This window comes from Coffea arabica, chromosome 5c (assembly GCF_036785885.1).
Source record: "Coffea arabica cultivar ET-39 chromosome 5c, Coffea Arabica ET-39 HiFi, whole genome shotgun sequence".
Taxonomy (NCBI): domain Eukaryota; kingdom Viridiplantae; phylum Streptophyta; class Magnoliopsida; order Gentianales; family Rubiaceae; genus Coffea; species Coffea arabica.
The window spans coordinates 40,039,676-40,094,690 of NC_092319.1; the positions used below are offsets into that span (position 1 = coordinate 40,039,676).

The 55,015-nt window shown below is 36.2% G+C and overlaps 3 protein-coding genes and 1 long non-coding RNA gene across 19 annotated transcripts; 2 read left to right on the plus strand and 2 right to left on the minus strand.

Annotated features, from left to right (window-relative positions):
• Positions 1-313: 313 nt before the first annotated feature.
• Positions 314-9,120, minus strand: LOC113689736 (uncharacterized). Of its 12 annotated transcripts, none has more exons than XR_011815133.1 (12): positions 8,880-9,120; positions 8,634-8,746; positions 8,487-8,550; positions 8,099-8,170; positions 7,007-7,049; positions 6,242-6,341; positions 5,847-5,921; positions 4,592-4,677; positions 3,363-3,616; positions 2,131-2,218; positions 1,482-1,546; positions 314-532 (listed from the first exon to the last, which is right to left on the minus strand). It is a non-coding gene; the product is annotated as an uncharacterized lncRNA (long non-coding RNA). The 12 variants fall into 12 exon arrangements; XR_011815132.1 differs by having other exon boundaries at positions 5,783-5,921; XR_011815134.1 differs by adding an exon at positions 3,239-3,311 and having other exon boundaries at positions 3,456-4,677; positions 5,783-5,921.
• A 13,910-nt stretch (positions 9,121-23,030) lies between these two features.
• Positions 23,031-31,015, plus strand: LOC113690275 (zinc finger CCCH domain-containing protein 13-like). Of its 2 annotated transcripts, none has more exons than XM_027208111.2 (11): positions 23,031-23,226; positions 25,577-25,687; positions 26,015-26,045; positions 26,838-26,973; positions 27,108-27,164; positions 27,790-27,887; positions 28,019-28,090; positions 28,201-28,409; positions 29,254-29,450; positions 29,640-29,849; positions 30,731-31,015. In XM_027208111.2, the coding sequence occupies exons 1-11, from the start codon at positions 23,109-23,111 to the stop codon at positions 30,800-30,802; spliced, it is 1,311 nt and encodes a 436-aa protein (XP_027063912.1). In that variant the 5' UTR covers positions 23,031-23,108; the 3' UTR covers positions 30,803-31,015. The 2 variants fall into 2 exon arrangements, with proteins under 2 accessions (XP_027063912.1, XP_071906993.1); XM_072050892.1 differs by lacking the exon at positions 23,031-23,226 and adding an exon at positions 24,968-25,471.
• A 474-nt stretch (positions 31,016-31,489) lies between these two features.
• On the minus strand, positions 31,490-38,643 carry LOC113687929 (histone-lysine N-methyltransferase ATXR2-like). 2 transcript variants are annotated; one of them, XM_027205465.2, is made up of 15 exons: positions 38,356-38,639; positions 38,169-38,244; positions 37,996-38,081; positions 37,525-37,895; positions 36,429-36,541; positions 36,306-36,337; positions 35,709-35,860; positions 34,938-35,025; positions 33,934-33,982; positions 33,783-33,837; positions 33,505-33,574; positions 33,356-33,425; positions 32,800-32,876; positions 32,204-32,260; positions 31,490-32,069 (listed from the first exon to the last, which is right to left on the minus strand). In XM_027205465.2, the coding sequence occupies exons 1-15, from the start codon at positions 38,437-38,439 to the stop codon at positions 31,953-31,955; spliced, it is 1,497 nt and encodes a 498-aa protein (XP_027061266.2). In that variant the 5' UTR covers positions 38,440-38,639; the 3' UTR covers positions 31,490-31,952. The 2 variants fall into 2 exon arrangements, with proteins under 2 accessions (XP_027061266.2, XP_071906992.1); XM_072050891.1 differs by lacking the exons at positions 31,490-32,069; positions 32,204-32,260 and having other exon boundaries at positions 32,803-32,876; positions 33,314-33,425; positions 38,356-38,643.
• Positions 38,644-39,820: 1,177 nt separating this feature from the next.
• On the plus strand, positions 39,821-47,925 carry LOC113690759 (tabersonine 16-hydroxylase 2-like). Of its 3 annotated transcripts, XM_027208787.2 has the most exons (4): positions 41,556-41,947; positions 42,561-42,716; positions 46,012-46,824; positions 47,065-47,925. In XM_027208787.2, exons 3-4 carry the CDS (start codon positions 46,204-46,206, stop codon positions 47,686-47,688), a joined length of 1,245 nt encoding a protein of 414 aa, XP_027064588.2. In that variant the 5' UTR covers positions 41,556-41,947; positions 42,561-42,716; positions 46,012-46,203; the 3' UTR covers positions 47,689-47,925. The 3 variants fall into 3 exon arrangements, with proteins under 3 accessions (XP_027064592.2, XP_071906994.1, XP_027064588.2); XM_027208791.2 differs by lacking the exons at positions 46,012-46,824; positions 47,065-47,925 and adding an exon at positions 39,821-40,493 and having other exon boundaries at positions 40,644-41,947; positions 42,561-45,753; XM_072050893.1 differs by lacking the exons at positions 46,012-46,824; positions 47,065-47,925 and having other exon boundaries at positions 39,821-41,947; positions 42,561-45,753.
• The last annotated feature ends 7,090 nt before the right edge of the window (positions 47,926-55,015 follow it).

Sequence of the window (55,015 nt, forward strand, 5' to 3'; positions counted from 1 at the left end):
GGAAAAATGGACGGCAATGGCAAGTTGAGGTAGAGAGAGGAAAAATAGAAAGGGCAGAAGGAAAAATTTTTTTTGGTGTGTTTCTAGATATTTTGAAATTTGTATGTTAAAAACTTTGAGGAGTTTCCTATACATATATAACTAGGAGGATAACACCGCACGATGTGCGGTGTGATTTTCAATATTGCCCATAAATGCCCAATCATTTAAATTTAGATATTAAATATGAAAAGTTACATAAAAATGCATCACTATCTTTGTAGTTATGTTTTTGTAATTTTATTAAATAGTAAAAATAAGCTACAGTCTTAGCTTTTCATAGTTTTAGAAGTTTTTTTTCATAAAAGGAACTTTAAAATAATATACAATCATACAAAATGAAAATAAAATCCCCAAACAGTCATCTTGCAACTAAAAGATGGTGGGACATAACATCATAATAAAAGATATCTTGTTGTTAGCATCCTATACATTAGCTAAACAATCTACCATCTGATTTGCTTCACTGCTTACATGCTTTGATCAAGACTTGCTGCCAAAAACGATAAGACACCTACAATCAGATATAACCATAGCACATTGTAAATAGCAGTATCATATTGGTTTAAAAGATTAAAAATATTAATAGCATAAACTTCCAATTCCAGTTTGTAGCAATAATGATCTATGAAGATTGGAAGCTATTCCTGATCGTTTACTGATCCGATGGTCCAAAATCCATATTAATTCCTTACAACTACAGCAACTCCAAGATTGCTTTTTGAAACCCTACCAGTGATAAGTTTTCAAAAGCCATCCTTAGGACGAGTCTCTATAGAATCATAACTTCATATTTTTCCCTAGCCATGGTCTGTTTGGGTTCTGAGGAGTAATTAGAGGTATTCAAAAGAGGAGAGGATTGCGGTTTGCCAACATAGAAAGATTAGATTCGTTTTGATAATTCAATGAGGACCAGCCAGTGAAAGAAATCACAATGCCCCAAAGAACTTGAAAAATGGTGAAGGGTTTTTTGCTAGGTATGCTTTTTTTTTTCATTCATTCCTCACAGCTTAAATGATGATCAATACCAATCTCCCAAGACAAGCGTCCATGTAATAAAATCAGTAAACAGAATAACTTTTCAATTTAACTTGAGAGAAGAAAATGTACAACCGAAGCAAATCTCACGAGGAATAGAAAAAACCATTGTTTGGATATATAACTGAAGCTCATTTCTCAGCACATCTTTATCAATAATACAATCAAGATATGCCAAATTAGGTGAGAGAAACTATTAAGTGAGAGATGTTACAAATCTAAGAGAACATCATGTTTTGTAAATACATATTTAAATCAACTAAAACTGAATTTTCTAACAAGAATTTCTAAGCTACCAAACATCATAGTCTATGATTAAAGAGGCAAAACTACAGTTATGCAGTAAGTTAATTCTTTTTCCGGCAAATGAATAGAACATTTAAGGTGATAAAACAATAACTTACTATTTCAAGCAGGTGCTTAGAATCTAATATTTGAGAATCCTTGTGTTGGGCAAAACTTTAACCACCTACAAACAGGAAAACCATTTATAAGATCCAGTGAATCAGAAACAATTAATCAAAAAAAGATTGCTGAAAATACTTGGTTTAATATCCACTTAAGGCTCATAAAACAAATATTCAAAAGGTTTTAACAAAAGACAATTTTCTGTGCTAAAAAACAAAAAAATTGAACACAAAGCATTCAAAAGAGTAGCATCCCAAGATCTTTTGTAACTCAAAATTTTGGCCAATGACCAACTTGGCAGAGAAGTTCCTGATTCCTAGAGAAGAAATTCATTAGTTCTACAAGTGTTGGAAACCCAATGAAGGAAAAAGAAACAGAAGAACTGAAGCAAAAAGAAATACATTTTGAAGATGAAGAAATATATTTTAAACAAGTGTATCTTTTAGTTACCATAGGGAATGTTTTTTTTTGAGCAGATCAACAAAATACCTGCGTGAAAGACGCCAAAAAATGATTAAAAAGAAAATTTGAATGAGTTTGAAAAGAGCAAAGGCCATTGAAAATGACCAAAGAGAAAAGCATACCAGGTCTCAAAAGAGCAATTTAAAGGAAAAAATTAAATCAGAATGACACAACAAAACTTACGTTTTGTCTCACCAGTTGTTCTTCACAGGTGGCCATTTTTGCTTCCAACTCCAGAAGAAATCCAAGAAAGGCAAAAGCTTAGGTTGAGCTAAATAAACAAAAGGTCATTTTCTTTAGCAAATTATAGGCACATAAGTAGGTGAGATAATTTAAGAGAGTACTCAAGTTTTGAGACTTCAATCTTACCAGTCTCAAATGCAAGTAAGAATAACATAAATCATCTACAACTAGACAACACCATGGAAAAGAAAATTTCCTAAACAATCCAACTTGTAAAATTACTTAAGAGGTAATCTATAAGCTTAAGCAGCAGTCCATCGGAGGGGAAGAGCTTATATTGTCCTCTAGGCAATGCAATAAATGAAGGAAAATATAGGCTGCAAAACCATGTAAAACTCATAGTTGGCAAGGGTAGCCTCAGCACAAGTTAGGACACTACTGAGTCATGAGAAATTTTGTGATTACATCTTTAACAGACATTATTCATGAAGCAACAATATACATTGGCAAGTAGAACACAAAAAAGAAAATCCTTTCCCTTACAATGCTTGGTAATGAACAAAACGGAAAGACGATTACCAACTATCACTAAGAAGCTCTATTTTGTTTGGCTATGAGCTCAAAACTATCACTAAAAGATTATCGTTAAGCACCTGATGATCCAAATGTCCAAATAGTGGAAAATATACAGGAATACAAGATTTATTATTCAATCCTTTATCGCTATGTAATAGTTGTACCCTGAGCTGATTCGCCTATATAATGGAATAGAGAATCATAGAGGTTAAGCCAATACCTTAAAATTCAATCACCACAAAAAATTGCACAAGAAGGTAATACCTTAAGGACCACTACGAGCTAAAAGATTGCAACGACTATGGCAGTTTTTTTCCTTCATGATTAGTATATCAATCTAATAAAATTCCCCACAAATTAGAGACCAAAACAAAGTAAACATTGAATTTGCTAGATCCATAAACCTAATTACCACTTCCATACACAATATAGCAAGGTCAATGAAAATAACACCATTTAAACAAACAAAAATTTACACTAAAATTAACTATCCAAAATATCAACATTTCAATTTCTACCTAATGAAAACAACCTCTGATGAGATGTTTCTGCACATGTGAGAAGTGCCATTTTGTTAACATAGTTCTGCAATTGAGTTTCTTAATCTGAGAAGTCACCATGAAAGAAAAGAAAAGCTTGAGTTTAGTCAGATTTACCAATCCAATATCATCATTCCTGATGATGGAGTGCTTCATTATGCGCTTGCAGATATCAAAGTAGTCATAGCAGAATGAAATAGAGTAGCTCACATAAAGGCCAATCGGGACTTATGTACTGCACTTGGAATTGATTTTTCTATCTTCCAACCAAATAGTGTTTGCTTATTAGTGTATTTCAGGTAATATCTTGATGTATTGTTGTGGGTATTCCCTTTGATGCTGATCAATTGTTGTGGGTATTCCCTTTGATGCTGATCAATCGAAAGGAAGCTCATTAGAAAAAAAGGGATAATAAGTATAGATATGTTTATGACCCTGTGAGGTGAATCGTGCACCACTCCAAAGAAAACAAAAAAAAAAGGATAAAAACCATCCGTTGATTGTATATCTCAATTCCTCATCTTGTAACCAGGAAAAATGGATATGTAGAAACCAAAAAAAAGGGTTCCGAAGAAGAAAAAAATACAGTACTATATATAGTTTATAGACAGCACCAAACCAGTAACTTTGAGTGCGGAATTTCTAGGAGATCATGAGAGAGTGAAGCACAAAAATATAAAGAGAAAGTGGAGTTATACAGTACCCATACCACATGGCCAAATCTAGTTAATATTTTCTTTTCTTGACTGCAGCAAACTGAGAAAAATTCTCAAGGGAAAAATTTTTCAGAACATAACGTGAACTTTATAAATACCAGATCTCTGAGAAACAAAACAACAGACCTGGAAAAGTAAAATCATGCTGAAAGATAAAATTGACTCCAAATTTCCGACTGCTATCAGCCACGAATCGAAAAAATAATTAGCCAGTACTTCTAAAAAATAATTATTGGCTGATTATAATTAGCCAAGAGAAAACCACCAAAAAAAGGCCAAAATCCTAAACTTACAATTAGCAAGCACCGATTGTTTATGCTTGATCCCCCCCCACCAAAAAAAAACAAAAAAAGGGATTGAGACAGGCTAATGCATTTCAAACATTAGCAGTCATGCATTAGAAAAGCAACAAGTTAACCACAGTATGTGACATTAAATGTTGGCAAATTCATCTGCTAAATACATTTTCTCACGTCATCCTAAAATTTCTAATTCCCATCCTGCTTAGTAAAATAAAATAAAAATACTACAATAAAACATCACCAGAATGAGAAAAGCATCAATTGTGTGACTGCAAAATTATGTGCAAGTAGATGGAAAGTAATAAAAACTTTAAGAATTGTGTACTACCATCCATAAACCATTCACAATTTGAAGAAATGTAAGCTCATTTAAGTATCTTGTTCAAATCTACAAGAAATTTTAGCACCATCAACCTGCAAATTACATACAAACAAGCTCAAATTTGGATGGAATCAACCATAATTAATGCAAACTAAGTACTACACTTCATCACGAACCAAATTTAACAAAAAAATAATTACTACTATCACCTTTTTGGACGAAAACATTATGCATTATTATCATTTTCATATCCAAATAACTACCTTTACCAAGCATCCACCTCATTGTAATATAACTCCTTTCCCCTTTACTCAACCCCTATAGCATTATGTAACTCACTTTTTACATTATCATCAAGTAAATAAAAACAGATCATTAATTGAAGCCGTCCCGCTCAAGGAATAAACACTTGCATTACAGTTCCCTACCCATCCTAAACTTGGCATCAGACCACATCAATTTGTATAAATGATTATTCTAAGCAATTATTTCATGTGAACAGATACGGGCCATAAATGTACATACATAACAAAACAAAAAATCGCATTTTCCATGTAAAAATGTGAATATGGCATTTTTCCCAAGGACTAAATTTTCTCATACTCAACCTTACCATAACTTAATAGAAAACTCATTATTCTTGCCTAAAATCTAATAAAAAAACCTTTTGCAGGTAGTGTAGGTAGATGATCTAGTGTATTGCTGGCATAATAAAGCTCTAATAACTTGACAAAATTGTAAACCCACTAATAAGTATTCATTAGCTAAAATGAGTCTCATTTTGAAAATACTCCAGAATATTCATGTTTTTGCACGAATATACCTTGGCTCTGCATTTTTCAGTAATTATTGCAATAGCAAAATGAAAAGAAATGCTTGCAAAAGATCCCCTCATCTGATTTAAATAAATAAAAAAAAAGCAATCTGTTCCAATACAAATCTAGATTTGGTCACAATGAACGAGAACCAATCTGTCATGCCATCGACATAAAACATATACGATCCAAAATATTCAGTTCAAGAGAATTAACCAACTAATTAAAAACATTGCCTGCAATTCATCGATTTGTTATAATAAAAATAAAAAATTCACCATAATTGCATTCACAAAATAGTCACACCAAGGACAACCTCAAGAAAATATGTGATACCCTATATTAAAGAACATCATATGGTAGAATTTGTTGATTTACATACCAATTCAAGTTCAATGGTAAATTAGAACAGCCAAAATTGTTCAAAATACAAAGAAAATAACAACTTGGGATCCATTTATCTCTAATGGCAGCTTGCTCAACAAAATCCGCTAGCAAGGAGGCACCGGCCTTTTCGTTCACTGATATTGCAATGACAAATGCAAGAAAAATCAGAATGATTTAGTAATTTTTTCAAGACGGCACAAAAATGGAAAAACAAGACCCATAACTCAGTATCATAGAGTGCCAACAACCAACTATAAAATTCTTAAATTGGCATATACTCGTATCTAGAACCACAGGTACAAGAAAATTTAAATGCAAAATCATATCCTAACATGAATATGAATATTAACATGACAATGAAAACAACAACCACATCATAGTAGCTCTATTAGTTTTTTTTTTTTAAGAAGGTAATAATATGATCATTCCTTTCTTAAAACTTTGAATCCATTACCTTAATTAATCCAATCTCCTTAGTGTTGCTGCGGAAGCATTGTCTGCACCACATCAAGTCATACTTTCTGATAATACCATGGGAGTTTCCACACACAAGGCTGTCAAAACAAACCAACGTATAACCATAAGCAACAAGTCAAATCATCAAATAATTCAATCAAGTATTTAAAAAAGAAAAAGCACCAAACCACCAGGAGGAGAAAATATCCACGTGGTTAGGTACAATTCTTAAAATGCCATAGTGAATAATACCGTTATCACTACAAAATACTACTTACAACAGCTTACTAAACTCCCAAAATTCAGTCGAACCATCAACGACACAAGACTTTTTTAGCATGAAAATCACATTGACCCGTCATTAGGACCAATTTAACTTAAAAACAAGATTATATACCATATGATCTAGTATACAAGGCAGTACACCATGAACCTACAATTTCTTGAAATCCAATCAAGGACTCCAGCATCACTGATACAAACACCATATTATACTGGTAGACAAAACCACAATAAATGGGACTAAGAATGATAAAATAAAAAAAGATTCAAGAACCCCACATGATAAATATTCAGACAGAATTAGACAACTGAAAAAAGATGAAAAGCAAGTACTTTATTTCAGGAACATTGATCTGCTTTTTCTATTTTCTTCCTTAAACTGAGAAGGTTCAAGAAGCATGGGAAACAATGTTAAAGAATACACTTTTTTGAGAAAATAACCTTATAGAATCTACCTTCAAAAGGGATAAACAAAACTTACAAAACCGCATGAAGATGGTGGAGGAAATTTCCAGATTATGTACCTGCAACATCACAACATCATAAAAGGGAAAAAATTAGACAACTAATCTGGTAAATAATAGGACATAAAAAATACCAAAGGGCCAAATATCTGAGGAAAGGACACGAGGTGTCAGAAAAGACAGCAATCATGATACTTATGCAATAGCAATGAAATGGAGGCTACATTTCCAAAAGAGGGCAGTAAATGCAACAGCACAAGTATGATCAGTCTGGAACAAAATTTTCATTATATGCTAATTCAGAGCCAATTACAATGTCACAGAGTAACAGGCAATAGACATGAAACTTCCAATACAAGCCCTTACACATAAACTCCCAATTACAAGGCTAATTTGTAAGAAATTCCTGGGGAAGTGTCACCATAGCAAAAATAAAAGAAAGTTAACTGATTTAATCCAATTCTTTGGATTATAGGGATAACAGCACATTTTCTGTGTCCTAGTTGGTCCAAACAGAGACAAAAGAAATCTGGCAAAATTAAAACAGAGAGGACGAAGCTACAATCTTTGCAATTTCAAGGCCTATACATTTAAAATAACGTTAACGACTGCTGATGATGGTCTTTTTTCATTTAAATAGGTTTTGGGAACATTTTCAGTTCAAATATGTCTGAAATTTTCTATATTTCTGTCTAATTTCTTTCCATAACTTTCCACAGAAAAAAAGTGCATATAATAAGTAGAAAACACAAAACAACATTTCACCAAAAAAGAGAAATGCATTCTTATAGAATCCCATCAATAATACAAAGAATCCCATCAATAATTTCAATTTCATAACTCTCATTAAAAAGAAACAAACAAAATTCGAATCAGTGATCAAAACTTGAACTTCATAAACGTCCATGCACTAGTCTAATGTTGGCGAATTCTGGGACTTGTGCATAATATTTACTATAGTTTCTTGACCTAATATAAGTTTGCCAGTGTTAAGTGAAAAAGGCGAATAATCTGCAACTCTAACCATCAAATGCTACCACCACGAGATGGGCTAAAAATTCTTCCGAGTGCAGTTCAAGAACTCAGTAGAGGCGAACAGAGGGACTTACGTGAAAGGAACTGCTTAGAATCAGAGGGAGAAGAGGGACTTACAAGAGCAGCACTAATCGGCGGGGACAACACTGGCAAGTGGCACGAGATGTCAGAAATAATAGGAGAAAAAGAACTAAAAGACTAATAAACATAGTTCGGAGAAAATGAAGCAATAAGAGAATTTGAAGCAAAAAAATTCCAGCCAACTTTTCAATTTTGTTGTTGTCTATCAGAAAGAAATTGGAGAGAAAAAGTGCAGTTTTCTTCGCGATGATGAGGAAGAAGACGAGAAGAAAGAGAGCATGGGTCAGAGAGAGGGAGTCGGATGGCTAATGCTTCCTTTCATAAAAAATAATTGATGGCTAATTGATGGGTTAAATTAAAATAAAAAATAAACTTACAGACCCGATTAGGCTGAAAATCCATTCTCTTCTCTTCATCTGCTTATTCTTCTTCTCATCTTCTTCCTCTGATCAGGGAAAAAATTAAACAAAAAAAAACTCACAGAACCAGCTTAAATTTCACGAAAAAAATGTAAAAACAAAAGCATACATGTTCTGATGAAGATCCATTTTTCCCCTTTCTACTTCTTCTTTTCACGGCTTACGTTTTTCTTTGTCCCATTTCTCTTGCTGTAATATAAATCCAACAGATAGACATGATATCTGGGGAAAAAAAATTGAACTCAAACAGGTGGGCATTCGACGGTTGGACTGTTGTTGGCTTGTTCCAGTGGAAGAAAAGCAAAGAGGGGAAGAAGAGAGGAAGAAATGAAAAGAGGAAAGAGAAAGATGGAACCTTTCCTGGTCTCGAGCTCATCGGCCAAAAGAGAAATCGTGTGGCTCGGAAAAGGAAACAAAAATTGAATGACAAAGAATACAGACGGCAGCGGTGGTTTACCAAGGCACAGCTATCCCAAAAAGAAGATAAATGAACATGGCAACCAGGGCAAATGAGTAAGACATGACCCGTCACATTGAGCTCAGTAACTACTCCAATTTTTATCACAATTTATTAGTCCAATCGGTGTCACCAAAAGGCTGCAAATAGGTACGGTGGGAAGAGAAATGACCCAAATGTTTGAAGAAAAAGGACAGCTGTGAGAACCCGTAAAACCCTAATTATTTTCCTAGGGTTTATTACCCCTTAATTGCATATATTTTTGCATTTTCGGGTTTAGAAATATTTTCTGGTAGATTTTATGCGTAATTATAGTTTTAAGATGATTTTTCTAGTATTGGAGAGTTTTTAGAAAATTAAGAGTAAATAGTGGACGTGGGACCCACTAGTGCGAAAAGTTCGGAAAAATTCGGCCAACTAGATTAAGTTTTGGATACTGGAATTATTTTATCGGGTGTTAAGAGATAATTAGAGGAAGCTATTTGGATTGATGTGAGAGGGAACAAAGTGATAGACTTGCATTAAATTGGGTGACAAGTGTCACCATTTGATTGGGTTACCTTTAAGACTACTATTCCATGTCTTACCATTGACCAAATAAATCACAAAATTAACCAAAAATTGCACCATTTTCTCCTCTCAAGTGCCGGCCCTCTCTCTCAAAGGAAGAAAGAAAACCTCTTCAAGTTTTGGCTTCAATCTTGCTTCAATCATCAAAACCAACCATCCAACCTTGATTTTTCTCCATAAAACACCTTCAAGTAGTGGTGGTGAGTTGTTGTGTGAAGTTATTTGGAAGGTTAAGGTGACCCATAGCTCTTTCTCTCTTGTTTTAAAGGTAAGTTGTGAAGAACCACCCTCCTTCTTTAATTGATGCTCAAATCATGCTTAGTGGAAGTAGAAGATGCAAGTTTATGGATTAATTCTTGATTTGTGGTTGAATTGATGACTTTTTATTATTTTTGGGGAATTTTCTGTTTTAATTCAAGCATGATGGTGTGGCTCTCTATGATGTATGGAAATGATCTATAATGACTTAAGGAGGTGGGAAAAGTGATTAATTGCAACCAATTTCTGTTTTGGAAGAAAATTGGAAAATCTAGGGTTCTTAAGGGTACATTCTGTCCGAATTTTTAGGTACTAGATAGAGGCCGAATTGGCCTTAGCTCAAAACATGAAAGTTGTAGGGAATGACATTTTAAAGGTGCCTACAAAATTTCAGGTCATTTGGATTAGTGTAGAGTGAGATATGATGAAATTACTGTAGCTGTTCTGCTTTGATCAGAATGCGAAAACTGCGATAGTAATTGGCCATTTTGACTGGAATTGGTTTGGATTTTGGAGTTGGTGTCTTCTAATGAAATGTAGATGGATGTCTTAGCTAACTTATGCCTTTGGAATTTCGGCATTTGGACTTGTATGGACTGAGTTATAGTAATTACAGTTTTGTGTGATTTGAAAACCTTTTTTGGGAATTCTGGTATAGTATTTTGCATATTTGACCTAGTTGTGTTAGGAACTGGATTGAGTGACCTTCTACATTGTTGTAGCTCTGTTTCTTGGCTTCGAAATGGTGGGTCTTACACCCCCATCCGATAATTGTAGTGAGAGTTGTACCATTACCGCAAAATGACGTCAAAACTGTATTTTTCCGGGCCAATGCTAGTTACATTTCCGAAATTTCTGGTTTCCTCTATTGTTTGTAAATGTTTATGGAACCTTATTGGGGTCATGTTTGGCCTTGGTTTATGACTCGTTATCGAGTCTCATTGTATTTGTTTGCATGTTTTTAGGGCGTGACGGTGGTGCACAACGTTCTTTTGACTAAAGTGTTTGAAACCACATTGTGCTAGCTTGGTGAGTGTACTACTCACTTATGTGCTATTACATGGCTTTGATCTTTGTACTTGAGATGTTGAATGTTGATTGATCCAAGTGAGAGTGTACTTTATCACTTTCACTTATTGTTTCGCATGTTATTGGAAAGTTATATGAAATGTTATATGAAATGTTATATGAAATGAAATACATGACTTCAAATATTATCCATGAGCTCAACCCCATTGGTTATTGATTGAATCGAGCCGGCGAGGGCTTGGTCGTGCCAATTAATGTGCCTTGGGGCAACATCATAGGGAATCTTGTAGTATGAGAGACTCTTGATTCCGGTTTACTCGAGTAATACCACAATGCAAGTGTTTGGATTTCGGGCCCGGTTGAGGAATGTTAGGAGGAAGGGAATGGAAGTTAAGAGGAGTCTACGGTTGGTTACCTTTCAGACATTGACGGAGAGTCAATGAGACCTGATCAAGAATTCAAACGAGGAAAAGGGCTCTTGAGAGCCACCCGTATCCTTTTATCCTCATTATTAATGTGTGGCTTTATTTATTTTGGTAAATTGGACTGTTAAACTTGATGTATCCATGAACTTGGTTGCTTGAGTTGTATTCTCAGTGGGCAATTAGCTCACCCCGTTCCTTTTGTTTTCCTTACAGGAATATGACTCTTTTGGAATGAATTTTGATAAATGGTTGACGAATGAACTAGATGAATGACTCTTTTGTATTGTATATAAAATGGGACCGTAAATGTATCATTAGGGCCGTTTTCACTTTTGTTTTGGCAAACCATATATGTAGTGACTTTTGTATCACTTTTAAATGTCATTTTTGGTTTGTAAAGGCTAAATGTTATGTGGTATATGTAATTCGATGTTTGGTTGGGTTCGGACGAGTCGGTTACTATTCATGGCCGACTCCGGATTTCATTTTCTTTTATTTTGGGTTATTTTGCCCTTTTGCCTTATTTGCGCTCGTTATAAGTTCCGGAACGTGAAAGATCGCTCTATACTGCACCGTTAGTCCTGGCGAGAGCTGGACAGGCAGTCCGCTAACCTCTTTGGTTCGCCTTAGGGGAAGGTGGGGCTGTCACAGGTGGTATCAGAGCCACTTCGCGTGGTCTCTGCGCGGAGTGAGCCTAGGGCCAAGTGGTGTTATGGTCCTGATTTCATGGAGATGTCTAAGTGCTCGTTTGAGCGTAAGTTATGAATGGGGCATGTTATAAGTGTAAAAATCTTTATTATGCAACTTGAGGAAGATAGATATGTATGTCGGGTAGGAATCTATAATATGGATGATTTACGCTTGGGACCGGCCGGCTCGAGTTGTGAATTATCTTAAATGGGATTCTTGCGCCCGGATACGAAAGAGACGAGAGTCTAGGTTAGAAAGAATGGGGCGAACTAGAAATTGCGATTCTATGGATGACTTTATATGTACTTGACTGACTGTTCTATATACATGTTGATACTGTTATGTGTTCTCTGTATATGTGTTATGTGTTTAAATGCTCGACGAGGGAGTGGAGTAGTTATTTGTTCTTGTTTACTTGTTCCTGTTTCGGGCTGGGAAAAGGAGGGGTTAGGTGCCCATTGCCCATTAACAGTATATTTATTTTGTGACCTAGATCGACTTAGATTGTATGGACGGCACACGTAGTGGACGGGGCCGTGGGCGCGGGAATAGGCAACCTACGCCAGATCAGGGTACTGGAGAAACCTCCTCTGGACCCCATCCTGAACCGAGAGTTGACCCTAATGTACAGATAGCTGCCGCTATGCAGCAAATGACAAACCTGTTGGCACAAGTGGTGCAGCAACAAGGCCAGAATCCAAACCCTAATCCTGGACACCCTGGAAACCCTGGCAATCATGTTGAGAGCGAAGACAGAGCTCTGGAACGATTTCAAAAGTTTGCCCCACCCAAGTTCATCGGGGGACCTGATCCGGATGTTGCTGAGAGGTGGCTCGAAAAGATGGTCGATATTTTTGCCGCCCTGCACTATACCGAAGAACGGCAGGTGACTTTTGCCGTTTTCCAGCTAGAAGAGGCGGCCCGCTCTTGGTGGAATGTCATTCGGCAAAAATGGGAGAGGGAACAAACGCCCAGGACTTGGGTAAATTTTATGAGGGAGTTTAACGCAAAATTCTTCCCTCCTCTGGTTCAGGAAAGGAAGGAAGATGAGTTCATCCGACTCCGCCAAGGAGCTCAATCGGTGGCGGAATACGAGAGCCAGTTCACCCGCCTATCCAAATTTGCGCCTGAGTTGATTGTGACGGAGCAACGGCGAATTAGGCGTTTTATCCAGGGCCTAAACGTGGAGATTCAGAAGGACCTCGCAGTGGCTCAAATCAATGCTTTTAGCGAGGTCGTTGAGAAGGCCCAACGGGTAGAGAGTGCCAGATTGCAAGTAAGAAATTTCCAGGCGAAAAAGCGAGGATTTCCTGGAAATAATTCGGGGCAGGGGAATGAGAGTACCCCTTCCAAGTTTGGGCGAGGAATTGGGGAAGAAAGGGTACCGGGAGTGTCACGAGAGAGCCCGTCACGAGGCAGCCAGTTGGGGAGAGGCCAGAGAGGAGGCTCGGCTTCTGCAGCACGCGGATCTTGCGGGTATTGCGGAAAGTCGAATCATTCTGAAGACAATTGCTGGAAGAAAGGAGGCAAATGTCTGCGTTGTGGAAGCGCAGACCACAAGCTTGCTACCTGCCTACTTATGACGCAAGAAGGAAGGGGAGCTCAAACTATGTTAAAGACCAACACGGGACCGGATAAGGGGAATGGGACGAAACCTAAGGTAGCAGCTCGAGTGTATTCACTGGAGCCACAACAGGTCCCCGATTCTCCTGAGATTGAGGAAGGTACGATTGTGGTATTTCTGCGGAAATATTAGTAGATCTTGGTGTTACTCATCCATTTGTCAGTCCCAATTCTGATGGACGAAATAGGTATCACGCCTACCTGAAAGTAGTAATCCTTTGGGGAAAATCATCGTTTGAGTCTTGGTATGGTTTGTAAGGATCGCAGGGTTTGGGTAGGAGAGAGAATAGTGTTCGCGAAGAAAAAAAACATGGGATAGAAAAGGCTACAATACCCTGAGCTATTTGTGAACCATGGTGAGAAATTTCGAGGACGAAATTCTTTTAAGGGGGAGAGAGTGTGAGAACCCGTAAAACCCTAATTATTTTCCTAGGGTTTATTACCCCTTAATTGCATATATTTTTGCATTTTCGGGTTTAGAAATATTTTCTGGTAGATTTTATGCGTAATTATAGTTTTAAGATGATTTTTCTAGTATTGGAGAGTTTTTAGAAAATTAAGAGTAAATAGTGGACGTGGGACCCACTAGTGCGAAAAGTTCGGAAAAATTCGGCCAACTAGATTAAGTTTTGGATACTGGAATTATTTTATCGGGTGTTAAGAGATAATTAGAGGAAGCTATTTGGATTGATGTGAGAGGGAACAAAGTGATAGACTTGCATTAAATTGGGTGACAAGTGTCACCATTTGATTGGGTTACCTTTAAGACTACTATTCCATGTCTTACCATTGACCAAATAAATCACAAAATTAACCAAAAATTGCACCATTTTCTCCTCTCAAGTGCCGGCCCTCTCTCTCAAAGGAAGAAAGAAAACCTCTTCAAGTTTTGGCTTCAATCTTGCTTCAATCATCAAAACCAACCATCCAACCTTGATTTTTCTCCATAAAACACCTTCAAGTAGTGGTGGTGAGTTGTTGTGTGAAGTTATTTGGAAGGTTAAGGTGACCCATAGCTCTTTCTCTCTTGTTTTAAAGGTAAGTTGTGAAGAACCACCCTCCTTCTTTAATTGATGCTCAAATCATGCTTAGTGGAAGTAGAAGATGCAAGTTTATGGATTAATTCTTGATTTGTGGTTGAATTGATGACTTTTTATTATTTTTGGGGAATTTTCTGTTTTAATTCAAGCATGATGGTGTGGCTCTCTATGATGTATGAAAATGATCTATAATGACTTAAGGAGGTGGGAAAAGTGATTAATTGCAACCAATTTCTGTTTTGGAAGAAAATTGGAAAATCTAGGGTTCTTAAGGGTACATTCTGTCCGAATTTTTAGGTACTAGATAGAGGCCGAATTGGCCTTAGCTCAAAACATGAAAGTTGTAGGGAATGACATTTTAAAGGTGCCTACAAAATTTCAGGTCATTTGGATTAGTGTAGAGTGAGATATGATGAAATTACTTTAGCTGTTCTGCTTTGATCAGAATGCGAAAACTGCGATAGTAATTGGCCATTTTGACTGGAATTGGTTTGGATTTTGGAGTTGGTGTCTTCTAATGAAATGTAGATGGATGTCTTAGCTAACTTATGCCTTTGGAATTTCGGCATTTGGACTTGTATGGACTGAGTTATAGTAATTACAGTTTTGTGTGATTTGAAAACCTTTTTTGGGAATTCTGGTATAGTATTTTGCATATTTGACCTAGTTGTGTTAGGAACTGGATTGAGTGACCTTCTACATTGTTGTAGCTCTGTTTCTTGGCTTCGAAATGGTGGGTCTTACACCCCCATCCGATAATTGTAGTGAGAGTTGTACCATTACCGCAAAATGACGTCAAAACTGTATTTTTCCGGGCCAATGCTAGTTACATTTCCGAAATTTCTGGTTTCCTCTATTGTTTGTAAATGTTTATGGAACCTTATTGGGGTCATGTTTGGCCTTGGTTTATGACTCGTTATCGAGTCTCATTGTATTTGTTTGCATGTTTTTAGGGCGTGACGGTGGTGCACAACGTTCTTTTGACTAAAGTGTTTGAAACCACATTGTGCTAGCTTGGTGAGTGTACTACTCACTTATGTGCTATTACATGGCTTTGATCTTTGTACTTGAGATGTTGAATGTTGATTGATCCAAGTGAGAGTGTACTTTATCACTTTCACTTATTGTTTCGCATGTTATTGGAAAGTTATATGAAATGTTATATGAAATGTTATATGAAATGAAATACATGACTTCAAATATTATCCATGAGCTCAACCCCATTGGTTATTGATTGAATCGAGCCGGCGAGGGCTTGGTCGTGCCAATTAATGTGCCTTGGGGCAACATCATAGGGAATCTTGTAGTATGAGAGACTCTTGATTCCGGTTTACTCGAGTAATACCACAATGCAAGTGTTTGGATTTCGGGCCCGGTTGAGGAATGTTAGGAGGAAGGGAATGGAAGTTAAGAGGAGTCTACGGTTGGTTACCTTTCAGACATTGACGGAGAGTCAATGAGACCTGATCAAGAATTCAAACGAGGAAAAGGGCTCTTGAGAGCCACCCGTATCCTTTTATCCTCATTATTAATGTGTGGCTTTATTTATTTTGGTAAATTGGACTGTTAAACTTGATGTATCCATGAACTTGGTTGCTTGAGTTGTATTCTCAGTGGGCAATTAGCTCACCCCGTTCCTTTTGTTTTCCTTACAGGAATATGACTCTTTTGGAATGAATTTTGATAAATGGTTGACGAATGAACTAGATGAATGACTCTTTTGTATTGTATATAAAATGGGACCGTAAATGTATCATTAGGGCCGTTTTCACTTTTGTTTTGGCAAACCATATATGTAGTGACTTTTGTATCACTTTTAAATGTCATTTTTGGTTTGTAAAGGCTAAATGTTATGTGGTATATGTAATTCGATGTTTGGTTGGGTTCGGACGAGTCGGTTACTATTCATGGCCGACTCCGGATTTCATTTTCTTTTATTTTGGGTTATTTTGCCCTTTTGCCTTATTTGCGCTCGTTATAAGTTCCGGAACGTGAAAGATCGCTCTATACTGCACCGTTAGTCCTGGCGAGAGCTGGACAGGCAGTCCGCTAACCTCTTTGGTTCGCCTTAGGGGAAGGTGGGGCTGTCACAGGTGGTATCAGAGCCACTTCGCGTGGTCTCTGCGCGGAGTGAGCCTAGGGCCAAGTGGTGTTATGGTCCTGATTTCATGGAGATGTCTAAGTGCTCGTTTGAGCGTAAGTTATGAATGGGGCATGTTATAAGTGTAAAAATCTTTATTATGCAACTTGAGGAAGATAGATATGTATGTCGGGTAGGAATCTATAATATGGATGATTTACGCTTGGGACCGGCCGGCTCGAGTTGTGAATTATCTTAAATGGGATTCTTGCGCCCGGATACGAAAGAGACGAGAGTCTAGGTTAGAAAGAATGGGGCGAACTAGAAATTGCGATTCTATGGATGACTTTATATGTAGTTGACTGACTGTTCTATATACATGTTGATACTGTTATGTGTTCTCTGTATATGTGTTATGTGTTTAAATGCTCGACGAGGGAGTGGAGTAGTTATTTGTTCTTGTTTACTTGTTCCTGTTTCGGGCTGGGAAAAGGAGGGGTTAGGTGCCCATTGCCCATTAACAGTATATTTATTTTGTGACCTAGATCGACTTAGATTGTATGGACGGCACACGTAGTGGACGGGGCCGTGGGCGCGGGAATAGGCAACCTACGCCAGATCAGGGTACTGGAGAAACCTCCTCTGGACCCCATCCTGAACCGAGAGTTGACCCTAATGTACAGATAGCTGCCGCTATGCAGCAAATGACAAACCTGTTGGCACAAGTGGTGCAGCAACAAGGCCAGAATCCAAACCCTAATCCTGGACACCCTGGAAACCCTGGCAATCATGTTGAGAGCGAAGACAGAGCTCTGGAACGATTTCAAAAGTTTGCCCCACCCAAGTTCATCGGGGGACCTGATCCGGATGTTGCTGAGAGGTGGCTCGAAAAGATGGTCGATATTTTTGCCGCCCTGCACTATACCGAAGAACGGCAGGTGACTTTTGCCGTTTTCCAGCTAGAAGAGGCGGCCCGCTCTTGGTGGAATGTCATTCGGCAAAAATGGGAGAGGGAACAAACGCCCAGGACTTGGGTAAATTTTATGAGGGAGTTTAACGCAAAATTCTTCCCTCCTCTGGTTCAGGAAAGGAAGGAAGATGAGTTCATCCGACTCCGCCAAGGAGCTCAATCGGTGGCGGAATACGAGAGCCAGTTCACCCGCCTATCCAAATTTGCGCCTGAGTTGATTGTGACGGAGCAACGGCGAATTAGGCGTTTTATCCAGGGCCTAAACGTGGAGATTCAGAAGGACCTCGCAGTGGCTCAAATCAATGCTTTTAGCGAGGTCGTTGAGAAGGCCCAACGGGTAGAGAGTGCCAGATTGCAAGTAAGAAATTTCCAGGCGAAAAAGCGAGGATTTCCTGGAAATAATTCGGGGCAGGGGAATGAGAGTACCCCTTCCAAGTTTGGGCGAGGAATTGGGGAAGAAAGGGTACCGGGAGTGTCACGAGAGAGCCCGTCACGAGGCAGCCAGTTGGGGAGAGGCCAGAGAGGAGGCTCGGCTTCTGCAGCACGCGGATCTTGCGGGTATTGCGGAAAGTCGAATCATTCTGAAGACAATTGCTGGAAGAAAGGAGGCAAATGTCTGCGTTGTGGAAGCGCAGACCACAAGCTTGCTACCTGCCTACTTATGACGCAAGAAGGAAGGGGAGCTCAAACTATGTTAAAGACCAACACGGGACCGGATAAGGGGAATGGGACGAAACCTAAGGTAGCAGCTCGAGTGTATTCACTGGAGCCACAACAGGTCCCCGATTCTCCTGAGATTGAGGAAGGTACGATTGTGGTATTTCTGCGGAAATATTAGTAGATCTTGGTGTTACTCATCCATTTGTCAGTCCCAATTCTGATGGACGAAATAGGTATCACGCCTACCTGAAAGTAGTAATCCTTTGGGGAAAATCATCGTTTGAGTCTTGGTATGGTTTGTAAGGATCGCAGGGTTTGGGTAGGAGAGAGAATAGTGTTCGCGAAGAAAAAAAACATGGGATAGAAAAGGCTACAATACCCTGAGCTATTTGTGAACCATGGTGAGAAATTTCGAGGACGAAATTCTTTTAAGGGGGAGAGAGTGTGAGAACCCGTAAAACCCTAATTATTTTCCTAGGGTTTATTACCCCTTAATTGCATATATTTTTGCATTTTCGGGTTTAGAAATATTTTCTGGTAGATTTTATGCGTAATTATAGTTTTAAGATGATTTTTCTAGTATTGGAGAGTTTTTAGAAAATTAAGAGTAAATAGTGGACGTGGGACCCACTAGTGCGAAAAGTTCGGAAAAATTCGGCCAACTAGATTAAGTTTTGGATACTGGAATTATTTTATCGGGTGTTAAGAGATAATTAGAGGAAGCTATTTGGATTGATGTGAGAGGGAACAAAGTGATAGACTTGCATTAAATTGGGTGACAAGTGTCACCATTTGATTGGGTTACCTTTAAGACTACTATTCCATGTCTTACCATTGACCAAATAAATCACAAAATTAACCAAAAATTGCACCATTTTCTCCTCTCAAGTGCCGGCCCTCTCTCTCAAAGGAAGAAAGAAAACCTCTTCAAGTTTTGGCTTCAATCTTGCTTCAATCATCAAAACCAACCATCCAACCTTGATTTTTCTCCATAAAACACCTTCAAGTAGTGGTGGTGAGTTGTTGTGTGAAGTTATTTGGAAGGTTAAGGTGACCCATAGCTCTTTCTCTCTTGTTTTAAAGGTAAGTTGTGAAGAACCACCCTCCTTCTTTAATTGATGCTCAAATCATGCTTAGTGGAAGTAGAAGATGCAAGTTTATGGATTAATTCTTGATTTGTGGTTGAATTGATGACTTTTTATTATTTTTGGGGAATTTTCTGTTTTAATTCAAGCATGATGGTGTGGCTCTCTATGATGTATGGAAATGATCTATAATGACTTAAGGAGGTGGGAAAAGTGATTAATTGCAACCAATTTCTGTTTTGGAAGAAAATTGGAAAATCTAGGGTTCTTAAGGGTACATTCTGTCCGAATTTTTAGGTACTAGATAGAGGCCGAATTGGCCTTAGCTCAAAACATGAAAGTTGTAGGGAATGACATTTTAAAGGTGCCTACAAAATTTCAGGTCATTTGGATTAGTGTAGAGTGAGATATGATGAAATTACTGTAGCTGTTCTGCTTTGATCAGAATGCGAAAACTGCGATAGTAATTGGCCATTTTGACTGGAATTGGTTTGGATTTTGGAGTTGGTGTCTTCTAATGAAATGTAGATGGATGTCTTAGCTAACTTATGCCTTTGGAATTTCGGCATTTGGACTTGTATGGACTGAGTTATAGTAATTACAGTTTTGTGTGATTTGAAAACCTTTTTTGGGAATTCTGGTATAGTATTTTGCATATTTGACCTAGTTGTGTTAGGAACTGGATTGAGTGACCTTCTACATTGTTGTAGCTCTGTTTCTTGGCTTCGAAATGGTGGGTCTTACACCCCCATCCGATAATTGTAGTGAGAGTTGTACCATTACCGCAAAATGACGTCAAAACTGTATTTTTCCGGGCCAATGCTAGTTACATTTCCGAAATTTCTGGTTTCCTCTATTGTTTGTAAATGTTTATGGAACCTTATTGGGGTCATGTTTGGCCTTGGTTTATGACTCGTTATCGAGTCTCATTGTATTTGTTTGCATGTTTTTAGGGCGTGACGGTGGTGCACAACGTTCTTTTGACTAAAGTGTTTGAAACCACATTGTGCTAGCTTGGTGAGTGTACTACTCACTTATGTGCTATTACATGGCTTTGATCTTTGTACTTGAGATGTTGAATGTTGATTGATCCAAGTGAGAGTGTACTTTATCACTTTCACTTATTGTTTCGCATGTTATTGGAAAGTTATATGAAATGTTATATGAAATGTTATATGAAATGAAATACATGACTTCAAATATTATCCATGAGCTCAACCCCATTGGTTATTGATTGAATCGAGCCGGCGAGGGCTTGGTCGTGCCAATTAATGTGCCTTGGGGCAACATCATAGGGAATCTTGTAGTATGAGAGACTCTTGATTCCGGTTTACTCGAGTAATACCACAATGCAAGTGTTTGGATTTCGGGCCCGGTTGAGGAATGTTAGGAGGAAGGGAATGGAAGTTAAGAGGAGTCTACGGTTGGTTACCTTTCAGACATTGACGGAGAGTCAATGAGACCTGATCAAGAATTCAAACGAGGAAAAGGGCTCTTGAGAGCCACCCGTATCCTTTTATCCTCATTATTAATGTGTGGCTTTATTTATTTTGGTAAATTGGACTGTTAAACTTGATGTATCCATGAACTTGGTTGCTTGAGTTGTATTCTCACTGGGCAATTAGCTCACCCCGTTCCTTTTGTTTTCCTTACAGGAATATGACTCTTTTGGAATGAATTTTGATAAATGGTTGCCGAATGAACTAGATGAATGACTCTTTTGTATTGTATATAAAATGGGACCCTAAATGTATCATTAGGGCCGTTTTCACTTTTGTTTTGACAAACCATATATGTAGTGACTTTTGTATCACTTTTAAATGTCATTTTTGGTTTGTAAAGGCTAAATGTTATGTGGTATATGTAATTCGATGTTTGGTTGGGTTCGGACGAGTCGGTTACTATTCATGGCCGACTCCGGATTTCATTTTCTTTTATTTTGGGTTATTTTGCCCTTTTGCCTTATTTGCGCTCGTTATAAGTTCCGGAACGTGAAAGATCGCTCTATACTGCACCGTTAGTCCTGGCGAGAGGTGGACAGGCAGTCCGCTAACCTCTTTGGTTCGCCTTAGGGGAAGGTGGGGCTGTCACAACAGCTATTAATTATTGCTCTTTTGGTGGGTTCCATACAGCAAAACACTCAGGCTTACAGACGCACGGCCCAATTTGCAGCCTCTGCATTTAAAAAAAAAAACAAGCACACACACACACACATGGACGAACACACTCCAGCCAATAATAATTGGCCACATCAGCAAAACAACCATCTCTCTTGAGCCATGGCATTCGCTCTTTTATACATATGTTATAAAAAGCACTTTGCAGCTATCTTCTGGGAAAAATTTCATTTGACATCTGGGGGGGATAAATATGGAATAGAAAAAGTATAATGCAAATGGTTAAGCGTTTTGTACAACTTGGTCATGCTTTGCATTGGTGTGTTATGTCGATAATACCCTTTTAAATGTGGGTGGGGACGACCGTTCGGGACCTGGTGGAAGAGTTATAAATAATACAATACAAATAGGGGAAAAGACTTTAAGACAGAGGGAAATGTTATTAAGACAAAATAGTAGAGAAAAAAATGTCTTTTGAGAACTTGGCGGAAAGAATGGGAATTGTCTTTCAATGAAGAATGCAAAGAACTCAAATTAGCAAGGGAGCTGTGTTTGAGAAGGTTTTCGTGCCATTTAAAAGAATAATGGAGTTTTGATTATTGGTTTCGATATTAAAGAATGTTGGCTCAAGGGGTTGCTTTGATTAGTATAACTTATGGAGCCCTGCAAATCACTGTAGTAAATAAGAGACATGCAGTGAAACATGTTTTAGCAGTGATAAGCAAAAACATAAATAAGCACTAATTACCAAAATGCACACCAAAAATTCCTAGATTTTTTTTTTTAACCAAAAATTCCTTGGCGTCTGAGCATATGATAGTTGTATGGCTAGGGCTGCTGTTTGTTAATTACTTCAGGAGAAACAATTTATAATATGAAATAGTTCAATCTTAAAATATAGGATTTACAATCAGTTGTTTGATTTTCTTTCTAATCATCACAAATTACAAGGATGAAAGTGATTCATTTTTTTTTTATAAATTTTTTCTCAGTAAATTTTGTAAAAATTCCTACTAGCTTATGATTATGTGATTAAATGACTATTTGGTTATTTTTACATTTCTCTACTTAATCAAATTAGTGTATTTGATTTTATTTGTACATTTAAAAATCATTATAATTTCTCATTTTTTGCCGATATTGATAGTATTTTTTACTTTCTTAATTCACTCCTGCGCATTGCACAGGTTTCTTCTCTAGTTATAAGGTATAAATTAAAGTTGTTAAAAAACCAAAAACTTGCTAAAAAACTGGCCTTTCAAACATGCTTTTATATTAATTTCTCTTCAAACAATATACATAAATAAAATTTTTGCATTGATAATTATTATGGGCATCCCCTTTAGTTTGTTTAATCATGTAAAAAATCTTAAAATTCCTCATCTTTATTTGCAACTAAACCATATATTAATCCTATACTAAAAAGTCTATAATTATCGGAATCCTTAAACTCTCGATAATTCGGAAGCAGTCACTACATCCTTTATTTATTCCAATTTAACCCATTTTCTGCTATTTTTCACGTGGTTCGACTTCCACAGACTGAAGAAGTAGTAGAAGAAGAAGGAGGTAAGGGAAAAATGGTGGAGAGAAAGCTTTACAAAACGAAGCTATGCGTATTATACCAGAAGGGCCACTGCCATCGCCAGACCTGCTCCTTCGCTCATGGAAGCACCGAGCTCCGCCGCTCCTTCAATGGTATACTCCAATTTTCGCTTATTTTCTCTTTTTTTTTTTTGGGATTTTTATCGAAGTTGTATCAATGTTTTTCATTTTACTGTAATTTTTTCCTTTCTATATTGGCTTTGTTATTCGTGGATTAGGAGGACGACTTTTGGTACCGTCTAGGTTTCCAATTGTCATGTTTTTGAGGAATTTTTAGAAACTGGAAAGGAGGCCATAGGGAATTCGATAGGAATTGAACTTGAATGGAATGGTTAAAAATAATTATGGATGTAGAATTGCAGTCTTTTGTGTTTTTAATTTGTAGTTATTGAAAGAAAGAAGAAAGAAACATTAGGGTTGGTGCAATGGAATTTGATGTAAGAATCATTTTGTTTTTTTTTCTGGTAGACTTTCTTGTATCTTAGCAAAGAGATAAATTTATCTAGTATAAAGGAACTTTGTTAAAAAATCCTAGATGATGCTAGGTGACTCGAATTACGAGGTTCTTCCTCCTTTTGGAGGCCAAATTGCCGAGTATTTAGCTCTACACAGAAAAAACTTCTGTATAGACAGTGTTAATTAATGGTGGGATGTGCCCATAGTAGAACGTGGCGGTCTTAAGCAGAAAAGGATATGGTTTATAAGATGTATTGGGTCGTCTTACATGTCCCTCTTGTGTCTTCGACTACCCATACGTTATTACTTTTACCAGTTATGATAATATTTACCAAACATTTTGGAAGATCGACTTGCAGTAGCCACTGAACATTTGACCAGGTTTTGAGTTGACAGTAGCAGCCGTTTTTGTTAAAGGATCTCTTTGGGAGTGTGAGATGTACCAACCAGCAGAGTGACCCCTTTTTAACTCAAGAAGTTGTATAGCTTATGTGCTGATGTGAAGGATTGAATGTAGTTTTCTCATATTCTTCGGTGCTGCATAATACAGATATGCTAGTCATCTTTTGCTTGTCTAATTATTTCTTTTTCGATATTGATCTAGGGGAATTTTATTCTCGCTTTTTATATGTTTAATTACATGAATATAATTTCTTTCACTTTTCTTAGTGGTTTTATTACCTTTATATGGATTTGAGCATACTTGTTTTATATAATATAATGTCATGCCTGCTTATTGAAGAGGCAGTGCTTCACTTCATCATTTCAACTTTTTGGGTCTTTGTTTATTTACTTAAAGAAACTGAGTAAGATAATGACCTGTTAGATTAGAATTTTGGGTTCGCTTTTTTTTTGCTCTTTAAAAGAATTTTGTACTGGTGAGTTTTTCTTGTTTTGCGTAATCTAGATTTTAGCTTTGCTTGTTGCCATTTATGACTTATACCTCTTCTGTTAAGGCCCATGTTGTGTAAAAATAACATCAAACCTGAGGACTTTGAGCGGTCATTCAGTCTAATCATCCAATTCTATCTCTCTTTCGGAGTTGCCTTTTAATTGCGGATAATATTCTGCGTTATGAACTTCGAGTTGGTGAAAAAGGTGTCACTGTGCATGGAAGAATTAGTGGGTATCTGCAAGCTTGGATTTGATCTTGCTCATTTGCTTGACTTGGAGATATGGTTGAGTTTCAAATTAAAATGTATCTCATGTGACACTGATCCCTTCAGCCTGGTACCAACTGGCAGATTTAGCTATGATTGTTCCGGATGGATAATTACTCTTGCTTTGTCTATGTGCTGGTTTTGGTGTTTTTTCTCGGCATTCATTCTTTTGCATCTTGTTACAGCAGATGAAGCTTCAGAATTAGGTTTCTCTTGACATGATCTTATCCATGTCCTTAGTCATTCGCTATTTCGATGGACCACTCAAATGCTTTATCCTAATATATGCCTCAGTGTGTTTGTTGTTCGAGAATATGGTATTTCATTCTCTTGACTTCCTTCAACTTAAGACAGCAATGGATCTGTTGGATGGGAATGTTGTCCAAGGAGGCAATATATTGCTTGTGGGCTTTTAGGTTTTTCATTTGTAGTCCCATAAGACGATTTCTGGGCCACGGTGGTATTATTACTCCTTACAGCAAAGGATGTCTACTGTTCTTTATCAGTTGCTGCTGTGGTTTTTTATGGTTTTCTTCTATGTGGAATTGAGCTCAAGGACTGGTATATATTTCTTCAATGGTTCTCTCTATGGATAAATATCTCAAATATTGGTATTTCATAACTCTATGTATGAGACCAGTAATTTCTGTGGCTCGTTTGGAACTTCCAAGATGGCACTATTACTGTTCATTATTTTATTACTCATAATGTTCCATGTGATGGTAAGCTTAGTTTTGCTAATCATAATTGGATTCTTGGCATTTGGTTATTTTGGCTTTACTGATAAATGTGTGTATTTTACCTGCAATGCTTCTCCCAACTTTCAGGTAGGCGAGACAATCGTGTTAGTGACTTGAGAGATAGGCTTGATAGAAGGCGTTCGCCACCCCACAGATACTCCCCTGGTAGAGATGCACAAGGGAAGCATGCTTCCCATGGTCAGAAGTTTCTCCCTTTTGTTTGACCTTTCTTCTTCTTCTTTTTTTTTTTTTTTTCCTTTTCGAGGATGTGATGATCTGCAATTTACTGAATTGCTTTGTTATCTGATGAAAGTATGAATACGAGGATTACTTGGTTTAACAGCTAACAGTAGGCCCTTTCTTAATTGATGTTTTGTATCATGACGGATATGTATTTAATTAGGTTTTTTTTTTTAAGTTATGAGTGATTTGATCTTTGAGAGCCCTGCTGTTCTTACTTCTTGTGGCTTTTGGCAATAAGCTTCTAATGTTGATTTTTTTTAATATTTATTATCTGTTGCGCAGGAGATAGTCCTCGAGGACGGGAGGGAATGAGGTAAATCCATCTAATTGCAATTGGCCTTGATCAATATTTTGTTGTTGCTCTTTTATGAGTCACAAATGAGTCTAGAACCTAGGAACTTCAGCATAGCTCTATCTTGTGTAAAAGTATGATATTTACTTTCTTAATGTACCATTTTCTTATTAGGACTGCTGATCCTACAGTTTGGGGTACCATTAATTAATTAGCATTATTGACAATATTGACAATATTTTTTCATTGTTTCTGAATTCGGGGTTAATTCTTATCACACTTGAATGTGTCCATGTTACTAGGTGTATCTAATCTTTGCTCCAATTGAAGAGAAGAAACTTCTTGCAACATTTTGAATTTTTTGGTTGAGATACATGACAGTTGAATGTAGTAGAAGAAACTTAGAAGTTTGTATCTGACATTGTAATCAATCATATGGTTTGACTGCTAGAATAGACTATATTTTTTTGTACTAATCTAATTAACGCAAATTCTCAATGGTGGTCATGGTGGACCATACCTTTCCTTTTTTCTATATCTTCTTAGTTTCTCCGTTACTTAATGTTTATCCATGTATAGCATGAATCGTGGACATTCATTTAATCTGTCTTCCTTTTCAGATTCTTTGTTGCTTTTAATTTCTTTAGTTTTATTGAAACTACAAAGATTGGTAGAGTTTCATTGCGAGGAACTTTTTAATAAGTGTCAAAATGATTTAATTGCTGTCACCTATTTTGGTACTCATTAAAACCAATATGTTATGTTTTCATTGCAATTTTGCCCTGACCAGAACATCCTATCTTTCATGGGCAGGAAACGAAGAAAGAAACAACACATAGATGGCGAAAGTGAATTTTCTGGAAGTTTGAGATTGTTTGAGGGAACTGAAGATAAAATGAAAGAGCCAAGACGGGCATCTTTTGAACCCAAAGATCTTCTTGATGAGCAGGTTTTGAAGCTATCCTTTTTGTTTCTTTTCCATCAAACTTGTACTGCTTGAGGTGGATCTCATAAATCTGTACAGGATATCCTTAAATTTGGCCCTGTTTGTGCTGTACTTATTCTTCTTTTGGTAATATGCAGCTAAGGAAAGCTCAATCTGAGTTTAAGATTCTGGAGGACCACAAAAGAGAACTGGAGGTATGTTCTAACTGTTTGCTGGTGCCTTAGTAGTGTGGACTGCCTTTGAACTCTTTCACATTTCTGCATATTCTCCAGAATTCCTGAGATTTATTTGCTTATCTTTTTTCTAGCTATTTGTTGATTGTCTTGGTGCTTTAATAAAGTATAGCTGCAAATTTATTTGGTCCTAGGATTGTATTTTAAAGTTTGTATTTTTGCCAGCTAGAAGTGAGTATTAGATTGCAATTGTTAGTGGTTCATTAAATTGAATAGTATGGAAAATCTTATGTGTCACATTTTTTCATCAATAAAGTTGTGGTTACATCTTGTATAGTATCTATTCTCTTATTTTTCTACACCTATTGTACTTTTAAACCCTTTATTTCTGTAAAAAGCCTGAAAACTTTCCCACTTCAGATCTTGTTCCAAGTATCTAATTGTAGATATCCTGCTGCCGTGAGAATAAACTGCATCACGAAGCTTCCTTCTCTTTTCTTGAAATTGCACTTCTGCGCTTGATTGTTTGTCTTTCTTCTGTATTTGTTGTGGTTAAGAACTTCTTTTGACTAAAAAAGTAGCTATTTAGTCTTTGCATGTGGTTTTAGAGATTAAATGTTCATGGACCATTCTGTTTGTTTTTAAGAATTACCTGGAAGAGAGGAATCTGGAAGCAAACAGGATAACTTCAAAAATCCAAGAGCTTGAAATGCAACTGAGCCAGGAAAAAGAGGAATCTGAAAGGTTGGTAGTTAATCTTTTCTAGGATCAGTGTATTGTGATGCATCCAATAGGATACTTTACTCTAATGAGCAATATGCTTATTTTGGTATAGTAAACTAATCTCTTTGATTGACAATATGGTTTGTGTTCAGGGTGGCCTCAAAGATTAAGAAGTTCATCAAAGCATATAATCGGCAGATGCGTCTAGAAGATGAACTCAAAAGGCATGCATCTGCTCTGATATATCTTCTTTTATTAAATACTTTGGCAGTGTGCTTCATATTTACTGGATTGTATGAGGTGCCTTATGTACATCAAAGTTCAACATTTATAGGTCACAGACTCAAGTTCAGAAGCTTTGTGATCAGCTTTCGTTGGATTTGTCTCGATCTGGTGCCATGGAGGAGGATCCTGGCATCAAGAATAGGAGTTATGAAGGGAGTGGGAATGATGTAAGCCCAAAAGTTGAGCTACAAAAGAACATATCTCCAAGTAATAAAAGGCCACGAGTTCATTCAGAAGTGGATGATATGTCAAATCAAGGTAGCGTATAGAATCAATATTTTGCAGTAAAGCTCTTTTCATTCTGTAGATATGGTTCCTGACATCCTTTTTGAGCAATACTGTATAGAAACATAGAAAACCTACCCATACAAAGATTAAATCAAGATTTTTTGGTTTTTGAAAAGTGGTCATATAAGTGGGCTCGTCATTTTTTATTTAAGTAATTAATGGTTTGTTACTTAAGTTACTAATTGGTTCAGTAACTCTTTTAGCTTGTCATTCATGTGGCATTTGATGCATTTGAAAACATTTTTTTAATTATCTATTAGTTGTCCCAAATTATTTTTCCTGTTCATCTGCTTGTTCTTCCAAGTTCAAAATGTTGCATCGTAAACCAACATCAACAAATTTACCCACCCTCCCAAGCAATGAAAGCTCTCCCCTGGCCCTCCCAAGCAATGAAAGCTATACTGGCTTCTGCTTTTACCCGCAGGAGCAGTAAAGAAGGATCTTTAAACATTAGTATCCGCAGGTTCCATGATGAAGATCTGCATATGGTTGCCTACTTTGACATTTCTTCTTTTGCTTGTTGCACAGTCCAGGGAATTGTGTTTCTCTTCCTCAGTTCATCATGCCGTTTTGCATTTGGATATATTTTTAATGTGTTAAACCTTCCTTTGTTTCTTTAAGGATCAGCTTCAAAGAATCTGAGTTCCAGATGTTTTTTATTCCCATTATATTGTGAGCTATTCTTTAGCTTTTTAAATGTTCATTGGTAGTCATTAAAGATTCAACAGAGAACTAGATAGTTAACAATTTCATGTGCACATCTTGGACTTCTGATATGTGATATTAGGGATAACTGTTATGAACTTTACTACAGTGATCTCAAGAAAAGATCAAGGATTGGTTATGGGGAAAGTCAGATTGGAGAAGATGTCTAGATGGAATCCTCAGTCCAAAAATTATAAGAAAGCTGAGATAAGTAGCACGGGAAAGAATGCATCAAGGCCCTTAGCAGATGAATACAAGTCCAAAAAGGCCAAAACTTCTTCAGCTGATATTTCTGTATTTGATAAGGTTACCTACTTCTAGTTTTGCTATTAGAAGCAGATCTTTCTTTTCATATACTTTTATCCTTTTTTTAGTTTTTTATTATTTATTTTTTTAATCCATTTGGTGGTTGTGTAACTTTTGAAGTTGGTGACCTAATTATTTTCCAATTTGGTGGTAAATGTTAAAATGCATCTTGCTGCTTTGTTTTTGCAGTCAAAGGTTTCTGAATCAGGTCTTGCTTTGCCCTCTACCAGCATGGCTGCCCATGCAATCGATGACGTTGCTGATATTGTTGAAACAGAGGAGAAGTTTGAGGGAACTGGAAACTTGATAACAGATGAAAAGGAAGCTGCATTTAAAATTCCACCATCGCCTTTACCTCCTCCGCCACCTCCTCCTATTCCTCAAAATGCTCATGTACAGGTTAGTTCAATACAAAGTTATCATGGGCTTCTCCTTGCAGGTTTGTGGGATTCCATGCATTCTTGTCCAAAAAGCTGCTAGAATGAATTTTGTACGTTAATTATTCAATTCAGCATTTAAGAGCTTAAGCATCGGAAATGAATTGCACAGTTGACGTTTGAATCACCGGCCTTGGTTTTGTAGTTATGCTTATATGTTTGAGAGAGAGAGAGATGCCTAACCGCGTGTGCATTTTATATTGGCGAAAAATATTCCTAGGGGAATTGGCAATTGCTGAGCATGGGATTGTTGTTGGAATATTTTTTAACAGTTTATTTATTTTTTTTAAATATCTGATGAAGTCTTAGTCCGATATGATACTAGAGCAGGCAAAAGTCTTCAATACAATATCTTACCACCACCAATGATTTTTCATGTGTTCTGGCATTATCAAAATCAACGGACTATTTTTATATTCATCCGCTGTTGACCTCAATTGTTTTTTAATATTACTGACACTAATTCTACCATACTGCTACTTCCATTCGGGAGTCAGCTTTGTGGTGATGTACTCAGCTTTGCCGGAAAGGTAATATGTGCTTTAAAATCAATTAGTCTGTTCACTTGCAACGGATACAACTGCTAGTAAATTTTCTCATAGACTCCGTGCCTGATCAGAACTTTCTGAAATGGGCGTGCCACTATTGCTAATCTTTGTTATATTCTCCCTTTTCACTTGCGATTGTTGCAGAGTATTATAGTGGTTCTGGTCCTTTTTGTCGGTCATATTGTTTCTTTTGGTAAATTGCTCTTTATCATCATCAGAAGCAAAATCCCTTCTATTATTGTTAATATTTTTATGAAGCTGCTATGAGGTATAATGCTGCTTTACTTGTTTGCAGTACCAGGGGGATGATGAGAACGTAGATATAGACGGTACTGAGGAGGAAACAGTAGAAGTGGATGTTGTCTGAGCTTTTACCTTTTTTAGCCCTTATATATCATGTACCAGGGTATCAACCATGTCGTAGCTGTTTTACTCAGACATTGGGGATTTGCTATCTAATCTGTAAAGGCTGTAGGAATTTATTGAAACGTCTGATTAGCTTTCCATGTGATCTTTCTGGGATTTATTCAGTATAAGGAGTAAACACTAGCGAAAGCTATGCAAATTTTTGACTAGTCAATTTTCATGTGCTTTATTGCCAGATGGAGGGAGAATTCATATAATCCTGGCGGATAGAATATTCTAGCTGGGAATTTTCCAACGCTATTCTTTATGTGCAGGTTTCTGGTTATTTGTTGCCCAGTAGTACTGCTTGATGAATAGTAACGTGTAACATCCGTGAGTTTTTGCTGGTTGCTGCTTTCCTGGAACCCCTCTTCTCAAGTACCCAAAACAAAACGGGAAGACTAACGATGCCCCGACCAATCTGTAAATATTAATATCGTTTGCCCCATTAATAGATCAGATCAGGTTGCCATTCTTATCAAACACTAAAGAATCAGCATTTCTTCTTTGTAAATGCTTCTCTCCCTCTCTCCATGGAAACTTCCAATCTTGCCTTGTGACAATGTCAGTAACTGCTTTCATAAATTTGCTCATCCTTGAGCATTGATTTGAGCGGCCATACCGAAGGAATAAACATTGCTCTTGACTATAGCTGAAAAGGGTATTCAAAAGTCCTCAAGTTGGTCCAAAGCATAGGAAAATTTGCAGTCCTGGCTTTCCTACAGCAATGTTACTGATGGAATAAAAAATGACCAAAAGTGCGAATATTGCTACCCCAAAATCATTCCTAATAAAGATTCTATCAAAATTCAGAACTGAATAATTTAGTGCAGACTCAGAAAAATGAACATCACACTGATCTATCGACTAGTTGGCATTCCAAAATTTGGCAAAGCAAGGTGTAAAGCTTCCAGATAGAGTTCTTGCCACCACATGCATTTTGCTATGCAGGTGAAAAATGAGCATTGCACTATAGTTTGCTCAAACTACAATGTCAGCTCATGTCCTTGTAGACCTCAGTTCCACTATCTGAGCTTTTAGAGAGGTATATTTCTCTGGAGCACTTGGACACTGTCTCATCCAATGACCCGAGATCAGAGACTGGATTTACATCAAGATGGCAGCTCTTCATCCAAACATTTTGGGCATCTACATCTAAAACCATAATCTGCAAGTAATGACTGCCTTTCTTCATAAGGAAGCTCCTCATCTATATATGATATGGTAACCTGGAAATTAAGATATGTTAGCAATGTATAAATCTCATCACTGAAAGTGGCATCAAAGTCTGTATGTAGCTGAGCCTCCATGGCCATTTTTTAAATATATCAAATCTTTTAATTGAATGGAAAGTCTAAATCACCTCTTCTCCCTTGTGAATTGGTTGGAGGGCAACAAGGACTGCTTGGCCATCTCTATCCTGATAAAACATGAAAATAGTTTCCAGCTCTAATTAGATAGAAAAACTGAGTATAGTTCACAGAATAGCAACCAAAAAACTTGAATGATAGCTACATAGTGTGCTTAAGTATGTGAATGATGGTGCTAGGTTCTGAGACAGATGAAACATGACTTCTTCCTACTATAGTAACTAAGAACGTAGGATGTCAACCATGCAGCATTCCCCTTTGAGTTAAAAACTTGTATAGGAACCATTTACATGTATTACTCTACTTGAACATTGGTGACATGCATTTAGTACTTTTGGCTCTTCTATGAAGACAGTATTCAGTATAGTAAGAGACACCAGGGAAACCTACCCAATCCAATTCAAAATTTCTCTACTTAATTTTTGATCAATTTACACCATCATGAAAAAACTAACGTGCATTTATCTATTATCTTCTCCTCAAGAGGTTGCAATCATAAGACACGTTGAACAATTGTGTGGCCATAACCAAAGAAGATGAAGTTATTATGTAGAAAAATAAATCAACAACTAAACCCTGTGATACATACCTCTTCTCGTTTAAATGCTTTGGCATTAGGATTACAGGAGTGGTTCATACAACTCTGCAAAGGAAAGAATGCAGTCCCTGACACAAAATGCACACACTTGTTGGATCTCAATATGAGATAGTGGAAACTAGAGATTGAAACCCCCTACCCATCCCTCAAAGCAAAAAGTTGAAAGGGGGAAAAAAGACCAATTAACTATCTTTCAATGGAACTGCATTTCAGAACCCTTGCCTCCTCTCCAAAAGAAATAAGAGCCGCTTTCTATAAAGAAGCTAATTCAGCATTTAAAAAAAAAAATTCAGCATGTTTGATACAATGAAAGGCTCTTTTGATACATAGTATAACTTTACACTCAATCTGAACCTTTTGATGTTGATGTGCGTCTATATTCATAGTATAGACCTGATCGAGATTCTACCAAGAAATATTAATTGCCTTTTATAAGCAATAGCAGCTCCATAAGTAAATACTATATTGGAATCTCATATGTGAACAACAAATTAAGTCAACATACTTCAAAAGCAGCATGACCTCATTCATCCAAATTTCCACTGACCTTCACAACAACCAGAATACTCGTCACCAAGAGCATCCAGAAAAGACTCTGTAACTTTTTCAGCTTTTTCCTACAATACATTGTACAAGTTGGTATTAAAGTTTGATGTGCCAAAATTTTGTATATATCTGCAAGGGACACAATCTGACCTTTTCTGAGTCTGGAAGATCATCAATATACAGGAAATAGTTCTCTACCGGTGATTCTACAACCAAATCACTGTGCGAGGGGAAAAAAACAAGTCTAAGATGAGAAAAATATCAGATTTTTATATCCATCAGTAACAGAAGAACTCATGCAAAGTATGAAGTAATATTAGTTTTGGGTCAAATAATATAATGGAAGAAGATCATTCTTCGCGCATGTGGCTATCTTCTTTTACTGAGTAGTAAACAGAAAAATAAATCGCTATGAAAGGGAAACTTACAGGTTATTTAGCTCAAACATGCCGATAATGTGACCGTAGATTTCAAGGGAAAATACTTTGACAATTAAGGACCTCAATTGTTGAACCACCATTACTATGATTAGTCATTATGCACAAAAGTATGCCAATGATTGGCAGAAAATTAGGATACATGGTTCACATTCCTTGTCAAATATAGCTGCCTTTAGGAGCTGTAATGACTGGACATCCAAATCGAATAATTAAGAGATTAGTATTCAGAGAAAAGAGCAAAACTCTATGTTTACTATTACTTTCATCATGCTGCAATTGAATTCCGGAAAGAAGAATAGCAGGCAGTGTCAGTTAGTAGCTGTCTCAAAGGAAGCAGATAAAAGCTAGATAAAAAAGTAAAAGCAGCCACCAGTGATTTTAGAGTTTTCCAGATCAAGTTGTCCATCAATTGAGAATCAAGGGGCTTTGGAGCACTAAAAGTCCATGTTATGTTAACAAATTTTAGCAATATCATCCACTTTCGCTAAGAAGGAACATTTTTTGTTACCCCTCTTTGTAAGATATCCTGGATTCCATAATAAGCCTGAAAGGATGCACTACAAGAACGGCTTTGATTAAAGATTAAGTCAACTACAGATTCCTCACGCTGACTTTGAAAATTCAAAAATCACACATTTCCATAAGAATTCCACATGAATAAACTGATGTTCCACTCCAAAGCAACATATTGCAATAATGAATGTTAAGCGAGAGAGCAACCAATGGAATTATCAAGTATGAAATTTTGTGCCTAAAGACTTGAAGAACTCAATCAAGCTCACTTCTTTCTCTGATAGTTTTTGACATCAAGTTCTATCCTACAAACAGGAATAGTTTCGGATCATTTAAAAATGTCATAGGTTTTGTTTCTTTCAATCCAGAATCAGTAGTAGCTCATCTCTGCTAGTGGCTTGCTGGACAAACCACCAAGCTATTCAGAAGCGAACCATAACAACAGTATTTAACTTTCCATCTAATCAAGGACTGAGGTTAAAAGACCAAGAACTTGAAGTCTTAAAAAAACACATGTTGCACATTATTCTAGCTGCACTAATTTTACTAAACAATCTAAAGTATGCCGGAATATTTTTTGGTGCATCTTTGTCTATGCAGATGTAACCTCATCACTCTCAAGGGAATTACCGTAAATGCCAGCTCTTTTATTTGCAACCTAAATGCAACCTCGTCATGGCAATCGACATCATCGGGCAAGGAAATGCAGTTCCACCACCTAAATGCACACTTGAGTTGAGTGCAAAACATAACAAGAAAAAGCGCTGTAGAATATGTACCAACAATGCAAACAATCTGAAGGACCTTTTACATAGAGTAAGTTAGAAGTTCTTAGATCTGTGAAGTTTATCTAAATATAGTTGTAAACATTTGCATCAGCTGATATCCATAAGCTGGAAAATTCCAGCAAGTTCTCATATAACAATAGTCAACTTTTCAAAGACTGATAAAAGTGAAACTTAAGTATCTAAACAAAGCACTAATTGCACAAATTTTCTTTCCAACAAAAGACAAAATACAGCATTGACACCATATTCTAAAACCAAATGAAAACTCAGAAAATATTCTTGAATTTGGGAAACAACCAATAGAGCATATGCAACATTTTTGAATCCAATGTTGAAAACCTTTCTTCATCCATACTAGTGCAAGTGATCATGAGTCTCCCATGAATAAAATTCAATTCCCTCAAATCATAAAAAGAGATCTATGTTTTTTCTTTTGGAGCATTAAGAAACATTACTCTTCACACAATGGACAGAAGAATGCAAGTAATAAATGAAGACCAGAAACGTTTTCAACTAGCTCCTGATAATATGGTAAAACACAAAAAGTAAAGCTAGTCAAAAATTTTTCTCAACAGCAATACGCATATATTTGGAGAGTAAAAGTTTTTGGTACCTTCTCTTATATCCCATTGACACAGGCTCCCATGCCTCTAACAAGAGAGAAAAGTTACAACTGCCCAAAATACTGGGAGCATCATGCTTTTCTTTTTCTTCAAAATAAACCGTCTTCAACTTCCTATACCTCAAAATTGTGAATGAGATCACCTAAAAAAGAAAACCCAAACCATACAATGATCCTCTTGTCTAATGTCAACAGCATGCTATTCCTCAATTAATTGAAATTGTAAATTGCATATTATTCCTTTTTATTCTATTGAATGTGCCCTCAGATAAAGAAAAAGAGGGAAAATTGGAGACATTCAACTTGTGCAATCCATTGTTGGGAATTAAGTTTCATCCTGCTAACCAACTTTATTTCATGAAGCTCTAATTGCAATATCATCTATAGGCTTAAGTTTTTCTCCTTATATCTTCAAAAACACATTGATCATTACGTTATGGTATTTTGATTGTGAGCCCACCCAAGTCACCATATACGCTTAATTTCACCACCAGGCACCTACACATGCTTGTCTCTAACAGCATATGATATTTGCAAGGAAATCTATAAGTGGAAAATAAAGGCAGGTGAAATAAATAGAGAACCTACCTTGGCAGCAAGAAGGAAGATATCGTTTGTTTCTGGAAATAGGAAAGAGATGAGCAAATATGATGAAAGTAGTAAGAAAACATATTTAATAATGTTAGTGCTAACATGCTATCAGCCTGTTACCATTAGCATGTTGTATGAATACTGAAAGTGCCTCAGTGCTCAATGATTTGGATCCCTTCCCAGTACAAAGCAAAGAGTGATACAAGTTCCAATCAGCCTCAGCACATGATTGGCTTTAAAAGTTTGGCACCATGGGGACAGTTGAATGAGTCAGTACTACTTCACAAAAAATAATAGCATAGATTACAAAGATTGACAAGAAAAACAAGATTGGTCCCTAAATACAATTAGATGCAGTGCGTGGTTTGATCTTTCAGGTGAAAGAATATACATTACAATCTAAGGTAATTTACATTGTCAATAACTGGATTAGCAACCTGGAATTTACCTTTATTTCCACACTTCGGATTATAACTGTTTTAAACAAAACTAAATGTTTGCTTTTGATTCTAGACTTTCTGCAAACTGACAAATAACCATTGTCTGGATCATTCTTATCTTTTCTTCCTTGTGTTTTAACCATGAAATCTGAAGCTCTATAGCTGATCTTGTTGTCTCTACTGGAGGCAACATCCAAAATTCCATCTCGATGTTTACAATATTTAGCATGTTCCTAAACAAGATGTTATGATAATATGGCAATTGCAAAAGGGCATACCACCCAAAATCCATATCTTCAAAATATTTGCCATTTGGGATGGGAATTATTATATCATTAAATACATCAGTAAATTCCAGAGGCTTACGTTTCTCAGTTGTTTTCATATGTATTTGTAAAATGCTCCTTAGGGACTCTTTCTGGTTCATATAGACATGCCCTGATAACCATTTGGATTTCAGATCTCTATGTCATAATTTGCGTTCTATCATTTAAATCTCATAAACCTTCTTGCTAGATACTAGTATTTAAAAACTAGCATTACCCAGTCATCATCAATCTGCCTTGACAAATCAAAAAATAAAAAAAAAGGTAAGAAAATTTCAGACTGGATATAATTTGAAACCAAATTGGAAGTCCAAATACTAATTGAAACTAGACCTTAGTTGATTAACATTTTAATCGGTAAGTAACACAGAATTGACAATTAATCCTCAAAATGCACATTAATATGGGTAGTATTTTCATCAAGCAGTTAAAAAATATCAAAATACATACCTGCAATAGTATGCTTCCTTGCATTTACCAGGACAAGACACAACCGCAGGCAATGAGACAATATCAGAATGAGGCAATTTTAGGCCGCCCTCCATAAGCGAGTCTATAACATCTTTAGGTATAACATTAGTATTACTTTTGGAATCGCTCAGACCACATCGGTCCACATCATATTCTTCAACATCTGAATCACCATGATCACGTGATTCATTACATTGACCGCTACAATCTTTTAAAGCGCTTGAAAATTTTCTCTTTCCACTATTACTTCCTGATGCATCAGCTAAATTTCGTAGATACAGTTTCCTCCCTATTTGAAGCTCTACTGAGCCTATAAACTGAAAACAGTGACTGCATACTAAACAATCCATCTGCAACATTCAAGAAACAACAAAAAAAAGAAACAAATATTATAAAAAATGACGAAAGAATATAACTTTTAACTTTTTTTTATTCCTTCGATAATTGAACCTTATTTGAAGAATGTTGGATTCCGAAGAGCACTGGGTCCTTCAAAACAAGGTCCCCTTCTTTGAAGTCTACCTTAGCATAAACCCCTGAAAATTTGACAAATTTCTCATGGGGTCTCCAAATAGTGAAGAAAAAACCACAAAGAAAGGAGTAAACAATAGTATAAATCACACCTTTTCCATGCTTCCCATTGGTTCTAACTTCAAGCCCACAAGATTGTCTAGTCTTTATAAGCTCCTCAAAATATTTCTGCAAATCTCTCACAAGAAAACAATAAGTAACAGAAACAACATGAGATATAATGCATAAAGATACATAAATATTCGTTGATAGATAGAAATAGAGATTGAGGGTCAGTGCCTGGACTTGGGGAGGAGAAGGGGGATTGAGAAGAAGTGAGATTTGGTTGGAGCAGCTGCTATCAATTGGGCATATGGGTTCCATTCAGTTTCAAGAAAAGAAGCTTCTTCTTCTCTGTACAAAATTGATAGCAATCAGCAAGAACAGTGATTTGCACTTGCTGCTGAGTGCCTGCCTGTATGTAGCTGCTGTAAAAGGTTTTGTTAAGGTTTTTGGGCTCTCGGTTTTGTTAAGCATAAGGTTATGACGTTATGTTTGTGTTGTGAGTTTAGGCTCGGAAGGTTTATGAAGAAAGAAAGTATTTTTTTCCTTTACTCTCTTTTTTGGTCCTTTTGCATTAAAAAGCAAAAGTTTTTCTTCCCTTTTTTGGTAGATGGTTAAATTGGCATTTGTGTTTATCTTGAACTCCACACAAAAAAAAAAAAGCGTGTGTTTGAACCCAATTTGTATGTATTTAGGCACGTTTGAGATCGAGGTAGGTTGTTACAAAGTACTTTTTTAATAGAACTTTTAATAAAATTATTTATTAAATATTTAAATGATTTTAAATATATTATTTGAAAACGTAGTTTAATAATAAGTACTTATTATATTGAATAATGTGTAATTTAAAAAAATTTTAAATTATTTATCTCTTTATTTGGTTTATAATATAGTATAAAATGATTAAATTTGATATTTTATTTTTTAAATTACCAAAGTTATTTTAAAGGTATCAAATTTCAGCTTTTGCCAAAAGTGCTTTCAAGATCTAAAGTTCTACTATTATTTTATGAGATGATATTCACCAGACACTTTAAAAGTTCTTTTAGCGCGTACAAATACTTTTTTATCAAAAGCACCGTAACTTCAAAGAGGGCTTTAGTATCATTGTAATCTCCCATACATCTTGCTTTTCTTATCATTTATTTGTATTTTCTTTAGCATCCCAATGGTATATAATACGAAGAAAAGCATCTAATAATTTTTCTTAAATCTTCAAATATTATTATGATTATTTTTTTTGGCAAATTCTATGTTAACTTCAGTCTATTTCCTTATGTTTGATCACTTCCGACCCTATAATAGATGTGCCCTAAGCTTCACATTTTTTTTTCTTTAAAGGTGATTAGTAAATCTTAAATGCCAAAAGATTAGAAATCATGCATATTGTTTTAAAATTTCAATATGTTACTAATGGTTTCTAAAAGCATTTTTAGGGATTGAAGTTCTGATCATTATCCTTATTTACTATTAAGATTTCAATATGTTACTAATGGTTCTAGAGCAGTTTTAGGGATTGCATTTTCATCACTATCCTTTTTAGCATATTAGCTAAAGAGAGCACCGTTTTTCTTAGATGTGTGTGTTTATATATATATATATATATATATTTTTTTTTTTTTTTTTGAGAAACAGCTGAAAGATCACTTTAGAAAAAATAAACTTTTTAATTATTATAAAAAGTGGTGTATTATCTGCTAGTATTAAGTACATTGGCCAAGAATCTTGGGTGCAACCTCCCACTGGTGAGCTAAAAAAGCCTTAAAACCTCCTTAAACCCCACCGAACAACTCCCCAACCATGTTCCCTCACCGGCAACTTCCACTCCTCCACCGCTTCTACTCCTCCACCACCAGTTCACCCACCTCTTTCCTCCCCTCATTCAGTTCCACTCAGTTTCTCTCCACCAAAAACTCCCCTGATAGTCAAGAAAACAAAGAAACTGATGACCCCTTCAAGTCCCATCCATCATTTCACCACCTATCCCCCATCAAATCCAAGTCCCAACTCCTCCAGTCCTACACCATCACTCCCCCAATCAATCCCTGGCCAAAGGACCTCTCCCACAAGCGCCTAATCTCCCTTATCTCCCGTCAGCATGACCTTAACCTCGCCCTGCAAATTTTCCACCATGCCGGAAAATATCACCCCAAATTTTCGCATAATTACCAGACCTATCAGTTCATCATCCAGAAGCTCTCCCGCGCCCGTGCCTTTCAGGATATGGAGACCCTTTTGGATGAACTAAAAAGGGCTGGAATCAGTTGTGCTGAAAATCTATTCATTGTTGTGATCAGGAATTATGGGATTGCAAGTAAGCCCAAAAAAGCCCTTAAGATATTTCTGAAGATGAATGAGTTTTCGGGCGTTAAAAGGTCGGCGAAATCGTTTAATACTCTGTTGAATGCTTTGGTTCAGAATAAATATTATGATTTGGTGTATGGTTTGTTTAAGAATTGTCGAAAGAAGTTTGATATTGTGCCTAATGTTTCTACTTGCAATATTTTGATAAAGGCTTTGTGTAGGAAAAATGATGTTAATGCTGCTATTAGAATTTTAGATGAAATGCCAGCAATGGGTGTGGTGCCAAATGTGGTTAGTTATACAACTATTTTAAGTGGATACGTAGCGAGGGGTGATTTGGTTGGTGCCAAGAGAGTGTTTCATGAGATTCATGACCGTGGTTGGTTCCCTGATGTAATGACTTACACAATATTGATTGATGGGCATTGTAAGCAAGGGCAGTTAGTTGATGCTATTAAGGTAATGGATGATATGGAGGAGAATGGTGTTGAGCCAAATGATGTTACTTACGGGGTGATGATTGAAGCTTTTTGTAAAGAAAAGAAGTCTGGAGAGGCGGTTAATTTGCTTAATGATATGCTTGACAAGCGGAATGTGCCAAGCTCAGCTCTGTGTTGCAAATTAATTGATGTTCTGTGTGTGGAAGGAAAGGTTGAGGAGGCAAGTGAATTGTGGAAGAAGTTGATGATAAAGAATGTTACTCCGGATAATGCAATATTGAGCACACTTATATTTTGGCTATGTAAGGAGGGGAAGATATGGGAAGCTAGGAAGTTATTTGATGAATTTGAGAAAGGATCGGTTCCTAGTGAGTTGACATATAACACGCTTATTGCAGGAATGTGTGAGAGAGGGGAATTGTCTGAAGCTGCGAGGTTATGGGATGACATGGTGGAGAAGAGATTGAGTCCCAATGCTTTTACTTATAACATGTTAATTAAGGGATTTTGCAATGTTGGTAATGCAAGTGAAGGAATAAGAGTTCTGGAAGAGATGTTGGAAAGAGGATGTTCTCCTAATGAATCTACTTACTCTATCTTAGTCAAAGGTCTGCACAGTTCAGGATGTGTATCAGAAATTCCAAGAGTACTTTCCATGGCAGCTTGCAATGGAAAAGAAATTGAAATTGTTACTTGAGTGTATTTTACTCTGAAACCAGTTAGAATCTCGGTGGAGCTTGCCATTGCAGATCAAATAGTCTTGGAAAAGTTTTCACTTAAGTTTCATTCTTGCAAGGTTTTCTGCAGCTGTTTCTTGTATGACTATAGATCAGTTGCATGCTGCAAGCTAGTGTTTCCTATAGTCGCTGATGTAACAGAATTGGATGTTGCTTCTGATTGAACCTTGGGGCTTAGCGTCCTTTGAGGATTTTGTTCTCATTTAGCCAGTGATTAAGAAATTTTCACCTCTTCCATTTCCTGGGTAACTTGAAAGGAGTAATGCAAGTTGTACTAGACAGGCCACTGCCCTTGAGAGATACAATCTTTTGCTCACAGCAATAAGGAACTCCATTCATGCTTCAATGGTATACCCTGATCTTTCGTTGCTTTCATATTTATATTATAGATATCTGATGTAATTTGTAGGGTATATCATTCTAGCCTTTTGTCATTGACTCTAATTTGATTAAGTGCTCTTAATGTGAACGATAAATAATTAATAGGAGGGAAGCTAGCATATATAAAGGTTTGATGTGTTATTTAGAGTATCATCATAGCCATTTGTGAATATACTCAGTTTAAATATACATCTATGCCATACAACACTAGAAGTTAAGCAAACATATTTAACCATATGATTAAGCATTTAAATCCTTTTTCAAAATTTTTACTACTTTCTTTCTCGTCCAATTATCATCCAAATCCAATGGTTAAATATAATGGGGTTGAATTTGCCATATTAATTATTTGGTCATCAAGATAAAACTAACAGTGGTCAGCATTGTGGTAGCTTTTTATAATTTGGATATGAGTAAAGGAACAGTGGAGATTTTCCAGATCCATTCACTTGAACAAACATGTGATACTGAGAAATCTTTTTAAGTGTTGCTCCAAAACTTGAAGAAACGTGTTTTGAAGTTTGATGGCAAATCATTATTGGACAGTTGAAGAATATCCTGTTTGTATCCTGTTTTACAGACGAAAGGCAATAAGGAAGGGGAATCAAGTTGAAGTCATGTTTTTGCCTGACTTCCAAGCCAATGATCTGAGTCATGCTTAGTTCTTGTCTCGATTGACCAGGGAGTTTCCAGTTAAAGTGGTACAACAATTGTGCAAGTGGCAGCTCCATATTAGGTACAACAATTGATGTTCCAGGACATACCCTTGTTCTGGCACCAAATGGATGAAGTTAAAAATTGTACCCCTTGAAATTGATTTTAGAATCAAGAAATTAATCTTGATTAAATTTCTCAGGTTCTTTCATTGTTTAGGATCTCTTCAATTATCCAGGCATTGACAAGGACTATGGTCTTTGGTATTGCATATCAATTGATTTCAAAATTTTCACTGCATAAAAGTGGAACCGCAGGGTCCAATATCAGTGTTCCTTTGATGACTACTTGCAGGTTATTTAATTTATGAAGTCGCAATCCATCAATATTTTCATTTCGCGAAGAGATTTGCTTTACCTCCTCTTGGGCTTTCTTCATTACTCTTGGATTTCTAGTCATTTCAGACATTGTCTATGTGAGAGTTGTTGACAATGTCTTGCCTCCAGCACTGCAATTTCATCAAGCTGCAGATGCGTCAGAGGTCCATAGTTCTTAACCAAGTCTGTTAGGATTCTATGAGGGTAGGAAACCATTAAGCCAATGCACATTTCTGTTCGAGTAAATTAAGACTAAAGTGAAAATAGTTTGCAGAATATTTGGCATTGTTGAGTAGTGAAGATGACAAAATTTTCTTTGCTTCGCTTCACAGACATTTTATGAAGCACTGATAACCTCAAATTGGCCTTTGTTAAGCAGTGATAGGAATTATACAGAGGTTCCTGGTCCTATGTAGTAATTGATATCTATAGATCAGCATACCTGGTTAGCCGCTGTTTGGTGAATGTAGTCAAGTGAAGAAGTATATAGAAGTGCTATTTTGAAAAGTGGTGGTTGCTTTTCTTGAGTGTGAGAGTAAATTAAGACTAAACTGAAAAAAGTATTGTCGACCAGTGAAGATGACAAAATTTTCTTTGCCTGACTTGATAGACATGATAACCTCAAATTGGCCTTTGTTAAGGACTGATAGGGATTATATAGGGGTTTCTTGTTGTATGTAATTAGCCACCATTTGGTGCATGTAGCCAATTGAACAAGTATACGGAAGTGCTATTTTGAAAAGTTGTGGTTGCTTTTCTTGACTATTTTGTAAATTAAGACTATAAGTGAGAATAGTTTGATGGATTAATCTTTCCTACACTATATTGTCAGCATCGAATGAATGACAATTATGCAAAATTTGAATTTGAACTCCAACTTTTGCATACGTGTCATGGATCCAATGGTGATATACACTGTCAGTGGATATAAAATTTACTCATATTTGACTTGTGAAGATGACAAAATTTTCTTTGCTTCACTTGATAGACATGCTATGAGGCATTGATCACCTCAAATTGGCTTTTGTTAAGCACTGATATTAATCTTGTCTATGGATTGATTATCTAGATTTCGCTGACATGATTGCGAATGCAGCTTTAATGAATATCATTCTCAACTCTTCTCTCAAATACATTTCATTTGTATTGTTTGAACAAGTCTTGTTAGTAGGGCTACATGAATCAACTGTACAAGGTTAAACCTCATTGATAGAAGCTAGGATTGAGTCATTGAGGCTTTGTCGGTGCTACAAATTATCAATTTCATGTATGAGATGTCTGATTTTGAGTGACACAGCATGAAAACTTGGTAGGCACACTAGCTTTGTAGAAAAGTTTAGATATTGAACGTCACCCGAACTTATAAGAGCAACTTGGAATAGGATGGGAGAATATGCTTAAGAAGGTGAAAACTGATTGGTAATCCTAGGAATCTTTAGGCCTCACACCTAAAGTTGGGATGTATCACACAGCCCTAAGGAAGACGTTAAGTCTGCAGGAAAATTTTATTAATGACCAAAAACTGACTTCTCTTTGCGGAGAAGTGGTTATTTATAGACCTTAGAACAAAGCTCATTCCAATCCTAATTAGGACTCCTAACTAGAATAAAATTCTAGTGGAAAGCTAGAAAGCTAAGCTTTCTTATTCCCTATAACAACTAAAATACTAATTACCAAAAATAACTACTAAACAGAAAATTACCATAAACATAAAATTCCTGCAGCTAATTCAAATTATTAAAATACCCCTGCCGGCGAAAATCAGAAAATAAACTCCATAGAATTCAAACCAACTCCCAAGTTGGTTCCTTGTCATCAAAAGCATGCCAAATCAATGCTTGGGCATTCGACACATCCTTCCCATGTCTCCTATAAACCTTAGTGGATTTTTGCCACCTATCTCTATCATTAAGCTTTTCTTTTATTCAGTCTACAGGAAGAGCTACATGCTCCTAATTACACAGAACAAAATGAGGGATGGTTGCCCTGATAACATCCTCCCCGATTAGCTGCCTGATGGCTTCAGGTGGTTCTTTTAAGATCCTCAATCCCAGATCTGCATCAATGCTGTGTTTGGCTAGGAAGTCTGCCCATTGTTTCCCTCTCCCCAAATGTGTTCTAGCTGGCAGATCCAACCTTTCCTGCAACATTCTTGAATCTGCATAACCAGATTGTAATGAGGAGACTCCTGAGCAGCTTTTTGTATTAAGTTCAAGCCCACATTAGAGTCAGTTTCTAGCTTTGACTTTTTAGAACTCGGAATTCCAAGCAAACTATAGTCCACATAAGATGGCTTCCACAGATCGGCTCCATTATTTGATGCCCTGCCCTAACTAAGCTTTTCCTTTCACTTTTTCAAAATCAAATAGCAGTACACATATTAGTACAAGTAACTATGATAGTTGATATGTATACTTCCATCTTTTTTCCTTGCTTCTAATTTGTAATTGAACGATCTGAAGAACTATACAATCTAATATAACCCGAGAAATACCTCTGATCAAGTTTTACATGAAAACCGGATATTATGCAGAACCATGGCATCAATGGTTACATGAATTAGACTTGTTTAATCACTGATGAGCAAGAATTCATTTGCCTTGTAAGGCAATTTCACCAGCAGTAGCGTATACTGCATATAAACGTACATATAGTCATTAGTCATGAATCACCAAGTCGTAATTATGTCTTTATCTACTACAGTGGATGTCTGCGGCTCAGTTCTTAGGTTCTGTTGGAAAAGTAAGATGTATGATTAAATCAACTTTGGACTTGGTTCTGTGTTTATGTAATCTCATCATCCATACATGACCAACATAGCTGCTGAAGCATAGAAGCAAAGAAGACTGAATTTTGTATTAGAATATACTGATACCTGTAAAAGATCATTTCACCTCTAAGCCAAGAACATTCCAGCATCATTTTACTGATTAGCATGGAGCTTTTAGTTTTCATTTCTGTTTTCATCTTATTCTGTTTGACAATAGTTAAAATTGCAAGGAAATCTAGGCCTGTGAAGCTGCCACCGGGGCCAAGACAACTACCGATAATTGGCAACATGCATCAGCTTATTGGCTCCCTTCCTCACAGGATCCTTTCAGACTTGGCCAAGAAATATGGACATTTGATGCACCTGCAGCTTGGTGAAATGTCAACTGTAGTTGTCTTTTCTGCAGAGGCTGCGCAGAAATAATGAATGACAATGACCTTATATTTGCATATAGTCCTAATCTTGTTTCAGCAAATGTATTGTTTTATAATTCTACAGATATTGCCTTTTCCCCATATGGAGATTATTGGAGACAACTGCGAAAGATTTGTACATTGGAGCTTCTAAGTTCAAGGCAGATCCAAATGTTCCGATCAATCAGGGAAGAGGAGGCCTCAAATATGATTAGATCAATCTCTTCGCGAGAGGGTTTGGCTGTCAATCTCAGCACCATGATCTCATCGCTAGCATTTAGCATTGTTGCTCAGGCTGTTTATGGTAAAAGAAGCAAATATCACAATGAGTTCATGTCAGCAATAAAGGATGTGACGAAGCTTATGGGAGGTTTCAGCATAGTAGACATGTATCCCTCTATCAAAATACTTGAAAAGATCACTGGAATGAGGCATAAGCTACAGAGGACTCACAAGATAGCTGATAAAGCACTTGAAAACATTCTCAATGAGCACAGAGTCAAGAGAGCGGAATCAAAACCCGGTAATGGAGAAGCAAAGGAGGATCTGGTTGATGTTCTTCTAAGGATTCAACAATCTGGGGAATTTAGTGCTCCACTTACTGATAATAACATCAAAGCAGTCATCTTTGTAAGTAAATTGTATTTCATCAATGTTTGTTCTACACAATTCCATCTAGATCCCAACATGGCAAAAAACTAGTCCAAAGGGAAAACAAGACCTTGTATAGATTATTTAGAATTTTGAATTACATACAAATCCTATGCCGAAAATTTAGATTTCCTGTCAGAATAATTGACATCTATTTCTGTGTACTCTAATCCTCTCTTACTGTGGTCTAAGCTTGAGGTTTCTGATAATTCTGCTCAGGACGTGTTCAGTGGAGGGAGCGAGTCATCAGCAACAACTTTGATGTGGTCAGTTGCTGAAATGATTAACAATCCAGAAGTACTTAAAAGAGCACAAGATGAGGTTCGAGAAATCTATGCAGACAGAGGAAACATCGATGAATCTCGAATTCATAAATTGAAATACTTGCAAGCAGTCATCAAAGAAGTTTTTCAATTGCACCCTGCAGCTCCACTATTAGTTCCAAGGGAATGTAGCGAAAAATGTGAAATATATGGATATGAAATACCTGTGAAAACAAGAGTCATTATTAATGCCTGGGCAATTATGCGAGATCCCAAGCGCTGGATTGAACCTGAGAAATTCTACCCAGAGCGATTTCTTGACTCTGAAATTGATTTCAGGGGACAGAATTTTAGTTACATCCCATTTGGTGCAGGAAGAAGGATATGTCCTGGCATCTCATTTGCTCTGACCAGCATCCAGGTACCTCTTGCACAACTGTTGTACCACTTTGATTGGAAGCTTCCTGCTGGATTTGAGCAAGAACAACTGGACATTACTGAGACCTTTGGCTTGGCAGTCCGCCCAAAACAGGATCTGGTTTTGATTCCCATGCCTTACTTCCGCCCTCCTTCTATGTGAGCGGCTGGTTATCGAGCACGATTACTAAAGGCTCTGAACTCAACTGCTCTCACCAGTCTATAAATGTATGCTCTAATGTAAGCTTTCTGATTTGTGAATTTGTTCTCCAATAAAGAGACCTGCAAAATGGTTTTGTACTATATAAACGCGATTACATAACTCTTGTTTCCTGCTACATTTCAATCCATTTCGGAAGCAGCTGTCTTAAATATGATCAGAGCTATTGCTTTACAAGAATGATTGGTTGTTTATCTTACTAGGAAGTTTTTCTCATTGACATATAGCATTATTGCCCAGGCTGCTTTTGGTAAAAGAAGCAATTGCCAAGAAGAATTCATACCGGTTATAGTGGTTGAAGTACAAATAGTAGCAGGTTTAAATGTAGCAAATATGAATCCTTCTGCAAAATGTGTGAGATGAGTTAATAGACAAAGCATGTTAGAGTACTTTGATGCAGTTCCCTCTGAGTTCCATTAAGAAGTTGATTATGGCATAACTTAAGGAAAGATTACATTTGAATAAAGGGTTTTAAGGTAGGAATGTTACAAGACATGCAATTTAATTTATGGTTAGAGCTTACCATGTTATAACTCATGCCTTCCAACTCAAGGTGGGAATCAAACTTGGCTGAAATAAACAAAATTTGAGATGAAATCCTTGCTAAATGCAATGATCGATACTCAAGGTATTAATTATATTTTTGATTAATTAACAGATATTAAAATTGAAGAATCAAAGCTGCAGCAGATAAAAGAATTGGGCATATGCCTTTAGAGCAAGTAGTTGTTTAGGTGATGTAAGCTTTTCCACTTTTTATTTTCCTCTAAATAAATCTATTTAATATTTATTATTGTTTAAGCACTAAATAAACCTTTTGGGTTGAGTATTTGGTTGTTGAAACTTAGTTTCTATTCCATCTTGTACAATTCGATGTTATACCATTAACACAAATCTTTTTTATTACACAAAAACACATCTGTTGTTTAGGCTCTGAGTATAACGTCCCCAAATTTGCAATTTCTTCCCTCAGGTTTTGGAAATCTCGTGGTCGTAGCCCTTCACGGATATGAAAAAAAAGAAGGACCCAACCTTGCCCAGTTGCTGCAACTGGCCCTTTAATAGTCTACATGTAGGTTTACTAATTCTGAATTCATAATATGTAGAAAATTTTTACGTACTTTTTTTTTTTTTTTTTATCCTTCCACCCATCCCCACACCCTTTTTATCATTAAGTATGAGGTACAATATTTGAATCCTGAACTTAACAGAAGACTCTAAAAATCCTATCCTACATACATAATAATGCATTAGATAGATGAATTTAGTCACAGTAATTATAGAAACATAACCATCTTAGAGTCAATACTGTGCAATTATCCTCTTAACACTCTCTACTCAAATATGCTAAGAATTGCCCTATAAATTAGCCGTCTTGATATGATAGTGAATAAGAATCTCAAACTAAATAGAAAATGACATATGGGCTATCTAAAACTAGTGTTTGTAAAATCGAATCGAATCGAATTGAGCGATTCAACTGGGAACTACCCATTGCTTCAATCTGATTCTATATAAAACTCGAAAATGAATAAAAATTGATTAGTGTCGGCCAAAATCAATCGAACCAGAAACGTCCTATCTTTTTATTTCTTCAAAAATTGGTCCAAAATTTTGGGCATTTTTGACAATGGGCCACTACCAAATATACCTTAAACACAATCTTTGGGCCTTTTGACTATTGGGTCACTTCCAAACACAACTTAATAAATCAAATAGTTCTTTTGGTCCTTTGTTTATTGTGAATCACAATTTATTTCTAATGTTTTAAAACTTAAGAACCTAAACAAACACAGATTAAGAAACCCGTTCCTTTCTATTTCTACCAGTGCCGCCATGCATGATGCATCCAAGATAACTTCATCACTCGCTCTAGACTGATCATCCTTTTTCTTTTTATGTTTTCGGAAGTCTTAGAGTGGAAAAAAAAGAGAAAGAATAACCATTCCAACTTCTTTATTTTTAATTACATATAAAATAAGCAAATACTTGCATCTTCTTCCTCTTTTTCTTTTTATTATCTATATGGTTTCTTCTTCTTTCTCGTTTGTGTCATTTGAAGAAGGCATTTTATTTCTGACCCTATATTTTAAAAAGCCTTATGCTTTTTTATCCAATTTGATCTATTTCCCTCCTTGTTTTGTTAAATGATATAGCATTTGCTTTGCCTTTTATGATGAAGATGACAATTTCGCTTAGAATTGGAGAAGATGTTGATTTGAAATTATTTGAACTAGAAGAAGATGAAGATAGGTGGTTGGCCCTAGAGGTGGCAATATGGATAAATGGTTCATAATTGATTTTGACTTAATGGATGGTGGATGAAATTTATCCAATCCATTTAATAAATGGATCTAAATGGATGGATCTAAATGGATTAAATAAAAACCAATTATCCATTTATAATCCATTTAAATATTTTTGTTACTTTTTTTTTGTATTACTATTTCTTATAAATTCAAGCCACAAAATACCACAGATGTAAATTCAAGCAAAATGAACCTTCATTTCACTAAAAAACTATCTGAAATTATTATTATTATATATATTACATATTACAGAGTAGCCATATATTGCAAACTAGCCCAAACAATAGAAGTCCTACATAGACCGTATGTAGGGTATCTACAAAAATACCAACACTGGCTTTTATTCGTGCTCACACAACACTTGCAATGTCTACTACTAAAGCCACGGATGACTTTTGAACTCAACATCTAGTAATCAGGTGCATGGGTGTACCAAGCAGGGCATGTTCCCTTTGTCCTGACCTCTTCAAAGCCAATCGAAATCCCTTTGTACTGTGGAGCTGTGTTTTCAAACTCGGACCGGATCGGCCGGTCCGACCGGTTGAACCGGGAACCGGTCAAGTGTCCGGTCCGAGTTGGTCATCAGAACCGGGAGATTCAAGACCCGGTCAATTCCGGTCAAAAACCGGATTTGACCGGGTTTGACCGGTACAAAACCGGAAAAACCGGTCCAACAGGAGTTTTTGTAAAAAAAGTTCAAACTTTTTTAATATTATGTTTTGACCCCCTAAATTGTGAAAACTTATTAATATACCTCAAATATTTCATACTTTATAAATATTGTCCTAAAATTTGATGTTATTTTTCAATTAAATCCATAATTTTAATTCTAAACTTGTTAATGTTTATTAAATAATATAAATTGTTATTTGATTGTTCTAATTTCTTTGTATTTTCTTGTTAAATATATTTGAAACATCAAATATATATGAATATACCTTTATTAATATCAATATGTTATTGGATATTTTATATACAATAATTTAATTTTTAAATAATTTTTATTTATGACGTCATCCGGTTCGACCCCTATCGACCCCCGGTCGAACCCATTGACCCCTGACCCCTGACCTCGACCGAGTCGATATCCGGTCCGGTTCTGAAAACATAGCTGTGGAGTCTAGAAGAAGAAACAAAGGAATGATTAATTAGTTCAGCAGTAAACCCCAGCATTCAGTTTCAGGGTTGGTTACCATTCACGGGGATGGCTTTTTCACACCCCAACTACAATTTTAGGATGGCTCCTTTTTTAGTCATTTCCTTTCACTCTCTTTTATTTGGTTTTTAAGTAAATAGATATATATGGTTTTTGTGGATAATCCATATAAATCCATTTAATTTAATGGTTTTACTTTGATCAACCATTTAAAACCAATACTATAAATGGATAATCCATTATCCATTTAATTATGGATTATATGGATGGATAAATGGATCTCAATCCAAATTGCCACTTCTAGTTGGCCCTAATAGTGCTCATTTTCTACTGCTTCTCAACTCAAATTTCAAAAATTTATTGGGTTATTGTAATTTAAGGCATGAGATTCACATTTTCTTACAAGAATGAATGGCTGTTAAACCATCCTTTTCACCTTGACTATTTTGAACACAACTCATGCCTAACATTATACAAAAAACTAGTGGTTGTCTGATTAACATTTGACTAAAATACTTCCCATTTAGGAGTAGGTGGAGAATTCTTTTGAAAGTTAGTTAATTTTTCTTTCAAAATTTCAAGATAATACTTGATTTATTTAGTGGTTTATATAAGTTGCGTGGAAAATTCAAATTTGAAGTAATAATAGTTTGACACTTAAGTAAATAATCTTAATTTTGGTTACAATTTTAAAGATTTTTACATTGTTCGGGAATTTTATAGAGATTAAACAGGAAAATTGATTTTTTAATATATTAATCTATTTATCATGATAAAACAAGTGGTATATATTCATAGATTATGTTTTAAATTTTAATGATGTAGATGTAGGCAATAGACAAATATACTCTTTTTTTTGGTACGATAGACAAATACACTAAAAAAAAGCCGAGAAGATATTAATCCAATTCAAATTGTATCACAAACACTCTTATTATGTAAAAATAAAAAACAAATCTTCTGTACAAACAATTCGAATTATAGGACTCCAATGAGTGTAACTCAGACAATAACTCCTTTTTTTTTTAAAATTTTTCTTTGAAATTCTAAGCAGTCATTTGAATCGGACGATTATATTTCTGTGTCCCTCGTAACACTATTCCTCGAAGCCCGCATAGTCAAATAACAACTAGTATGTTACAGCTATCCTCATTCTTTTTTTTTTTTCTGTCACCGCTAGGTCAAACGGGTAAATTACACACCCGGATTTTTTTTAAAAGAGCAACTATGTGGCTCCCATCCCACCAAACTTTAAGAGGTTGGTGGTGGCCACCAACCAAAAGGCTGGTGGTTGCAGCTACCCTCATTTTTTTTTTTTCAACAGCCTGAATCAGACTTTTGTTGTTTTATAAACCTAATCCCAGAATTAACCTCAAAAGCCGGCAACTCTTGAGGCAATCCCAGGGACTTATATCCCAACCCAAACCCAACCCCAACCCCGATGTGGGAGCTACCCTCATTCAATTATCCATATTTCAACAAGCTTTACCACAAGCCACTTAACTCCAAAGATCTACCGGATAAGGGTTATTATCACTTTACCCCCTTAATGTTTAGTATTATTATCAATTTCCCCCTTAACGTTATCTTTTAGTCACTTTATTCCCGAGACTAACGGTCAAACTTAACGGAGTTTGTTGATTAAAGTGAAAATAAATGTTTAACCCTTAAAATTATTATCACTTTACCCCCATAAAATATAATCTCATTATTAATTTACCCCATAGAGTTATTTTTTAAACAATTTATCCTACCATTAAACCAACTTAGCAAGTTAAAAAACTTTAGAAGAAAATATCATCCTCTTTGCATAATAAAAATAATAAAAAATTTAGAATGACTCTTTTCCTTTTTAGTATCAAGAAAAAAAGTCAAAATATTAATTTCTTTCTTCTTGGAAATATTATTAATATTGGAAAAAAATAGAAAGATGGAGAGAGAGAGGGCGAGGAGGAGGGGGAGAGGGAGAGAGAGAGTTCAATTCTTTTTTTTTTTAAATTACAAATAAGAAAGAATTAAATACTTTCATTATTTTAAAATTATTTCATTTTTTTTATTTACCACTAAATTCCAATTCTAATTCCGATAACCTTAAAGTAATACAATAATGTTAGACTTTTCTTTATTTTCTTTTTTTTGTAAAATCTAATTTTTTATCTCCTTCTTTCCTATCTCTTTTCCTTTTCTTAGTATTAATAAGTGTGAAAAAAGCAATTTGAGAAAAACCTTTTATTTTTATGTTTTTCGATCTTTTAAAGTGAAAAAAGGAAGAATAACCATTTCAAAATTTTTATTTTTAATTATATATAAAAAATGGTAAATATATTTAAAATTTTTTGACCATATTAGTTAGATTAATGATGAGATAAAATGCCTAGAAAATAATATTAGAAACTAAAGTGATTGTATCACTATAATGCAAACGAATAAAGTGATAATAACAATGTAGTAATGCTTTAAAATAAAAGGGTATTTTTGTCTAAAATTTCTTAATATGTTGAGTTGAATTACTTATGGGGGTAAAGTAATCAAAAGATAACGTTAAAGGGTAAACTGATAGTAGTGATATAGTTTAAGGGGGTAAAGTGATAATAACCCACGGGATAATGATGTGACTTATTGCTATATTTCTGATCAATTTGTCAACAATATTTGCAAGAAAACATCGACTGGTGGAGTGTGTTGATAAAATATCTTTTCTCCCAAATTTTCTTACGAACATCGACTGGTGGAGTGTGTTGATAAAATATCTTCACGGACCAATTATTGACTTTTGTCACAAACTGACAGTAGATTCCACAAGTTGAATCACAGAACCAATAAAAAAAGGGCAGGCGGCCCGAGCCATCGTCTCATCCAATTACCATGAAGAAAACGCTCCTTGCTGGTTTAGCAACTTGCAACTTTCGAAGCAGGCTGTCCCTTTCGGGCCTTTGGTGCTACAGGCCCTCGTCTTGCTTCCTGTCTCATCGGGTTCCAAGACTTAGCTTTCAGGGTTACCTCGGATTTCATTAAAGAATCAAAGTGACGTATTGAATTTCTAAGAACGTGTGTTGTAGCTTTCAAAATTAATGTTTATTTCTCGTACCATAGATGTATCCACCTCCTATTTAGTAGGCACCTAAAGGCTAAAGGAGGATTATCTAAGTTTCATACTTTAGAAAGTGACGTTTTGAATATGCGTGTCTATGAATTCCAACATTAGTGCCACTAATGGTACTAGAGTTGATCAAGAAAATGAGCTAACAAGCCAGTAGACCAGACATATAACAAGGAGACCTCTCCTTGTTTTTTCCAAGCCCAAAGAACTTTTGATATTTCGTAAATCCTATTCCCGTGAGAACCCTCAAAAGCCGGCAACTCTTGAAGGTCTCACAGGGGACTTATGTACTCTACCCCAAACCCTCCACACCCCGATGTGGGACAACAACACCCCACAAGGGAGCCGACCTCTCCTTGTTTGGATTGTGAATTTTACGTTGTTCGATTACATATGTCTTAATTAACTTTTTATCTCATTCAATTATCCATATTCCGAGAATCCCTAAAAAAACAAACTTAATTCCAAAGGTCCAGAGGAAATGACATGACTTATTCATGCATTTCTGATCACCTTGTCTACAAATATCTGGAAAAAATTACTAAAAAATCATGGATTTGCGTGTTTGGATAAAGTTTCTTCTCGGATCACAAATTACAATTGTACGGTAGAAATGACAAGTTGAATCACGGTAGAAAAAATAAAAAAAAAAACCCCAAGGGGAGTGGGTGTGTCAAGACATTGATTGTCTCATGGTGATTAAGA

Bases quoted from the DNA above. Each gene is read 5' to 3' on its own strand.
- LOC113687929 (XM_027205465.2), bottom strand. From the start codon at position 38,439: ATGGAACCCATATGCCCAATTGATAGCAGCTGCTCCAACCAAATCTCA. The intron at 38,082-38,168 runs GTGTGATTTATA...TCAAATTTTCAG, and splicing joins CAATGGGAAGCATGGAAAAG to GGGTTTATGCTAAGGTAGAC. The intron at 37,896-37,995 runs GTTCAATTATCG...TGAATGTTGCAG, and splicing joins TCCAACATTCTTCAAATAAG to ATGGATTGTTTAGTATGCAG.
- LOC113690759 (XM_072050893.1), top strand. From the start codon at position 39,919: ATGTTCCCTCACCGGCAACTTCCACTCCTCCACCGCTTCTACTCCTCC.
- LOC113690275 (XM_027208111.2), top strand. From the start codon at position 23,109: ATGGTGGAGAGAAAGCTTTACAAAACGAAGCTATGCGTATTATACCAG. The intron at 28,091-28,200 runs GCATGCATCTGC...CAACATTTATAG, and splicing joins CTAGAAGATGAACTCAAAAG to GTCACAGACTCAAGTTCAGA. The intron at 29,451-29,639 runs GTTACCTACTTC...TTGTTTTTGCAG, and splicing joins ATATTTCTGTATTTGATAAG to TCAAAGGTTTCTGAATCAGG.